Source organism: Arachis stenosperma, chromosome 9, assembly GCF_014773155.1.
Source record: "Arachis stenosperma cultivar V10309 chromosome 9, arast.V10309.gnm1.PFL2, whole genome shotgun sequence".
Lineage (NCBI taxonomy): Eukaryota > Viridiplantae > Streptophyta > Magnoliopsida > Fabales > Fabaceae > Arachis > Arachis stenosperma.
The window spans coordinates 122,556,724-122,628,812 of record NC_080385.1 but is presented as its reverse complement, the minus strand read 5'-3'; the positions used below and the strand labels follow the sequence as shown (position 1 = coordinate 122,628,812).

At 36.5% G+C, this 72,089-nt stretch overlaps 1 protein-coding gene and 1 non-coding gene across 2 annotated transcripts; one reads left to right on the top strand and one right to left on the bottom strand.

Moving 5' to 3' along the window:
* Positions 1-1,807: 1,807 nt before the first annotated feature.
* Positions 1,808-1,915, top strand: LOC130952181 (small nucleolar RNA R71). The gene has a single exon (XR_009074361.1). It is a non-coding gene; the product is annotated as a small nucleolar RNA R71 (small nucleolar RNA).
* A 51,593-nt stretch (positions 1,916-53,508) lies between these two features.
* On the bottom strand, positions 53,509-54,252 carry LOC130949883 (uncharacterized). The gene is made up of 2 exons (XM_057878490.1): positions 53,850-54,252; positions 53,509-53,723 (listed from the first exon to the last, which is right to left on the bottom strand). The coding sequence occupies exons 1-2, from the start codon at positions 54,250-54,252 to the stop codon at positions 53,509-53,511; spliced, it is 618 nt and encodes a 205-aa protein (XP_057734473.1).
* Between the last annotated feature and the right edge of the window lie 17,837 nt (positions 54,253-72,089).

Here is a 72,089-nt window from a genome sequence, read left to right as displayed (position 1 = left end):
AGCATGTTTCTGGCGTTGAACGCCAGTTCCATGCTTGTTTCTGGTATTCAGCGCCAGCTCTCCTCAGGGTGTATTCCTGGCGTTTAAACGCCAGGATACTGCTTGTTTCTGGTGTTCAACGCCAGATCCATGCTCTGTTCTAGCGTTGAACGCCAGCCAGATTCTCCTTACTGGCATTTAAATGCCAGTAAGCCCTTCCTCCAGGGTGTGCTATTTCTTCTGCTGTTTTTGATTCTGTTTTTAATTTTAGTATTTATTTTGTGACTCCACATGATCATGACCCTAATAAAACATAAAGGAACAATAAAACAAAAATAAAATTAGATAAATAAAAATTGGGTTGCCTCCTAATAAGTGCTTTTTTAATGTCAATAGCTTGACAGTGGGCTCTCATGAAGCCTCACAGGTGATCAGGTCAATGTTGTAGACTCCCAACACCAAACTTAGAGTTTGGATATGGCGATTTAACACCAAACTTGGAGTTTGGCTGTGGCCTCCCAACACTAAACTTAGAGTTTGATTGTGGGGGCTTTGTTTGACTCTGTACTGAGAGAAGCTTTTCATGCTTCCTCTCTATGTATACAGAAGAACACCCATGGGTCTTAAATACAAGGTAGTCCCCATTCAATTGAAGGACTAATTCTCCTCTGTTAACATCTATCACAGCTCCTGCTGTGGCTTGGAAAGGTCTTCCAAGGATGATGCATTCATCCTCCTCCATCCTAGTGTCTAAGATTATAAAATTAGCAGGGATATAAAGGCCTTTAACCTTCACTAGCATGTCCTCTACCAATCCATAAGCTTGTCTTACTGACTTGTCTGCCATTTGTAATGAGAATATGGCAGGCTGTACCTCAATGATCCCCAGCTTCTCCATTACAGAGAGTGGCGCAAGATTTATGCCTGACCCTAGGTCACACAGAGCCTTCTCAAAGGTCATGGTGCCTATGGTATAGGGTATTAAGAATTTGCCGGATCTTGTCTCTTTTGAGGTAAAGTTTGCTGAACCCATGTATCTAGTTTACTAATGAGTAAGGGAGGTTCATCTTCCCAAGTCTCATTACCAAACAACTTGGCATTCAGCTTCATGATAGCTCCTAGATATTGAGCAACTTGCTCTCCAGTTACATCTTCATCCTCTTCAGAGGAAGAATAGTCTTCAGAGCTCATGAATGGCAGAAGGAGATTTAATGGGATCTCTATGGTCTCTATATGACCTTCAGATTCCTTTGGGTCCTCAATAGGGATCTCCTTCTTGCTTTAGAGACGTCCCATGAGGTCTTCCTCATTGGGATTCACGTCCTCTCCTTCCTCTCTAAGTTCGGCCATGTTGATTATGTCAATGGCCTTGCACTCTCTTTTTGGATTCTCTTCAGTATTGCTTGGGAGAGTACTAGGAGGAGTTTCAATGACTTTCTTACTCAGCTGGCCCACTTGTGCCTCCAAATTTCTAATAGAGGACCTTGTTTCACTCATGAAACTTAAAGTAGCCTTAGACAGATCAGAGACTATGTTTGCTAAGCTAGAGGTACTCTGCTCAGAATTTTCTGTCTGTTGCTAAGAAGATGATGGAAAAGGCTTGCTATTGCTGAGCCTGTTTCTTCTACCATTATAAAGGCATCCCATTATTCACAGAATTCCTCTCAGAAGTGTACATGAACTGGTTATTTGCAACCATGTCAATGAGTTCTTGAGCTTCTGCAGGCGTTTTCTTTAGGTAAATGGATCCACCTGCAGAATGGTCCAGTGACATCTTAGAGAACTCAGATAGACCATAATAGAATATATCCAAAATGGTCCACTCTGAAAGCATGTCAGGAGGATACCTTTTGGTCATCTGTTTGTATCTTTCCCAAGCTTCATAGAGGGATTCACCATCTTTCTGTTTGAAGGTCTGAACATCCACTCTAAGCTTGCTCAGCTTTTGAGGAGGAAAGAACTTAGCCAAGAAGGCCGTGACCAGCTTATCCCAGGAGTCCAGGCTATCTTTAGGTTGTGAGTCCAACCATGTTCTAGCTCTGTCTCTTACATCAAAAGGGAAAAGTATGAGCCTGTAGACTTCAAAATCTACTCCATTAGTCTTAACAGTCTCACAGATCTGTAAAAACTCAGTTAAAAACTGATAGGGATCTTCTAATGGAAGTCTATGGAACTTGCAGTTCTGCTGTATTAGAGCAACTAGTTGAGGTTTCAGCTCAAAATTGTTTGCTCCAATGGTAGGGATTGAGATGCTTCTTTCATCAAACTTGTTGTTAGGTTCGGCTGCCATATCCTTTTCTTATTCGAAAATTTTAGTACGGTTGTCTCTGGATTGTTATAATTTAGCTTCTCTTAGTTTCTTCTTCAGAGTCCTTTCAGGTTCAGGATCAGCTTCAACAAGAATGCCTTTTTCCTTGTTCCTGCTCATATGAGAAAGAAGGGAACAGAAAAGGAAGAGGAATCCTCTATGTCATAGTATAGAGATTCCTTTATGTTAGTAGAAGAAGAAAGGAATAGGAGAAGGAGAAGAGTTAAGAATCCAAACACAAGGGGGAAGATAGGTGCAAATTCTTGAGTAGAAGAGAAGTGTTAGTAAATAAATAAATAAATAGAAGAAGAAGAGGGAGAGAAGTTTTTGAAAATTAATTTTGAAAAAGGGTTAGTGATTTTCGAAAATTAAGAGAAGAATTAAAATTAAAATTAAAATTTGAAACAATTAATTAATTAAAAAGAATTTTAAAAAGGGGTGAGGAATTTTCGAAAATTAGAGAGGGAAAAGTAGTTAGGTGGTTTTGAAAAAGATAAGAAACAAACAAAAAGTCAATTAGTTAGTTGAAAAAGATTTGAAAATCAATTTTGAAAAGATAAGAAAATAAGAAGTTAGAAAGGGATATTTTGAAATCAAAGTTTTTTGAAAAAGATATGATTTAAAAAGATATGATAAAAAGATATGATTAAAAAGATATGGTGGAAAAAAGATTTAATTTTTTTTAAAATTAAAATTAATTACTTGACTAACAAGAAACTAAAAAATATGATTCTAGAATTTAAAGATTGAACCTTTCTTAACAAGAAAGTAACAAACTTCAAATTTTTGAATCAATCACATTACTTGTTAGTTAAATTTCGAAAATTTGAAATAAAATTAAGAAGAAGATTTTGAAAAAATATTTTTAAATTTTCGAAAAATAGTAAAAAAAATGAAAAAGAATTGATTTTTGAAAAAGTTTTGAAAAAGATAAGATTTTTAAAATCGAAATTTTGACTTGACTAACAAGAAATAACTAATTTTAAAAATTTTTGACTAAGTCAACCCAAAATTTCAAAATTTATGAAAAAAAAAGGAAAAGATATTTTTTATTTTTGAATTTTTAATCAGGAGAGAGAAAAACATAAAAATGATCCAAAACATGAAAATTTTGGATCAAAACACATGATGCATGCAAGAACACTATTGATGTCAAGATGAACACCAAGAACACTTTGAAGATCGTGATGAACATCAAGAACATACTTTTGAAAAAATTTTTATGCAAAGAAAACATGCAAGATACAAAACTTAGAAATCTTTAATGCTTGAACACTATGAATCCAAAAATGCACATGAAAAACAACAAAAGATACAAAACAAGAAAACATCAAGATCAAACAAGAAAACTTAACAAGAACAACTTGAAGATCATGAAGAACACCATGCATGAATTTTTGAAAAATGCATAAATTTTTTTAGAAATATGTAATTGACACCAAACTTAAAAATTAACTCAAGACTCAAACAAGAAACACAAAAATATTTTTGATTTTTATGATTTTATAATTTTTTTTGTATTTTATTTTTTTTTTCGAAAATTATATATATTTTTTTGAAAAACAAAAATAAAGAGAAAAAAGAAAAAAAAATTTTGAAAGATTTTTGAAAAATTTTTGAAAAGAAATTACCTAATCTGAGCAACAAGATGAACCGTCAGTTGTCCAAACTCAAACAATCCCCGGCAACGGCGCCAAAAACTTGGTGCACGAAATTGTGATCTCTAACAATGGCATTCAACTTGGTATGCGCATTTACTAACTCAGCACTTTCTTCACAACCTCGCACAACTAACCAACAAGTGCACTGGGTCGTCCAAGTAATAAACCTTACATGAGTAAGGGTCGATCCCACGGAGATTGTTGGTATGAAGCAAGCTATGGTCATCTTGTAAATTTCAGTTAGGCGGATAATAAATGGTTATGGAGTTTTCGAATAATAATAATAAATAAACAGAAAATAAAGATAGAAATACTTATGTAGATCATTGGTGAGAATTTCAGATAAGTGTATGGAGATGCTTTGTCTCTGTTGGATCTCTGCTTTCCTACTGCCTTCCTTCAGATAAGTGTAGGGCATCACCGTTGTCAATGGCAACATCCCATCCTCTCAGTGAAAATGGTCCAAATGCTCTGTCACAGCACGGCTAATCATCTGTCGGTTCTCGATCATGTCGGAATAGAATCCATTGATTCTTTTGCATTTGTCATCACGCCCAACAATCGCGAGTTTGAAGCTCGTCACAGTCATTCAATCCCTGAATCCTACTTGGAATACCATAGACAAGGTTTAGACTTTCCGGATTCTCATGAATGCCGCCATCAATTCTAGCTTATACCACGAGGATTCTGATTAAGAAATCCAAGAGATATTCGCTCTTTCTAAGGTAGAACAGAAGTGGTTGTCAGTCACGCATTCATAGGTGAGAATGATGATGAGTGTCACAGATCATCACATTCATCATGTTGAAGTGCAACGAATATCTTAGAACAGGAATAAACTGAATTGAATGGAAAATAGTAGTAATTGCATTAAAACTTGAGGTACAGCAGAGCTCCACACCCTTAATCTATGGTGTGTAGAAACTCCACCGTTGAAAATACATAAGTGATAGAGGTCCAGGAATGGCCGAATGGCCAGCCCCCAAAATGTGATCAATAGTCTCCGAAGATGAACAATAGAATAAAACTGAGACCAAAGATGTCTAATACAATAGTAAAATGTCCTATTTATACTAGACTAGTTACTAGGGTTTACAGAAATAAGTAATTGATGCAGAAATCCACTTCCGGGGCCCACTTGGTGTGTGCTTGGACTGAGCTTGAGCTTTACACGTGCAGAGGCTTCTTTTGGAGTTAAACGCCAAGTTGTAACGTGTTTTTGGCGTTTAACTCTGGTTTGTGACGTGTTTCTGGCGTTTGACTCCAGAATGCAACATGGAACTGGCGTTGAGCGCCCGTTTGCATCGTCTATGAACTATTATATATTTCTAGAAAGCTCTGGATGTCTACTTTCCAACGCCGTTCAAAAGGCGCCATTTGGAGTTTTGTAGCTCCAGAAAAACCATTTCGAGTGCAGGGAGGTCAGAATCCAACAGCATCAGCAGTCCTTTGTCAGCCTTTTATCAGAGTTTTACTCAGGTCCCTCGATTTCAGTAAGAAAATACCTGAAATCACAGAAAAACATACAAACTCATAGTAAAGTCCAGAAATGTGAATTTAGCATAAAAACTAATGAAAACATCCCTAAAAGTAACTAAATCCTACTAAAAACTACCTAAAAACAATGCCAAATAGCATATAAATTATCCGCTCATCATGTGCTCAACTATTTTTTTATTCATTTTCACCAAAAATATACAATACCCAATTTTCAAACCAAATGTTTCCAAACCCAACTTCCCCACACTTAGCACTCTCACTAGTCTAAGCTAACCAAGGATTCAAATTAAGGACATTATTGTTTTCTGCTTAGAGTTAATGATGTGCTAAAGTAAAGAACAAAATGGGTGAAATAGGCTCAACATTGGTTTGCAAAGGATAATAAAATGGTAAGGCCATATGGGTATGTGAGCTATAGTGAAACAAGGCCTCAATCACATAAGTGCATGCATACATCAAACAATTGAAATACAGAATCAAGCAAGACTAAGATCACAATTTTAGAGAGAACAACACACCAAAACAGAATATTGGTTGATAAAATACAACCAATCAAATAGGCTCAAAATCTCACTAGTTTTATGTGTTTGAGCTCTAAAACATATTCCAAAATAAATTTCTTCAAGCAAGTTTAACAAAAATTTTAATTCAAATTAGTGAAATGCTATAAAATAGTTTCTTGGAAAAGAAATTATTACTTCAACCAAGTAGCACTTAAATGCAAGCAATTAACTATACATGCAATCTCTTATGCAATGCACAACTAACAAATGATGTACGACGCCTGCTACAAATGGCAAAGGGTCGTGACTTTCCTGGCATGTTAAGTAGCATTGACTACAATACTATATGCATTGGCAATGAAAAAATTGTCCAAAAGTATGAAAAGGTTTGTACATGAGTGGTTATCTTGGAGTTGCAACTATAGTACTTAAGTTGTAACATCTTTAGACATTTGGATATGGCATCCATTCTTTGGAGTTTTCAATTCAAATAACGATATCAATGTGTTAAATCGTTCACCAGTATTCGATGATATTATAAATGATTGTGCTTTGGAGGTAAATTACACTATTGATAAACCACTATTTTATGGTTTATCTTGTGCTAAATTGAGTGGTGTTTATCAGTTTTTTGCACACTTATTCATACAAATTGCATAGTTTTTCAAATCCTTCCTAATTTTGTTCCATGATAGAAAACTTACTTCCTAAGATTTTAAATGGTGAAATTTTAATTCCTCTTTATACTATTCGATGATGTGATCTATGTGTTAAGTGTTTTCAGGCTTTATAAGGCAGAAATGGCTTAGAGGATGGAAAGGAAGTATGCAAAAGTAGAAGGAACACATGAAACAAAGGAGCTGACCAGCGAGGATCGACGTGCACGCATGGCTTGTGCGTGCATGCGCATTGGCACGTTTCCAACGACGCATACGTGTGACCGACGCATACGCATGACAAGCGCAAATGACCAGCGATGCATACGCGTGGCCGACGCGTACGAGTGACAATGCGTCACGTGCGTGATGCACTAATCAGAACTCGCAGGGGCGATTTTGGTTGCTTTTGGACCCAGTTTCAAGCCCAGAAACATAGACTAGAGGCAGGGGGCAAGCTGAGACTCATCATCATTGACATTCACTTAGTTTTAGTTTTTAGTTTTGAATTTTAGAGAGAAGAAAACTACTTCACTTAGGGTTCTTAGATTTTAGTTTTATGCTTATGGATTGGATATTGAGAAAGCTACTACTACCTTCGATTGGAGTCTTCTTCATTATAGTTTGCCTTTCCTTTACTCTACTCTTTTGTTTTCCATTTAGTTTGCTCGTGGTCATATATGGATATTGTTATTTTTGGGATTTATTAATGCAATGAACAATTTTTACATTTAATTCCATTTCTCGTTGATTTTCTTCAATTAATTATTAGCTTCAAGATTTTCGCTTATTAATTTATTTTAATTACCATGTCTTTTAATTACTCTTATTCCATGTTGTTGAAAAATGGCATTCATGTTATGATTTAAAACTCTCAACTTGGCTTGGGAGTTGATTAATTGGAACCCCTTGAGTTGGAATACTCAAGAGTTAATTTGTAATTAGGGATTGCTAGCTAACTCACTTTTCACTGACTCTAATCCTTCCTTAGAAAGAGATTAGGACTTGTGAACCAGAGTTAGTGTCACCCACTTGACCTTCCTTTGCAACTGCATGAGGATAACTGAATGGAAGTAACAACTTTTTACTATCATACTTGGGAAAGTCAACAAAGATAGAAATTCCAATTAATCTTCTCTCAGCCAAGGCCTTTTAATTCAAATACATAACATACATTGCTATTATTCATTGCTTTGATTTTTAGTTTTTTATTTTTCAGTTCTCAAACCTTAAAATTTCTCCAAAAATTCCTGACCAATAATTCGCACTTTGTGTCAACTCTTTGGGAAACGTCTTGGGAATTCTACTCCCAGTTTTTATTCTTAATTGTGACATCTTCTAAATTGATAGCGAAAATTTCGTCGGTTAAGACTGTACTCACAACGCTTATTTTATTAAAAATTTCTTAACTGACATTTTTCCGCCCTTCAACTATCAATGGTAATAATGATACTATGGGATACTATTTCGCAGATGGTATTTATTTGAATGGGTCACATTTTTGTCAAATCAATACTAAAGCCATAAGAGGAGAAACACAATATATTTGCACAATACCAAGAAGGGCAAAGAAAAGACATGGAGCGAGTATTCGAAGTGTTGCAAGCATGCTTTGCAATTATACATGGTTCAATGCACTTTTGGGAAAAGATGAAACTTGCAAACATAATGGTAGTTTGTATTATATTGCATAATGACACTGATGCAGAAAATTTCACTCAAGGTCTAGAGTATGACGATGTCGAAAATGGATTATCACAACTTTAGCTAGGAGAGGAAGATTTTGTATCATACCATCAATTTCGCCAAAGAAATACCCAATTTCGAAATAGGCTACAACATTAATAATTGAAAGAGGACTTGATTGAACACATATGACAATTTCACAATGTTTGTCGTCAGCTATAGAGTTTAACTATGTTTTTTCTTTATACTAAGCAACTTTACAAATGAGTGTAATCTCAAATTATATATTGTGTATTATTATTATTTATGAAGTTATTAGTTTTTCTCTAATATTAATACTTTTTAATAATAAATTATTTTTGAATTTATAAATTTTAATAATATTATTGTAAAAAAAGTAACTATAGTTTTAATTATTTTAATCAATTAATTAAGTAGAACTACAATACAGACTAAACTTAATTCTTCCTAATAGAAAAGAGAGAAATTTAGATCTTTTAAATTTTGAATTTTTACTTAAGAAGATAAAGTGTAATTTTTCACTTTTGAATATTTTCTCTTGATTCTATCTATAAAATAAATGATGAAAAATTATATTTTATCCTCTAAAATAAAATTCAAAATTTAGAGTATCCAAATTCAAAAGAAAGATATTTTAAATTCTTATTTACTGTTTATGATATAAAAATTAATGTAAAATTACTTTTTTTTATAAAAAATGAGTCATAAAAAGAAGAATTTTTTATTTAAATACATTAAAAAATATTTTATTTACTAAAATAAATAATTTTAAAAATTATTACGAAAATACATAGAATTACTTATCTCGTTTACAGTGTAAACCAGATAAGTTTATACGTATCTCGTTTACACTATAAACGAGATAAGACAGTGCACGTGACATGTGTATACTTCGTTTACAGTGTAAACGAGATACAGTAAGATAAACTTTCAATAGTTATAAAAGGATGTACAACCGTTGTTATTCTCCACATACATTTTATATATTCTTCTTCTCTGTTTTTTTCCCAAAAATAGCAAAAAAATGTCCAGTAGTAGCGATATGTGGTTGTCTGTGTGTATCCCAATTGTCGTATAAAGAATAGTGACAACGGGGTGATATTTGAGTGTGATAATCCGTTAAAGTTGCGCACTCGGCGAGTAAGTTCGTTGTCTGAGTTGAAGAGTCTGATATTGAGCAACCTTGGTGGTTTAGGAAAAAAGAGATCGAAAGGGTGGGGTATAGGTTGCTAGCACCGTTGGATAACGGAGTTTTTTAGTTTTGCTTGTTTCGGCTCCAAGACAACGAGCATGTGCAACTCATGTTTGACATCCATGGAAGAATCATGGCAAAACAAGTGATGGAGCTTTCTATCGAGGTTGGTGATGTTGGTGGCAGTGGATCCTTCCACTCGACCTTTGTACAGGATGACCCACCTCTCGCACTACCACCGATTCATGTTACTAGTCCTGTAGAAGACATGGAGGTCGGTGATGAAGATTCGGATAAAGAGTGCGTTGTGGATAGTAATGATAGTAATTTGTCTGCAGATGATGATGAGTAGGAGTTTGTACCATAGACGCCCAGCCATGGCAGCGGTGCGCTATATGTTACCTCCCCCCTCGCCCCCCACTCGATTCCGGCGCTATCAAATGTACCAAGTCACTATCATGCATTAGATCTAGACGTGATGCATGAGAAATCTCCTTTTTTGAACACTAGGAAAGACAATTACAACCGAGACGGTAGGATGGAGTTTCGTGTCAGCCACAGATTCAAAAGCAGAGATGCAATAATGTAGGGTGTGAAGAACTATAGCATTCGCAGAAGTGCTGAGTACCAAGTGGTTGAATCGAACCGATTGAAGTACCATGTGCATTGCTGCCAAGCTGCAACTGGATATCCCTGGAGTCTCTATATAGCCCTCTGATAGAATCTCAGACACTGGTGAAGTCAAGTTTAATTATGGCATATTTACTCATTTATGATTGCTATATCTAGTGTAGTTTCCAACCATAAATATTTTATTTCGTTAGGGAGGTGTGGAAGGTTGGTGGAGCACATACGTGTTTAGCACCCACCATATCCTAAGACCATCGACAGTTGGACAGTAGCCTCGTCTGCAAGGTTATCCTGCCATTGATACAGTTTAACTCATCTGTCAGCATCCCTGTCCTGTAGGGTGCAGTTTGGCAAAGCTATCACTTCAAACTTTTGTATAGAAAGGACTGGATGGTGAAGCAAAAGGAAATTGCGCAGATATACGGGAACTGGAAGGAGTCATACAATAAGGTGATAATGCTGCTACAAGAACTGCAGAGTTGTTATCTCAGAATGATATGTAAGCTCATGGTCGTACCTAGGGATGAAAATAGGCCAGGCGGCCTGCCAGGGGCCTACAGCCTAACTTGTATTTGGCCTGGTCTAGCCTGGCTTGATAGGAAATAGGCCCAGGCTCAGGCTATTAAAAAATCCTATATTTTTTAAAAGGCCAGGCCTAGGCTTTTGAAATAGCCTATTGGGCCTGTCAGACCGGCCTAAGCCTGCAAATATATATAGAGAGTTTTATTATACTAGTAAAAATGCTATTAGAAGGATTTGAACTTGGGTCTTGTATCTTATAATAATACCTTTATCCACTCAGCCATTTGTCTCTTTAATTATATATGTGTATTTTGTATCAATATTATTCATAAATTTATTATTTTATATTTTATAATTTTAAAAATTAAATTATATCTTAAATTTAATTATTATTAAAAAAACAGACCTATTGACAAGCTTCAGGCCAGGTCAGATTTAACAACAGGCCAGGCTCAGTACTCATTAAAAAGCCTATACCAGGTTAAGGCCAGGTTAAAGCCAATATACTCTATTACAGGCCTGGCCTGTTAAAAGTAAAGCCTGGCCTGGCCTGGCCTGTTTCCACCCCTAGTTGTACCTTACTATGATGGGCACCTTATGGTCCGCGACTGTAGTATGTTCGACAAAGTATTCTGGACATTCCCGTCTTGTGTTGAGACTTTCAAACATTGCAAGCCTTTTATTTCTATCGACGGCACACATTTGTATGGAAGATACGGTTGTGTGTTGCTTACGCAGTGGCACAAGACGACAACAACAATATCCTTCCTATTGCTTTTGCAATTGTAGAGTCCGAGAGTACGGAGTCATGGTCTTTCATCTTGACTAATCTGAGATAATGTGTCACCCCACAGGATGGCTTGTTGATTATTTCTGATAGATCCCAGGCAATCAAGGCTGTACTGAGGGCCGATGATAGTGGATGGCACCCTCCCAGTGGTTCCATGCTTATTGCGTAAGACACATGACTGCAAATTTCATGTTTAGTTTCAAGTCCGTCAAGGGCAAGCAATACCTCATAAACACTACTTACAGTCCAAGCAAGGTTGGGTATGAGTGGTGCATGGATGCCTTGAGAAGTTTGTCGTGTGAGATGGCGGACTAGGCTGGTAGATTCAACAAAAAAATATGGCTACAACACTGCAACAATGGTTGCCGATTTGGGCACATGATAACAAATTTATCGGAGTGCATCAATACAGTGCTGAAGGGTATAGGTACTTGTCGATTTTTGACATCATACACATCACATACGAGAGGCTACAGAAGTTATTCGTCACGAAGGGCAGGGAGGCACAGGCACAGTTGGCAATTGTAAAGCGCTTCTCCCAAAGGTTGATGGCAGTTGTTGAAAATAACAGAGAGGGTATCCCGAAGATGCATGTTACCCATTGTGACAGACGGGCTTCAGTGTTTGTCGTTGAGGAGTTACAACCGTTCGATGATTGGTCACAAGGTTCATTCTGTGTTCGGCTAACAGTGGGTATGTGTGACTGTAGACTTTTCCTCTCTCCACTACCTATGACGACATACGCTGGCCGCTTGTGCCGCCGCAAACATTGAGTAGGCTCTATATGTTCATCCAGTGTACATGCAGGAGGCTGTGTTCAAGGTATACGAGCTGAAGTTTCCACTGAAACCCGACGAGGCACTTTGACCAAAGTGGTATGGGACTCTACTTCGTCCTAACCCACTCATGTGCAGGAAGGCTACCGAAAGACTTATTTCTAGTAGGTTCCAGAATGACATGGATGATGTCGAGCGCCAGAAGAAGAGGTGTGGTTTATGCAGGCAAGTCGGGCATACTAGGAGAGGTTGTCCCAACCAAACCACGGACAATGCTTAGAGGGTGGTTTCCGTTTACCGTGTTGGTAGTTACCGAGTTGTTTAGTTTTATTCTACTTGTATTAAAAACTGTGTTAAATGTTGTAATCAATGTGAATTATTGATGTAATAGTTGAAGATTGTGTTCTCTGTTAGCTTTTTTATGGTGTGTTTTATCATTGTATTCTGTGTTTGCATCGCACTTTCTATAGTGAATTATTGACATAGCACTTATATAAAATACTCTTACAAAATACTATGTAAGATAAGGTCAGCATAAAGTACATAAAATATTCATACGAAATATCAAAACATCATAAAACCTTAAGAAAATATAATACTACATAAGATACAGTTAATAACATCATAATCTACATAAATACACAAATACATCATAGATACCGGGGGTCATGGTAGTGGAGCCGATGTCCTGTGCCACATCGCGGAGGCTATGCCTGGCGTTGAGGTTGGCTAGGCCGAGGGTCCGCATGAAGCTGGGACAGGACAGAAGGATCCTGTGGCACATATGGATGTGGTGGTGGAGGTGGGTAATAGTAACCTCCCGAGTATGGCACGGGGCATACTGATGCATCTGAGGCTGAGGGAGTGGAGCATACAGTGGTGTCTGCTTCAGCCAAGATACAATGAGCAAGAGACCATAGTCCACTGATGGCAGAGTCGCATACTGGGCACCTGGTTACACCCTGATCCGTATGACAAGTCAGTGTCTAGTGATATGTGTGGAATCTAGGCTGACGTATATGCCAGAGCTGAGGAGTGATTGATGTGGAAAAATCATCGGATAGAAATTTTCACAAAATTAGTTTCATTGCAAGTATAGATCCAAACCAACAATTAACCCTCAATCAAAGTTTAATTTTGTTTGTCACTTAAGCAAACCCAAATAAAAATTGAGAGTATTTAAACCTCGGGTCGTCTCTCAAGAAATTGCAGGGAAGTGTGCATATTATTGATTATGGGGTATTTTTTGGGGTTTTTGGGTTTGATAGACAAGAAAATAAAACCAACAATTAAAGAAATATAAATGCTAAAAGGCTATTCATGGCAAGGCTTAAGGCTCAAGGTTTCTTATCTTGTATCATTGACCACAACATGGTAATTACAAAGAGTTAATTCCACTTAGTTATCCTCTAACAATTAAAGGAAAGTCAAGTGGACATAATTGATCCTAAAACTAATTAACAACCCTAAATCACCAATGAAATTGGACATCAATGATATAAAGGGACCTAAGTTCTCAATCACAAGCCAAGAGTACCGAAATCTACTCTAAAATCTAACCAAGCATTTTATCAAACACTTGGAAGGCATAAAATAAAAACATGATAAAATTGTAAGAATATAAAATCTATGGCTACCAAATGCAAGAAAACAATAATAATAACTAGATTAAGCAACAATAAACAAAGAAATATCAAATTGTATTAATGGAAATTAAATTCAACAAAGAGTTCATAAACATAAATGCGACATAAAAAGAAAATTAACAAGAAAACTAAGAGGATTAAAGCAATGGAACAAGGAAAAAAAAAAAAAACTAAATCAAAACAAGCAATTAAATTCTAAACCTAAGATAAATCTAACCTAATTCTACCCTAATTTTGGAGAGAAGAGAGAGCTTCTCTCTCTAGAATATGACCTAATGCATGATACTATTCTATTCCTAATTGCTCTCCCCTTCATCCTTCTTGATTTTGGTCTCTAATAACTTCAGAAGTGAGTTAGATTTGGGCCTGATGAAGCTCAAGAATCGCCAGTCACATTTTTCTTAATGAAGTCACGTGCTGCTTGTCACGTGGGTCACGCGTACGCGTCGCCTTGACAAATTCCCTTCTCATGCGTACTGATGAGCGGATATTTTATACGCTTTTTGGGGGTAATTTCATGTAGATTTTAGTATGTTTTAATTGGTTTTTAGTTAAATATTATTAGTTTTTAGGCAAAAATCATATTTCTAGACTTTACTATGAGTGTGTGTATTTTTCTGTGATTTCAGGTATTTTCTGGCTGAAATTGAGGGAGCTGAGCAAAAATCTGACTTAGGCTGAAAAAGGACTGCTGATGCTGTTGGATCCTGACCTCCCTGCACTCGGAATGGATTTTTTGGAGCTACAGAAGTCCAATTGGCGCGCTCTCAACGGCGTTGGAAAGTAGACATCCAGGGCTTTCCAGAAATATATAATAGTCCATACTTTGCGTAAAGATAGACGACGTAACTTGGCGTTGAACGCCAAGTTCATGCTGCTGTCTGGAGTTAAACGCCAGAAAAACGTCATGATCCGGAGTTGAACGCCCAAAACACGTCATAACCTGGAGTTTAATGCCAAGAAAGGCCTCTACTCGTGGATAGCTTTAGTCTCAGCCCCAGCACACACCAAGTGGGCCCCAGAAGTGGATTTCTGCACCAATTATCTTAGTTTACTCATTTTCTGTAAACCTAGGCTACTAGTTTACTATTTAAACAACTTTTAGAGATTTACCATGTACCTCATGACATTTTCAGATCTGAATTACATACTTTGTGACGGCATGAGTCTCTAAACTCCATTGTTGGGGGTGAGGAGCTCTGCAGCGTCTTGATGATTTAATACAATTCCTTTGTTTTCCATTCAAACACGCTTGTTCTTATCTAAGATGTTCATTCGCGCTTAATTATGAAGAAGGTGATGATCCGTGACACTCATCACCTTCCTCAACCCATGAACGTGTGCCTGACAACCACCTCCGTTCTACATCAGATTGAATGAGTATCTCTTAGATTCCTTAATCAAAATCTTCGTGGTATAAGCCGGATTGATGGCGGCATTCATGAGAATCCGGAAAGTCTAAACCTTGTCTGTGGTATTCCGAGTAGGATTCTGGGATTGAATGACTGTGACGAGCTTCAAACTCCTGAGGGCTGGGCGTTAGTGACAGACGCAAAAGAATCAATGGATTCTATTCCAACCTGATTGAGAACCGACAGATGATTAGCCGTGCTGTGACAGAGCATAGGAACGTTTTCACTGAGAGGATGGGAAGTAGCCACTGACAACGGTGACACCCTACATAGAGCTTGCCATGGAAGGAGCCTTGCGTGTGTTGAAGGATTTCAAGGAAGAGTTGAAATCAAAGGACAAAGCATCTCCAAAACTCCAACATGTTTCTCATTACTGCACAACAAGTAACATTGTTATTCTCTTTTATTTTTATAATCAAATCTGGTAATTTCACTTTTAATCCTATTGGCCTCCTGACTAAGATTAATAAAATAAATATTGATTGCTTCAAGCCAATAATCTCCGTGGGATCGACCCTTACTCACGTAAGGTATTACTTGGACGACCCAGTGCACTTGCTGGTTAGTTGTGCGAATCACAAATTCGTGCACCAAGTTTTTGGCGCCGTTGCCGGGGATTGTTGAGTTTGAACAATTGAAGGCTTATTTTATTTCTTAGATTAGGAATAATTTATTTTTGTTGTTATAGAGTCATTAAATTTTGATAGGATAGTTTCTTTTCAAAAATATTATTTTTCTTAATTAATTGCTAATTTTCGTGAGTTTAGTGTCTTGTTCTAAGTTTAGTGTCAATTGCATATTTTATATTTTTTCTTTAAAATTTTCGACTTGTGTTCTTTGTTCTTCATTGATCTTCAAGTTGTTCTTGTTTATTTTTCTTGTTTGATCTCAAGTTTTTCTTGCTTTGTGTCTTTTCTTGTTTCACTTGTGTTCTTTTTAAAGCATTAATTGGAATATTCAGAACTAGTGTTATATTTACTCCCAATTGGCTAGAGTATTGGGTTATATTCTTGATAATTGGGTTTACGCTTTGGAACCTTTTTCAAAAATAAATTTTCTTGATTTAATCTTGTGCCAAACTTTAAGTTTGGTGTTTTCTTGTTAATCTTTCTTTAATTTTCGAAAACTTATCTTGTTTTTTTTTTAAAAAATTTTAAGTTTGGTGTTCTTTCTTGTGTTCTTGGTGTTCTTGTTAATCTTCAAAGTGTTCTTGAGTTTTTCTTGTGTCTTGATCTTAAAATTTTTAAGTCTGGTGTTCCTTGGTGTTTTCCCTCCAAAAATTTTCGAAAAATAAGGAGCATTAGATCTAAAAATTTTAAGTCTTGTGTCTTTTGTGTGTTTTTCTCTTTCATCATAAAATTCAAAATTCAAAAAAAAAATTTTATTTTCTAACTAATTTTGAACTACATTTTTCGAAAATTTTATATAAAAATTCAATTTTCAATTTCAAAATATTTCCACTTTCTTTTATTTATTTCGATTTTATTTTATTTTATAAAAATTAATTTTTATAAAATAAATAATATCAACATATATACCATCTCTTTTATTCCAACATGGAACTAAGTGGGAATGAACAGTCCAAGAGGACTCTGGGGTCATATGCTAACCCCACTACTGCTTCATATGGGAGTAGTATCTGTATACCCTCCATTGGAGTTAGTAGCTTTGAGTTGAATCCTCAGCTCATTATCATGGTGCAGCAAAACTGTCAGTATTCTGGTCTTCCACATGAAGAACCTACAGAGTTTCTGGCACAATTTTTGCAAATGCCTGACACAGTACATGATAAGGAAGTGGATCAGGATGTCTACAGATTATTACTGTTTCCATTTGCTGTAAGAGATCAAGCTAAGAGGTGGTTAAATAACCAACCTAAGAACAGCATAAAAACATGGAAGCAGTTGTCAGAAAAATTCCTGAATCACTATTTCCCTCCAAAACGGATGACACAGCTAAGGCTAAGCATCCAAGGCTTCAAACAAGGAGATAATGAATCTCTTTATGATGCCTGGGAAAGATACAGAGAGATGCTAAGGAAATGCCCCTCTGAAATGTTTTCAGAATGGGTGCAATTAGACATCTTCTACTATGGGCTTACAGAAAAAGCTCAGATTTCTCTAGACCACTCAGCTGGTGGATCTATACATATGAGAAAAACAATTGAAGAGGCTCAAGAGCTTATTGATACAGTTGCCAGAAATCAACATCTGTACCTAAGCAGTGAATCTTCCATGAAAGAAGAAGCTAAAACAGTAACTGCTGAACTCAGTCCGGTGGATCAGGCTAATGAATTCAATTAGCAATTAGACTTTCTAACTCAACAGCTAGCCGAATTCAAGGAAATATTACAGGAAACAAGAATGGCTAACAGGAACATAGAAGTACAATTAAAGCAGACAGAAAAGCAACTGTCAAAACAAATAACAGAAGAATGCCAAGCAGTTCAATTAAGAAGTGGGAAAACATTAAATACCTCACTTCAAAGCAGCAGGAAACCAAGAAATGAACAGGTGGATACTCAAAATCCCTCTGAGGACAGTCAGAGCCCAGAGAGGAATAAAGCTGGCGCTGAACGCCCAGACCATGCTCATTTCTGGCGTTCAACGCCAGAAACAAGCATGAATCTGGCGTTGAACGCCCAAAGGGAGCATGGTTCTGGCGTTCAAACGCCAGTAACAAACAAGGAAGTGGCGTCTAACGCCACTCCAGCTCCCACCACTGGCATTCAAATGCCAGTGGGGAATCAGTCACATACAAGTGCTGATAACAACCTTTCTAAAAAGGCTTCCCAACCCACTTCTGTAGGTAATAAACCTGCAGCAACTAAGGTTGAGGAATACAAAGCCAAAATGCCTTATCCTCAAAAACTCCGCCAAGCGGAACAAGATAAGCAATTTGCCCGCTTTGCAGACTATCTCAGGACTCTTGAAATAAAGATTCCGTTTGCAGAAGCACTTGAGCAAATACCCTCTTATGCTAAGTTCATGAAAGAGATCTTAAGCCATAAGAAGGATTGGAGGGAAACTGAAAAAGTTTACCTCACTGAAGAATGCAGTGCAGTCATTCTGAAAAGCTTACCTGAGAAGCTTAAAGATCCTGGGAGCTTTATGATACCATGCACATTAGAGGGCACTTGCACCAAGCAAGCTTTATGTGATCTTGGGGCAAGTATCAACCTAATACCTGCATCTACTATCAGAAAGCTTGGTTTAACTGAAGAAATCAAACCAACCAGGATATGTCTTCAACTTGCTGATGGCTCCATTAAATACCCATCAGGTGTGATTGAGGACATAATTGTCAAGGTTGGGCCATTTGCCTTTCCTACTGACTTTGTGGTGCTGGAAATGGAGGAGCACAAGAGTGCAACTGTCATTCTAGGAAGACCTTTCCTAGCAACTGGCCGAACCCTCATTGATGTCCAAAAAGGGGAAGTAACCTTGAGAGTCAATGAGGAGGAGTTCAAGTTGAATGTTGTCAAAGCCATGCAACATCCAGACACCCCAAATGACTGCATGAGTGTTGATATTATTGACTCTCTGGTAAGAGAGGTCAATATGGCTGAGAGTCTCGAATCAGAGCTAGAGGACATCTTTAAAGACGTCCAGCCTGATCTGGAGGAGTCAGAGAAAATAGTAGAACCTCTGAAAATCCCTCAGGAAGAGGAGAAACCTCCTAAACCCGAGCTCAAACCATTACCACCTTCCCTAAAATATGCATTCTTGGGAGAAGGTGATACCTTTCCTGTAATCATAAGCTCTACCTTAGAGCCACAGGAAGAGGAAGCACTAATTCAAGTGCTAAGGACACACAAGACAGCTCTTGGGTGGTCCATCAGTGATCTCAAGGGCACTAGCCCAGCTAGATGCATGCACAAGATCTTACTGGAGGGTGACGCCAAGCCAGTGGTTCAACCACAAAGGCGGCTGAACCCAGCCATGAAGGAAGTGGTGCAGAAAGAGGTCACTAAATTACTAGAGGCTGGGATTATTTATCCTATTTCTGACAGCCCCTGGGTGAGCCCTGTCCAAGTCGTCCCTAAGAAAGGTGGCATGACAGTGGTCCATAATGAAAAAAATGAACTGGTTCCTACAAGAACAGTTACTGGGTGGCGTATGTGTATTGATTACAGAAGGCTCAATACAGCCACCAGAAAGGATCATTTTCCTTTACCATTCATAGACCAGATGCTAGAAAGACTAGCAGGTCATGAATACTACTGCTTCCTGGATGAATATTCAGGTTATAATCAAATTGCAGTAGATCCCCAGGATCAGGAGAAAACGGCGTTCACATGCCCATCTGGAGTATTTGCATACAGAAGGATGCCATTTGGCCTGTTCAATGCACCTGCAACTTTTCAGAGGTGCATGCTCTCAATTTTCTCTGATATGGTGGAAAAATTCCTGGAAGTCTTCATGGATGACTTTTCAGTATTTGGAGACTCATTCAGCTCCTGCCTTAACCATTTAGCACTTGTTCTGAAAAGATGCCAAGAGACTAACCTGGTTTTAAACTGGGAAAAATGTCACTTTATGGTGACTGAAGGAATTGTCCTTGGGCACAAAATTTCGAACAAGGGGATAGAGGTGGACCAAGCTAAGGTAGAAGTAATTGAAAAATTGCCACCACCTGCTAATGTTAAGGCAATCAGAAGCTTTCTGGGGCATGCAGGATTCTATAGGAGGTTTATAAAGGATTTTTCAAAAATCGCCAAACCTCTGAGCAACCTGCTAGCTGCTGACACGCCATTTATCTTTGATAAAGAGTGTCTGCAGGCATTTGAGACTCTGAAAGCTAAATTGGTTACAGCACCAATAATCTCTGTACCAGACTGGACATTACCATTTGAACTGATGTGTGATGCCAGTGACCATGCCATTGGTGCAGTGTTGGGACAAAGGCATGACAAGCTTCTGCACGTCATTTACTATGCCAGCCGTGTTCTAAATGATGCACAGAAGAATTACACAACCACAGAAAAAGAGCTACTTGCAGTGGTTTATGCAATTGACAAATTCAGATCCTATTTAGTAGGATCAAAAGTGATTGTGTACACTGATCATGCTGCTCTTAAATATCTACTCACAAAGCAGGATTCAAAACCCAGACTCATCAGATGGGTGTTGCTTCTGCAAGAGTTTGATATAGAAATAAGAGACAGAAAAGGGACAGAGAATCAAGTAGCAGATCACCTGTTCCGAATAGAACCAGTGGAAGGGGCGTCCCTCCCTCTCACTGAGATCTCTGAAACTTTTCCGAATGAGCAACTCTTTGCCATCCAGGAAGTGCCATGGTTTGCAGACATTGCAAACTACAAGGCAGTGAGATTCATACCCAAAGAGTACAGTAGGGTGCAATCAAAGAAATTAATCACAGATGCAAAGTACTATCTTTGGGATGAACCATATCTCTTCAAGAGATGTGCAGACGGAGTAATCCGTAGATGTGTGCCTAAGGAAGAAGCGCAAAAGATTTTATGGCACTGCCATGGATCACAGTATGGAGGACATTTTGGAAGTGAGCGAACAGCCACAAGAGTCCTCCAAAGTGGCTTCTACTGGCCTACTCTCTATAAAGACTCCCGAGTGTATGTACTTAATTGTGACAGTTGCCAAAGATCTGGCAATCTACCTCACAGTTACGCCATGCCTCAGCAAGGGATCTTGGAGATTGAGTTGTTTGATGTATGGGGCATTGACTTCATGGGACCCTTCCCGCCATCATACTCAAACACTTATATTCTGGTGGCAGTGGATTATGTATCCAAATGGGTGGAGGCTATTGCAACACCCACCAATGACACTAAAACAGTGTTAAAATTCCTCCAGAAACACATCTTCAGCAGATTTGGTATCCCTAGAGTGTTAATTAGTGATGGAGGCACTCATTTCTGCAATAAACAGCTTTATGCTGCTCTGGTTCGTTATGGAGTTAGTCACAGGGTAGCTACTCCATATCATCCACAAACTAATGGGCAAGCTGAAGTCTCAAATAGAGAACTCAAAAGAATCCTGGAACGGACTGTAATTAACCGTAGAAAGGATTGGGCAAGAAGCTTGGATGATGCTCTGTGGGCATACAGAACAGCATTCAAGACCCCTATAGGGACTTCTCCATACCAGCTTGTGTATGGAAAGGCATGTCACTTGCCAGTGGAACTGGAACACAAAGCCTATTGGGCAACCAGATTCCTAAACCTTGATACCAAGTTAGCCGGAGAAAAACGATTGCTCCTGTTAAATGAGCTAGAGGAATTTAGACTCAATGCTTTCGAAAATGCAAAGATTTACAAAGAGAAAGCGAAAAGATGGCATGATAAGAAATTGTCATCCAGAGTCTTTAAGCCGGGGCAGAAAGTTCTGTTATTTAATTCTAGGCTCAAATTATTCCCCGGGAAATTAAAATCCCAGTGGAGAGGTCCATATGTCATTACAAACATATCACCATATGGATACATAGAGCTTCAGGATAATGACTCTAACAAAAAGTTCATTGTTAATGGACAAAGAGTCAAACATTATCTTGAAGACAATTTTGAGCAAGAATGCTCAAAACTGAGGCTTGATTAAAACTCAGTAATAGTCCAGCTAATGACATTAAAGAAGCGCTTGCTGGGAGGCAACCCAGCCAATCACAAAATTTAATTTTATTCGTATTGATTAATTAAATTGAATTTTTCAGGTATATGTCAAGGTATCTTCAAGGTAAAATAGCAATTGGTTGGATTCACAGAGTTATAAGGGAAATTGGAAGCTCACTGGCGTGAAAAAGCCAGTAAGAAACATTTTGGGCGTTGAACGCCCAAAAGAAGCACCCACTGGGCGTTCAACGCCAGTAAGGGTAGCCTTCTGGGCGTTAAACGCCAGAAAGGAGCATCTTCTGGGCGTTAAACGCCAGAAAGAAGCACCTTCTGGGCGTTTAACGCCAGATTGATAGCATCCTGGGCGTTTAGAAAAACGCCCAGTAACAAAGGACTTCCTGGCGTTCAACGCCAGAAAGATGCATCAGCTGGGCGTTGAATGCCCAGGAGAAGCAACATTTGGGCGTTAAACGCCCAAAACATGCAGCGTTTGGGCGTTTAACGCCAGGATGGTGGGGAGGAGGTAAAATTCGTTTTTCTTCACAAATTTTCTAATTTTTATGTTCTAATTCATGATTTCTTGCATAAACATGTTTCAAAATATCATCCTTCAATTCTAAAAATTTTAATCCTAATTTCTAAAAACCCTAATTTCTAAAATCCCTTTTTCAAAAATATCAAATGTATCTTAATTTATAAACACAAATCTTTTTCCAATCCAATTCTTTTTCAAATATTTTTAATTTCTTCTCATATCTTTCTCAACTCATCTTATTTTTTCGAAACTGCCTCTCCTTCTATTCCTCTCCTTTCCTTTCTTTTGCTTGAGGACAAGCAAACCTCTAAGTTTGGTGTGATTTGCCATGATCACTGAGCTAAAACTCATCAAGATCATGGCACCTAAGGGAACAGGAAGAGCAAGGATGTGAACTTAAGGGAGCTGAAGCGTCAGAAATTAATTCTTGAAGGCACCCCACAGACTAGAGGAACATCCACTTCCCAAAATAAAGGTCGTTGAGTTCTAATCTTTGCCTTAACTCTGTGATAACTGTTCTTATTAGAAATTTACCTTAGAAGTTATATATTAGTAGTAGTAATTAGTATCTCTACTTTGATTTTAATTCCAATTAAGTTATAATTTATTTTTCTCATCATCATCAAACATGAATAAAATAGTAGATTTTTAGAATAAAGAGGCAATTTTTTTTCGAGTTCTTAATAAGAAAAATTCTAATTATTTATATGTGGTGGCAATACTTTTTGTCTTCTGAATGAATGCCTGAACAGTGCATATTTTTGATATTGAATTCTATGAATGTTAAAATTGTTGGCTCTTGAAAGAATGATGAACAAGAGAAATGTTATTGATGATCTGAAAAATCATGAAATTGATTCTTGAAGCAAGAAAAAGCAGTGAAAAAAAAAATTTGCGAAAAAAAAAGGAAAAAAAAAGCAAAAGAGGTAGAAAAAGCCAATAGCCCTTTAAACCAAAAGGCAAGGGTGAAAAGGATCCAAGGCTTTGAGCATCAATGGATAGGAGGGCCCAAGGAAATAAATCCAGGCCTAAGCGGCTAAATCAAGCTGTCCCTAACCATGTGCTTGTGGCATGCAGGTCCAAGTGAAAAGCTTGAGACTGAGTGGTTAAAGTCGTGATCCAAAGCAAAAGAGTGTGCTTAAGAACTCTGGACACCTCTAATTGGGGACTTGAGCAAAGCTAAGTCACAATCTGAAAAGGTTCACCCAGTTATGTGTCTGTGGCATTTATGTATCCGGTGGTAATACTGGAAAACAAAGTGCTTAGGGCCACGGCCAAGACTCATAAAAGTAGCTGTGTTCAAGAATCAATATACTTAACTAGGAAAATCAATAATACTATCTGACTTCTGAGTTCCTATGGATGCCAATCATTCTGAATTTCAAGGGATAAAGTGAGATGCCAAAACTGTTTGGAAGCAAAAAGCTACTAGCCCCGCTCATCTAATTAGAATCTGAGCTTCACTTAAAACTCTGAGATATTATTGCTTCTTAATTTCTTTTTATCCTCTTTTATTCATCTAGTTGCTTGAGGACAAGCAACAGTTTAAGTTTGGTGTTGTGATGAGCGGATATTTTATACGCTTTTTGGGGGTAATTTCATGTAGATTTTAGTATGTTTTAATTGGTTTTTAGTTAAATATTATTAGTTTTTAGGCAAAAATAATATTTCTGGACTTTACTATGAGTGTGTGTATTTTTCTGTGATTTCAGGTATTTTCTGGCTGAAATTGAGGGAGCTGAGCAAAAATCTGACTTAGGCTGAAAAAGGACTGCTGATGCTGTTGGATCCTGACCTCCCTGCACTCGGAATGGATTTTTTGGAGCTACAGAAGTCCAATTGGCGCGCTCTCAACGGCGTTGGAAAGTAGACATCCAGGGTTTTCCAGCAATATATAATAGTCCATACTTTGCGTAAAGATAGACGACGTAACTTGGCGTTGAACGCCAAGTTCATGCTGCTGTCTGGAGTTAAACGCCAGAAAAACGTCATGATCCGGAGTTGAACGCCCAAAACACGTCATAACCTGGAGTTTAACGCCAAGAAAGGCCTCTACTCGTGGATAGCTTTAGTCTCAGCCCCAGCACACACCAAGTGGGCCCCAGAAGTGGATTTCTGCACCAATTATCTTAGTTTACTCATTTTCTGTAAACCTAGGCTACTAGTTTACTATTTAAACAACTTTTAGAGATTTACCATGTACCTCATGACATTTTCAGATCTGAATTACATACTTTGTGACGGCATGAGTCTCTAAACTCCATTGTTGGGGGTGAGGAGCTCTGCAGCGTCTCGATGATTTAAAACAATTCCTTTGTTTTCCATTCAAACACGCTTGTTCTTATCTGAGATGTTCATTCGCGCTTAATTATGAAGAAGGTGATGATCCGTGACACTCATCACCTTCCTCAACCCATGAACGTGTGCCTGACAACCACCTCCGTTCTACATCAGATTGAATGAGTATCTCTTAGATTCCTTAATCAAAATCTTCGTGGTATAAGCCGGATTGATGGCGGCATTCATGAGAATCCGGAAAGTCTAAACCTTGTCTGTGGTATTCCGAGTAGGATTCTGGGATTGAATGACTGTGACGAGCTTCAAACTCCTGAGGGCTGGGCGTTAGTGACAGACGCAAAAGAATCAATGGATTCTATTCCAACCTGATTGAGAACCGACAGATGATTAGCCGTGCTGTGACAGAGCATAGGAACGTTTTCACTGAGAGGATGGGAAGTAGCCACTGACAACGGTGACACCCTACATAGAGCTTGCCATGGAAGGAGCCTTGCGTGTGTTGAAGGATTTCAAGGAAGAGTTGAAATCAAAGGACAAAGCATCTCCAAAACTCCAACATGTTTCTCATTACTGCACAACAAGTAACATTGTTATTCTCTTTTATTTTTATAATCAAATCTGGTAATTTCACTTTTAATCCTATTGGCCTCCTGACTAAGATTAATAAAATAAATATTGATTGCTTCAAGCCAATAATCTCCGTGGGATCGACCCTTACTCACGTAAGGTATTACTTGGACGACCCAGTGCACTTGCTGGTTAGTTGTGCGAATCACAAATTCGTGCACCACGTACGCGTAGGTCACGCGTACGTGTGACATTGAATTCCACAAATCCTTGCTCTTCATGAATTCTCCATCGTGCATGCTTTTTCTTCACTTCTTTGATCTAATCCTTGCCTTATAAACCCTGAATCACTCAACAAATATATCAAGGCATCGGATGGAATTAAAGTGAATTAAATTTATCAATTTTAAGGCCTAAAAAATATATTTTTAATCATTAAGCACAATTTAAGGAGAATTACAAAATAATGCTATTTTATTGAATAAATGTGAGAAAAGTTGATAAAATCTACTAAATTCAACACAAGATAAACCATAAAATTGTGGTTTATCAATCTTCCCACACTTAAACATTAGCATGTCCTCATGCTAAACTCAAGAAAGACAAAAAGGGATTATCAATTTTATTCAATGCAAACTATCTAAATGCAACTACCTATATGCATCTAGCTATTCTAATTACTATATATATATATATATATATATGTGTGTGTGTGTGTGTGTGTGTGTGTGTGTGTGTGTGTGTGTGTGTGTGTGTGTGTGTGTGTAGTCAAAGTAAATCAAATTTCCAAGAAAACATGTATGCAAATTCAAGGGCTTAAATAATCATACCAAAATCAAATTCACAATGGAATTGAGTTATTCAAAAAAATTTACAAACTTGCGAGATAAGCAATGATCGAAGATGGAAATATGGAATTGAGCAATTGAACCCTCACTGGATGTGTATAAGCACTCTAGTCGCTCAAGTGTTTAGGATTAATTCACTCAATTTTTCTCTAATCATGCTTTCTAAAGTCTGAATATTTAATGCACATATGCAAATATCATGAGTGCTTTTTAAGGTTGTAATAGGGCTAAGGGTAAAGGTAAGGATATATGTATGGCCAAGTGAGCTTAAATTTGAATCTTTGACTTACCTAAACTCTCACCTAATACATACACATTCTATACAATTCTAATATCAAACTTAGCTACCCAAAATCTCACTTTTACATATATACACATACTCATGTATCAAATTCAATTCCATCACATATGCATTGGTTTTTATTTAGCTTCACATTGGGGTAATTTTGTCCCTTTTTTAATCATTTTTTCTATTTTTTTCTTATTTTTATTTTTTTAACATAATATATACAAAGGATATCAATGCATATGGTTTTCATACCATTACATGAGTATATACCCAAATTCCCAATATTTCTCAATAAACATAAAACACATTTTCATCAACCAAAGTTCTTGTATTTTTTCCGCACTTAGTTGACACACACACTCACTATCTTAAGGTAACCAAAGATTCAAATAGGACAATGAATTGTTTTCCGCTTAAGGTTAGTGATGTGGTAATATAAAGAACAAAAGGAGATTAAAAAGGCTCAAAGTGGCAAACAAAGGTAAATGAAATGGTAGGCTATTTGGGATAAGTGAGTTATAATGAAGTGATGGCCTCGATCACATAAATGCATAAATATACACTAAATAATGGACATATAGAATTAAACAAACCAAAGATTGCAATCATAGAGAAGAGACACACAAGAATCAAAATCATGGTTAAATAATGTATCCATACAATTAGGCTAAAATACTCATAGGTTATGTGTTCTTTAGCTCAAAAACCATATTTCAAACTATATACATCATGCAAGTTTCAATGAAAAGTTTCAACTCAAATCAATTTGAATCTTAATGCCCTTTTTGGAAAAAAGGATTTCTTGAAAATTTCATCAAATTGACTAACATTTATTCTTTATATATATAATATGGTATGATGTGATTGAGAAAATAAAAAAATACTTAGTTTATTCCATTTTCAACCAACTCAATTTCTCATATGTATCGGAATAAACTAAGTTCAAATATGCGCATTTTTCCAATCACAATTACTCAACTACAATAACTATATATATCTATATACTACCAAACCAAAAAGATGCAAATAACTCAAAGTCTAAAATATATACAAGCAAAAGTGTAAAGTGCGATTGACGTTAGGATTTTTGCTAGTAAAGAATTTTATAAAAATAGTCGCGTTGTAGATATAGATTCTAAATCAACAGAAATCCCTTCGTGCAAACGTTTTGGTTGTCACAAGTAACAAACCCCTTTAAAATTGATAACCGAGTATTTAAACCTCAGGTCATCTTCTCAAGGAACTGCAGGGAAGTATGTTCTTATTATTGGTTATGGAGATTGTAAATTTGGGGTTTTCAAGTTTGGGCAATAGGCACAGTAATATTTAAATGACAAGTAAAATAAATTAACAATAATAAAATCTCTTGGCAAGGTATAAGAACTGGAAGTCCTATCCTAGTTATCCTTATCAATTGTGATGAGAATTGGATTTTTCTCCCACTTTGTTAACCTCTAACTATGAAGGTAAGTTAAGTGGATGAATTAATTCGAATCTTCAAGTCCCAGTCTTTCCTTGGGAAAAGTTAGAGTTATTGGATCTCGAATCAATTCTTGAAGAATTCCAATTTTCAATCAACAATGAGTTTGATAACTCAAGAGTTACCAATTAATCAACCAGAGCCAAAAGGTAGAAAATCTAAATTAAAATCATTTATCTGAAAACATCTCAGTAATGTATATTAAATAAGAAAATCAATCCTAACATGGAAAGTTCATAAGCCAATTGGGCAACACAATTCAGATACAAATGAAAGCATCAGAATAAATAAAAATAAAAGAGGAAATAGATAAAAAGAACATTGAACCTGAGATGAAGATGAAATATTCCTAATTTCTAAAAATCCTAATCCTAAATCCTAAGAGAGAGGATAGCGCCTCTCTCTCTAAAAAACTACATCTAAATCCTAAAAAGTGAATTATCAAAGCAAGATTATGAATGAATGGATTCCCCCACTTTATAGCCTCTAATCTGTGTTTTTTGGGCCGCAAACTGGGTCGAAAACAGCCCAGAAATTGCTGGAGAAGAAATCTACCACGCTGATTTTCGTAACTGCGATGTGTCCGCGTGGATGACACGTTCGCATTGGCTAGTGTCAGGGCAACTATGGTATATTATATATCAAATCGAAGCCCCGGACGTTAGCTTTTCAACGCAACTGAAACCGTATCGTTTGGACCTCTATAGCTAAAGTTATAGCCGTTTGAGTGCGAAGAGGTCAGGCTGGACAGCTTAGCAATTTCTCCAACTTCTTGTATACCTTCCACTTTTGCATGCTTCCTTTCTATCCTCTAAGCCATTCCTGCCCTGTAATCTCTGAAATCACTTAACACACATATCAAGGCATCTAATGGTAATAAGAGAGGATTAAATATAGGGAACTTAAGGCCAAAGAAGCATGTTTTCAATCAAAGCACATAATCAGGAAGGCAAATGTAAAACCATGCAAATAGTATGAATAAGTGGGTAAAGAGTTGATAAAATCCACTCAATTGAGCACAAGATAAACCATAAAATAGTGGTTTATCAACCTCCCCACACTTAAATAATAGCATGTCCTCATGCTAAGCTCAAGAGAAACTATAAAGGGGTGAAGAGGAATGGTAGAATGTATGAAATGCAACCTATCTATATAAATGCAACTACATGCAAAATGTTTCTACCTACTTAGTTAAAAGTAAATAAACTCTTCAAGACAAACATAAATCAGATTTCACTAATTCAAATCATACAATAAAAAGCAAGTAAACTTGTAAGAAGATAGCTCATGAAAGCAGGGAACATAGAATTAAGCACTGAACCCTTACTGGTAGTGTATATGCACTCTAATCTCTCAAGTGTATAGGGTAATTCACTCTACTCTTCTCTAATTATGCTTTCTAAACCTTGTTCTTCATCTAATCAATCAACAAAATTTAGTATACCAATGCAAACATCATGAGGTCTTTTCAAGGTTGTAATAGGGCTAAGGTAAGGATGAGGGTATATATATATATGGTTAAGTGAGCTATAAATTGAATCTTTGACTAACCAAGCTCTCGCCTAGCATACATACACTCTATATAACTCTAGAATCATGCCTAGCTACCCAAAATTTCCACTTTTGTATGATTCCCATACTCATGTACCAAAATTTTTTTTGATATTTCTTTACTTTTGTCACATGTGCATTGATATTTTCATTAACTTAGCATTGGGGTAATTTTGTCCCCTTATTTATTTATTTATTTATATTATATATATATTTTTTTCTTTTTCTCTTTTTTTCTCTTTTTTTTTGTTGAATCATAAAAGCAAACATAACTTATCAATGCACATGGATTCTCCATTATTTTTCTATTTTGGTTTTTCATGAGTAGGTTCCCAAATTTCCAATATTCAAATAATTTAGAAACATGATACATTCCCTTATTAACCCATGTTCCCACAGTTTTCCCACACTTAATTGTTACACAATCCCTATCTTAAGCTAACCAAAGATTCAATTGAGATATTTAATTGTTTTTCTGCTTTAAGGCTAGTGATGTGGTAAAATACAGAACAAATGGGGATTAAAAGGCTCAAAGTGGCTTGACAAGGGTGATTTAAAGGGTAGGCTTTTTTGGGATAAGTGAGCTAAAATCAAACAATGGCCTCAATCATATGCAAGCATGTAAATATACTAAATAATGGACATATAGATTAAAACAAAATATAGATTACAATCATAGAGAAGGGAACACACAGGAATAAAATATTTATGGTTAAATAATGTAACCATATAAATAAGCTCAAAGTCTCACAGGTTGTGTGTTCTTTGGCTCAAAAACCATGTTCCAAATACAACTTCAAACAAATTTAAAAAAAATTTCAATTTAAATTAGTGAAATACTATAAAGATTTCTTGAAAAAGAAAATATTGCTTCAACTAAGTAGTAACTAAATGCACAATATCAAATAAATATGCAATCAAACATGCAAATGCAACAACTAACAAGAAAAATAAACCATTGGTGTTGAGATAGAAGAGTGACTAACCCATGGAGATCGGTATCGACCTCCCCACACTTAAAGATTGCACCGTCCTCGGTGCATGCTGAGATGTGCAGGTGGACGGGTTGTTCCAACTGATGCTTTCCTTCAAGGATTGTGCAGATGGACTTGTTTGTATCCCCTTTTAGAAGTTTCTCCCTTTTTCCGTCTTTGGTGGCCAGCCTGGAAGAAGAGAAAAAGAAGAACAGTAATACCCAGAAGTAAAGATAAGAAAATAAATGAAGTATGGGTGGGTTAATGCCAAATAATAAGGGTCTCAATTACATGGTAGCTACAACATACAAGTGAGAAAACAATAGAAGTCATGGCATGCCAGTGGTACAAAATGTACAACAATGGGGAAGAGAGTGGAGGAGGAGAGATAATATAAATTCATGTCAATGCAAAAGTAATACAAAGAAAAAAAAAGATTGGCATTGATAATATTACCTAACCAGAATAACACAAGTCACTAAGCACCCAAAATAGTTCAAGAGAAGATGCACAGTTAAATAAGAAAATCAAACACCAAAGGAAAAATAATGAATTTAGAAAAGAAAATAAAAATTATGCACAAAATGAAGATGCAATGAATGAAATATGTAAATAAATTAAGTAAAATAAAATACGAGATAAGAAGAATGAGAAGGGAAAGAAGGGAAGAAGAAGTAAGTAAGAAAGGAGGGAGGAAAAATTAGGATTGGGGAAGAAAAGATAAGATATTTGGCAAATTAGGATAAGTTGTGCGGCGCAAGCGACGCGATCGCGTAAGGCACGCGGTCGCACGACTTATGCTGATACTGATTGACGCGGTCGCGTCGGTCACGCGGTCACGTGACACAATTCATGCTACTGGCGTGAGGGCGCCTCGCGCTCGTACAACTCTCTGTTCAAATTATTATTAGTGCCAAATTTTAAGTGACGCGATCGCATGGGGCATGCGATCGCGTAAGTGGGCTTTAGAAGAATGTGACGCGGTCGCGTGGGTAGAATTGTGCGTTCAGCACCAATCCAGCACCACTCTAGCACAATAATTGGTTGTGCACCCTTTTACGTCGAAATCCAGAGCACGCGGCCGCGTGGGGCACGCGGTCGCGTGGGTCGATTTGTGCTACTGGCACACCTCCAGCCACGTTCCAGCGTGACTCTCTATTCGTTTTTATTTTCTCCCCTCTCCTTGCGACGCGGACGCGTCGCTGATGCGGTCGCATCGCGTGGCATTTTTTTTATGCATGAAAATGCAGAATGCAATGCTAATATGAATGTTATGCAAAACTCCAGGTTCAATATAATAAGATAAAAGAAGACTCGGAAACAAATAAAACTAGATAAAAATGAAAAAGAAACGATCATACCATGGTGGGTTGTCTCCCACCTAGCACTTTTAGTTAAAGTCCTTAAGTTGGACATTTGGTGAGCTCCCTATTATGGTGGTTTATGCTTGTACTAATCCAGGAATCCCCACCAATATTTGTACTTCCAGTAGCCTCCGGGGTCCCAAACTAAGCATGTAAAGCCCTTAAGAAGCTTCAAACAGATTCTTAGGCTCCCGGGATGACAAATGTCAGAATAGATTCCAGGATCCCAAACCTTACTTTTACACCCGTTTTTGTCTCGATCTGCATTTTTTCAGCCGGGTGAAAGGTGATCTGAATTCTCACTGCAGCGACCAAACAGCTTCCTAGACCCATTCAGTTGAGCTTTACACCAACCTTTGCGTTTAAACTTAAAGCTTCCAACCATGATGAACCTTGCAGGACAATTCTTACCACTGGCCATCTTCCTTTTACTCTTAATGTTACAAAGAGCTCTAAGTTGACCATCCGTCTCCAGTAGCCCATATTCAAGTGGAATTAGAAAGCTAAGGGATATGAATTTTACCCACTTGAATGTTGTGAAGGATGATGGCAACTTAGGGGGAGGTATTTTTAATGAAATTGCAAGCTCCACTCCCTTGTGCTCTTCTCTGATAATTACCACCTCTTTGCAAGCTTCTTCAATTTCAACCTCTTCCTCTTGGTAGCTTTCTTCCAATTCAATCTCCTCTTCATTGCTTTCCAAGGGCATGGGAGGTTGTGCTTCTTCTTCTTGAATCTCCATCTCTTGATCAACCTCTTCCAAGTCTTCAACTGTGATATGCCTTGGAGGTTGTATACCCTCCTCAGCATCAATTTCGAACGTCTTGGAAGGGGGTTCTATGACTGGACTTTCCCATGGAGGTTCTGCATCTCCTAAATCTTCAACCACTTCTTCTTCATCAATAATTCCGGCTTCCTTTACTAGTTCCAGTACAAAGTCATGTTCCGTACCGTTCACTGGAGTTTCTAGTATCTCCTTCATACTGCGTTCTTCATTAGATTGTCCACATGAAGCCATGGGGGTTCCTTGAGTGTCTGAACGTTGGGAAGCTAATTGAATTATCGCTTGCTCCAATTGACGAATGGTTGCCTGAAATCGATCCACCATTTCCTTGAAACGATCCTTTGTCTCTTGATGTGCTCGGCTTTCATAAATAGGATCACAGTGCTCTTGGATTGATGGATATGGAGATGGTGAATATTAAAGTGGTGGTTCTTGGGAATAATTGGGTTGGAATTGGGGTGGTTCTATATATGGTTCATATGGCTCAGAAGGTGGTTGGTATGATGGTTGAGGGTTAGGGTCATATGGAGGTGAATGGTGGAAAGGGGCTTGTAAGTGTGGTGGTTCAAAGCTATGTTGAGAAGGGGGCTCATAGGCATATGGTGGTGGTTGTTGATAATCGAAAGATTGCTCACCATAGCCATTGCCTTGATATGCAGCACAGAATGGTTGTTGATGGTCCATTGGAGGTGGTTGTTGCCATGAGGGTTGATCAAATTCTTGTGGCTCCTCCCATCTTTGATTGTTCCAACCATGGTGCATGTTGTCATTATAATCTCCTCTTCCTGCAACATAATTATACCCAGACTCATAGCCAAAGGGGTGAGAGTTCATAGTGGTGAGAGAAAATAAAAACAAAAACTTACAAAAAGAAAATATTTTGAAAAAGAGATGATTTTAAAAAAATAATTGAATTTTGAAAAATAAGATAAGATAAGATAAAATTTTAAAATAAAAATCTGAAATATTTTTTTTAAAATATTTACAATAACCAATAATAAGGCACACGTTTGCAATTCCCCGGCAACGGCGCCATTTTGACGTTAGGATTTTTGCTAGTAAAGAATTTTATAAAAATAATCGCGTTGTAGATATAGATTCTAAACCAACAGAAATCCCTTCGTGCAAATGTTTTGGTTGTCACAAGTAACAAACCCCTTTAAAATTGATAACCGAGTATTTAAACCTCAGGTCGTCTTCTCAAGGAACTGCAGGGAAGTATGTTCTTATTATTGGTTATGGAGATTGTAAATTTGGGGTTTTGAAGTTTGGGCAATGGGCACAGGTATATTTAAATGACAAGTAAAATAAATTAACAATAATAAAATCTCTTGGCAAGGTATAAGAACTGGAAGTCCTATCCTAGTTATCCTTATCAATTGTGATGAGAATTGGATTTTTTTCCCACTTTGTTAACCTCTAACTATGAAGGTAAGTTAAGTGGATGAATTAATTCGAATCTTCAAGTCCCAGTCTTTCCTTGGGAAAAGTTAGAGTTATTGGATCTCGAATCAATTCTTGAAGAATTCCAATTTTCAATCAACAATGAGTTTGATAACTCAAGAGTTACCAATTAATCAACCAGAGCCAAAAGGTAGAAAATATAAATTAAAATCATTTATCTGAAAACATCTCAGTAATGTATATTAAATAAGAAAATCAATCCTAACATGGAAAGTTCATAAGCCAATTGGGCAACACAATTCAGATACAAATGAAAGCATCAGAATAAATAAAAATAAAAGAGAAAATAGATAAAAAGAACATTGAACCTGAGATGAAGATGAAATATTCCTAATTTCTAAAAATCCTAATCCTAAATCCTAAGAGAGAGGAGAGAGCCTCTCTCTCTAAAAAACTACATCTAAATCCTAAAAAGTGAATTATCAAAGCATGATTATGAATAAATGGATTCTCCCACTTTATAGCCTCTAATCTGTATTTTTTGGGCTGCAAACTGGGTCGAAAATAGCCTAGAAATCATTGGAGAAGAAATCTGCCACGCTGATTTTCGTAACTGCGACGCATCCGTGTGGATGACGCGTTCGTGCTGCCTAGTGTCAAGGAAACTATGGTATATTATATATCAAATCGAAACCCCGGACGTTAGCTTTCCAACGCAACTAAAACCGCGTCATTTGGATCTCTGTAGCTAAAGTTATAGCCGTTTGAGTGCGAAGAGGTCAGGCTGGACAGCTTGGCAATTTCTCCAACTTCTTGTATACCTTCCACTTTTGCATGCTTCCTTTCTATCCTCTAAACCATTCCTGCCCTGTAATCTCTGAAATCACTTAACACACATATCAAGGCATCTAATGGTGATAAGAGAGGATTAAATATAGGGAACTTAAGGCCAAAGAAGCATGTTTTCAATCAAAGCACATAATCAGGAAGGCAAATGTAAAACCATGCAAATAGTATGAATAAGTGGGTAAAGAGTTGATAAAATCCACTCAATTGAGCACAAGATAAACCATAAAATAGTGGTTTATCAGCGATAAACTAAAAAGTATTCAAAACAACCAATATGTACACAAATCCAAAAGCACACAAAAATAAAGGTGCAAGTACTGAAAATAAATTAAAATAAGAGTGTCTAGAATGGAATGGTACACCAAAATAATAACTCTGCCGACGAGGCGACCTCTCCACACTTAAATATTAGCATCGTCCTCGATGCTCCTCAATCAAGCCAGGTGAGAAGAGTCATCGGCACCATCTCCACTGTCTGCTGTAGGTGCCTGTGGCTCTGCCGGCTACTCATGTTGGGCCTCCTCATGCTGGGCCTCCTCCTCATCAGAATGCTCGGAAAGGGTGTCAGACTCAGAAGGAATATCAGTGCCGCTAGAAGTCACGAGCAGCCTCAAATGTGCATAACGTCGCTAATTATGATGTTCCATTTGATCGATACGCTCAAAGAGGCGCTGCACTAGACGGTAGATCGACTGTGAAGTAGATGATAGTGGTGCTGGTCTTGGAGGTGCTGAAGGTACTGAAGGTCTTGTTGAGGATGATGCTGAGGATGTGGCTGCCTCTGTAGGAGTAGTAGTGGGTGCTCTGCGGCCTAGAGATTCGAACCGCTTGCCATGCGGAATAACATTCCTGCGGTCAGCAATTAGCGGTCTCTCATCCTTTGGCTCCCAAGGTACCTCAGCCTGGTGAGCCATCTGAGTGATCAAACATGGGAATGCCAAGGTGCCTCTGATATGTACTCAGGACATATACCTCTTGATAAGTCTTGGAAGGTACAAGTCCTTTTCTTCTATGACATACCAAGTAAGAACTACCATATCTGCTGGCACCTCCAACTCATGAGTGCTAGGCATGATGTAGTTGCTCAGTATCTGTTGCCATAACCTAACCCCATCATTGAGATAATCAATCTTGATGCCCCATGCAGTCGGCTTCGACATTCCGAATGCCCATGGAACGTCAGGATGAATAGCTATAGTACGAAGGACGGCATCCCAGTTAAAATCCATAAGCGTAATAGCCTCTTCAGCCCTATAAAAACCACCCTTATCATCTGTTTTCGGCTGGAAATAGAGGATCTCTTCTATTACTTCCTCTGTGACTAGAATCTGTCTTCCCCGAAGCTGAACTGCATCAAGGGTCATTCGATAATAGTTGCAGTAAAACTCTCAGACCCATGATGAGTTCACTTCTACCAACTCTCTATCCAGAAATACCCAACCCCGCTGTTCAATTTGGAGTTCAGTGTACTTTCTCATCTCGGGTGGTATTCTTAGCTTTCTCTCCATGTGAAGGGTCCAGTCTTCTAGAAAGTGCGGAAACCTCAATTCACAATAGAGGTTGGCAAACTTAACTGAGTCGGAGGAAGGCGTAGCTTGATCGGCCTTCTCCTTCGTAGTAAGTTGCCTCTCAGACAGTGCTACATCTGCTAACCCATTGGATGACTGTGATCTCTTCCTCTTACTATAGGTGACCTTAGCCTTTTCTTTTCCTTTTCCATCAGACATCCTGAAAAAGAAATTTACAGGATATGGAATATCAAATATATGCACAGGAAATGAAGGCAAAAATAATATAACAGATAGACAACAGACAGAAAACAGAGGATTCAAGGCTTATGCATGAAGTGGGTTGATAAGAGTGCAAGAAACATATGTAATATAATAAAATATAATAGTATAATATCGTAAGAACCTAGCCATGGCTCGTGGAGTTTAAGCCAGCTAGTCAAATGTACAGACAAAAGAAACTGAAGTTTAAAATGGCTTATACAATTTTTGTTCTCTCTATACATGTCCCTAAGCAAAACAAAATACAAAAGTGAGAGATGTATAGACAAAATAAATCAAAAGAACTCCAAAAAATATATCCGGATCCTCCGCTTCTATCACCATCCAAGCAACTCACTGAGGTGGGTTGCGACCTGCATCTGAAAAGCACAATAGAAATATGGTATGAGAACCGGAGGTTCTCAGTATGGTAACAGTGCCCGGTGATGTAGGATATAAGACCCCGGGATGCCAAAGGCAATCCTAAGCTCCATATTCATCACAAGAATTCAAACTTAAAGCATTTTAAAACAAATAAGCACAATTATATAATTCTTAACATAACTAAATAGGGTTCTATATCTTAGGGGATTTTCTAATATAATCAAACACCGCTGTCCCAAAGCCTTCACCAACCAATCCTCCATGCGATCCCATCGCCCTTGCCACCGCCTTCCGAACCTCCTCAATCCCAGTAGAAAGCACAATTATATACAATGCAAGTAAAACACAAGTATTGCATGTAAGGCAAGAAATTCAAATAGCAATTAGGCATATTATACAATTAGGCAAGCAATTACAAGTCGGCAAAGCATACAAACAGGTAGAAAATGCACATGATGAATACCTGTCCTATTGGCTGTGATATCACATTGTCGGCTCAACTGCCAACCTGACACATCTCCATAGAGATGTCGCCCTTCGGAATCATCAAATGGGAAGCCCCGAGATACAGTGCTCGGATCACTGTCCAGGGTTTTGCGCCTGCACGCTCTATTAATCCGAAGGGTTGCGAGTGGGATACTCTTGCTACAGACCTCACATCTCAACGCAAACAAGACGAACCACCGCCCTTACGCCGCCACCATTACCTCGACAGGCGGGATCCAACTGCCATCCCTGCCGGACGCATAGCGTCTCATAATCTCAACATAAAACAGTAGTACAGTGGTTTTTCAAAAAACAGTTTTAATACATTAATGATTCCTCATCACACATTCGAGTCCTCGACTCATCTCAACCATTGTCAATTCACATTTTCATTCCGAACTCAACAGTTCATCCATTCTTATCTCATACATCAATCATTCATCACATACCATCAACCATCCTCAGTATGCCAGAAACTTAGTACTCCATTTGCTAATTTTCATAAATATGATCAACTAAAACCCTTAGGTTAATTCCCATATTCTCATACTCAAAATTAAGTCCAAAAGCTTTAAAATGGTGTTATTGAAGCTTACAACCTTGTTGGGAAGGCGAAATAGTTGAAAACAAAGTTAAAATTTAAGAAAACGGACGTGTGCGTACGGACAGGGGTGTACGAGCGCACACCCAGGAAGATTTTAAAAGTGTACGTACGCACACCCCTGTGCGTACGCATAGGTACTAAAATTTGTAAGGTCTCTTCACTCGCACAGGATGTGCTAGCGCCCCCAATAGACGACCCTTCCCGACTTGTGCATGCGCACATGTCGCAATTCCACATTGACATACACGCGCATAAGTTGTACTAACGCTGCCAGCAGGGAGCCTCTTCCTGCGTGTACATACGCACAGGTCTGTGCGTCTGCATAGATTAAGATTTTCGCAGGGTTGTGCGTGCGCACATATCAAAAATCATAAAATTCTGCAACTTTGCAGAATTTCATATTTTTAACACCAACTTTGAATGATCATAACTTCCTCTACAAAATTCCAAATTTTGCAAACTTTATATCGATTTAAAGGATTTTCAATGAACTTTAATTATAAAAAAAATCCAACAAATTTTGAAAACCGAGGCAAAAGTTATGATCAGACAAAATTTACCAAAAACTAACTTTTACCCAATTTCACAATTTCCTCAATTTCTTGTAAAACATAACCAAAATCATACCAACCCATTCAACCTTCAATTCTCATAAAAATCAACCCTCTATATTATATTACACCAAGCTACCATATTTTCCTCATCCTCAACCTCAACATCAATATATCACATTATAATCAAACCTCATTATCATCTTTCCAACTACATTACCAATTCATCAACATTAATATCACATATATCAACACAATTCACTTCTCAATTTCATAAATCATTCCTCTTTGTCATGTCAATACCAATCATCAAAATCAAACTCAATAATCATCAATTCATCATAAATCATCATACAACAACATTCAACAACTCATCAACCATTTTAATTCAAACCTATCCTATGGGTCACTAGCCTAAGTGTCTATGAATATTATATACTACATAGAGAAAACCGAAACCATACCTTAGCCTATTCCCAATATATCCTTAACCCAAAATGAGCACCACAATGATCACCAACAAGCTTTCCAACACAACCCAAGCTTCCAACAATCACCAACAAGCTCCAAACTCATAATAATCAAACTATATATGCATAAACCATTACAAATCATCCTAGGGCTCAGCATAAATCAAAATTTCATAAGAGTTCAAAGCCTCTTACCTTGTTCAATAGTTTTAGTAGCCAAAACCCAATGCTAAGCAAGGATTAGAGTGAATTTAAACACCTAAAAATCACAAATTTCATTTAATCACAAACCCTAAAACTCCAAATTTTGGAGGAACTGAGAAGGATTCGAGATTTTCTTACCTGTTTCTTATATGGGTTTTGTAGAGCTCTCTACAAAGAACGCGTAGCTATAAACGGTGCGGCAATTGGAGCTCTATAGCTCAAGATATGAGCTTGAGAAGATGGAAGTGAATAGTAAAAAATGGAGGTTCTCTTCTTCTCCTTCTCAGCTGTATGAGTGTGTTTGTTTGTGTGTTATGCTGAAATGGGTTCACTTATGCACCCTTTTACATGTTGGGCTTGGGCCCGGTCCAACCTGTTAGTGTTTTTAGCCCGTTTGGCTCAACTTTGGTCCAAACCATTAAAATTAACGCCCGGTTTTTGACTTCTAACATTTTTCTAAGGATTTTGACTGTTTTCACTTTTTCTCACACAGCATCGGGCAGACTTGAACCGGTTCAACCGTCGATTTGCGATTCTTCATGGTTTTTAACAGAAAATACTTTTTCTAACTCAGAAATACCTATTGAGTCCAAAAATTATATTTAAATCCTCAAATTCTCTTTTTAACTTTTTGGAATCTAATTTGGGAAATATAATTACTTAATTAACCAGTTGATTAGTTGCGGTTCTTACATTCTCCCCACTAAATAAGAAATTTTTCCCTCAAAATTTGAATTACCTGAGAAAAGTTCGGGATAATCCTTTCGCATCTCAGACTCTAGTTCCCAAGTATGCTCTTCAACTCCTACTCGCTCCCAATCAACTTTAATCAATGAAACTTCCTTTTCTCGTAGCTTCTTCACACTAGTGTCATCAATTCTCACTGGTGTCACTTGGAATGTCAAGTTCTCTCTTAACTCGACCGACTCAAGCTCTAACACATGAGCCGCATCTGACGTGTACTTACGAAGTTGTGACATGTGGAATACGTCATGCAAGTTAGACAGATGAGGTGGCAAAACAACTTGATACGCCACCGGCCCAAATCGCCTTAGAATCTCAAACGGTCCAATGAACCTCGGATTTAACTTCTTAGTTTTAATTGCTCTTCCAATCTCAGTTGTCGGTGTAACCCGCAGAAATACATGTTCTCCCACTTCAAACTCTAATAGTTTCCTTCTCAGTAGTCTCTGCTACCAAATTTGGACCCAAAACACTTGCTTCACCAGATTCATACCAACAAAGTAAAGACTGGCACTTCCGTCCATACAAGGCCTCATACGGAGCCATCCCAATACTCACATGAAAGCTATTATCGTACGCAAACTCCACCAATGGCATATAACAGTCCCAACTTCCAGGTTGATCCAATACACATGCTCTTCGCATATCTTCCAACGTCTGAATAGTCCTTTCCGAATGGTCATCCATTTGTGGATGATATGCAGTACTGAGACATAGTTTCGTATCGAAAGCTCCCCAAAACCTTGATGTAAATCGGGAATCACGGTCAGACACTATGCTCGACGGCACACCATGCAACGTTACTATCTCCTTTATATACAACCTTGCTAACTCCTCCATAGAACAGTTTACTCGGATAGGCAGAAAATGAGCGAATTTGGTTAAGCGATCCACGATCACCCAAATCGCATTAAATTTCGACCTAGTCCTCGGTAACCTGGTCACAAAATCCATCGCGATTCCTTCCCACTTCCACTGAGGAATTTCAAGTAGCTGTAGCATTCCCGACAATTTCTGATGTTCTATCTTCACCTTCTGACACGTCAGGCACTTTGAAATATGTTCCGCCACATCCTTCTTCATACCATGCCACCAGAACATAGCCTTCAGATCGTGGTACATCTTAGTACTCCCAAGGTGAATAGAAAATTCGCTCTTGTGCGCTTCTCTCAATATATCCTGTTACAACGTCCCAACATCCAGCACAATTATTCTACCCTTGAATCTCCACAATCCATCTTGATCCCACGACACTCTCCACTGCTTCCCTTGATCAATAGCTGGCAACACCTTAGGTAACATGTCATCATTTTGATAAGCCTTTAAGAGTTCAGATTTAAAGTCACTTGAGATCTGTAACTGATTCAGGCAAGCTCTTTTGGCAACTTCACCAATATCCAACTTAAGGTCCACGAACTTCCCTACTAGCTCCTCTTCCTTGATTCTCATCCAAGCTATTGTTAAGGATTTTCGACTTAATGCGTCTGCTACTACATTCGCCTTTCCAAGGTGATAACTCAGTTCAAAATCATAGTCCTTAAGTAACTCCATCCATCTCCTCTGACGCATATTAAGCTCTTTCTAATCAAAGATGTACTTGAGACTCTTATGATCAGAAAAGACGCTAAACCTTATGCCGTACAAGTGATATCTCCAAATCTTCAATGCAAACACAATCACCACTAATTTCAAGTCATGAGTTGGGTAATTTACCTCATGCGGTCTCAGCTGACGCGATGCATAAGCTACCACATTCTGGTGTTGCATCAACACGCAACCTAAGCCCTTTAGAGAAGCATCACAGTATACTTCGAACGATTCATGCGGTTCTGGAAAAATTAAAATAGATGCTGAAGTTAACTTCTGCTTCAAAGTTTGAAAACTCTCTTCACACTCCAACGTCCACACAAATGACACTTCCTTTCTTGTCAACTTAGTCATCGGTAGTGTAACCCGGAAAAATCTTTCAATGAATCTCCGGTAATATCCGGCTAAGCCCAAGAAGCTCCTAACTTCCGTCACCGTCATTAGTCTTTCCCGTTCCATCACCGCTTCTACCTTAGAAGGATCTATGGCTATTCCTCCTTTGCTCACCACGTGACCTAAGAACTTCACTTCCTCCTTCCAAAACTTACACTTAGACAACTTAGCGTACAACTTTCCCTCCTTTAGAATTTTCAACACAATTCTCAAGTGTTCCTCATGCTCCTTTTCCGTCTTAGAATAGACTAAGATGTCGTCTATGAAAACCACCATGAATTTGTTCAGAAAATGGACGAAACACTCTATTCATGTAATCCATGAAAATAGTAGGTGCATTCGTTAACCCAAAGGACATCACCGTGAACTCGTAGTGTCCATAGCGTGTCCTGAACGCGGTCTTAGGAATGTCATCCTCCTTCATCCTTATTTGATGGTAATCAGATCTTAAATTAATTTTGGAAAACACCCCAGCTCCTTGCAACTGATCCATCAAATCATCTATCCTTGGGAGCGGGTACTTGTTCTTCACCATCACTTTATTCAACTGTCGGTAATCCACACACAGTCGCTTCTTCTTCACCAATAAAACTGACGCTCCCCACAGTGATACATTCGGTCGAATGAACCTCTAATTCAGAAGCTCTTCCAATTGAGTCTTTAACTCGGCCATCTCTTTCAGAGCCATCCTATACGGTGCAATCGACACTAGTCTGGCTTCCAGCACCAATTCAATCGCAAACTCAATCTCCCTTTGAGGTGGGAACTCAGGGATATCTTCTGGGAATACCTCCAGAAAGTCTCTAACTACCGGTATCTGATCTAAGCTCTAGGCATCCCCCAAAGTATTACCAGTTAACAAGATGTAACCCTGACACTCTTCCCCACTACAGTGCACCATGGTGGACGAAATTGTGATCCTTAAAATTGATCTCCTTGTACTTATATGGAATTTGAAATTGGCACGAGTGGACACAACTCCGTTCAACTAAACCAGCAAGTGTACTGGGTCATCCAAGTAATACCTTACGTGAGTAAGGGTCGATCCCACAAAGATTGTTGGTATGAAGCAAGCTATAGTTACCTTGTAAATCTCAGTTAGGCAGATTAAATTGATTTATGGGCTTTCGAATAATTGATAATAAAATAGAAATAATAAAAGGGATAGAATACTTATGTAGATTAATAGTGGGAATTTCAGATAAGTGCATGGAGATGCTGTGCTCCTCTTGAAACTCTACTTCACTATTCTCTCTTCCAATCCTTCTTACTCCTTTCCATGGCAAGCTGTATGTAGGGGTTCACTATCATCAATGGCTACTTTCAATTCTCTCGGGAAAATGGTCCTATGAGCTGTCACTGCACGGCTAATCGTCTGGAGGCATCACCCTTGGTTGATAGCTACATCCCATCCTCTCAGTGAAAATGTTCCAAATGCTCTGTCACAGCACGGCTAATCATCTGTCGGTTCTCAATCAAGTTGGAATAGAATCCATTGATTCTTTTGCGTCTGTCACTAACGCCCAGCCTTCAGGAGTTTGAAGCTCGTCACAGTCATTCAATACCGGAATCCTACTCGGAATACCACAGACAAGGTAGACTTTCCGGATTCCCAGGATCCTACTCGGAATACCACAGACAAGGTTAGACTTTCCGGATCCTCATGAATGCCGCCATCTATCTAGCTTATACCACGAAGATTCTGTTGGGGAATCTAAGAGATATGCGCCCGGCCTAAGGTAGAACGGAAGTGGTTGTCAATCACGTGCGTTCATAGGTGAGAATGATGATAAGTGTCACGGATCATCACATTCATCAAGTTGAAGTGCAACGTATATCTTGGAATAAGAATAAAAGAGAATTGAATAGAAAGTAATAGTAATTGTATTGAAACTTGAGGTACAGCAGAGCTCCACACCCTTAATCTATGGTGTGCAGAAACTCCACTGTTGAAAATACATAAGTGAAAGGTTCAGGCATGGCCGAATGGCCAGCCCCCATGGTCTAAGGAATAGGCGTCCAGAGATATCTAATACACTAGTAAAAAGTCCTATTTATAATAAACTAGCTCCTAGGGTTTACATGAGTAAGTAATTGATGCATAAATCCACTTCCTGGGCCCACTTGGTGTATGTTTGGGCTGAGCTTGATCTATCCACGAGCTGAGGCTTCTCTTGGAGTTGAACTCCAAGTTATGACATGTTTTGGGCGTTCAACTCCGGATCATGACGTTTTTCTGGCGTTTAACTTCAGATAGCAGCATGTACTTGGCGTTCAATGCCAAGTTACGTCGTCAATCTCCGAATAAAGTATAGACTATTATATATTGCTGAAAAGCCCTGGATGTCTACTTTCCAACGCCGTTGAGAGCGCGCCAATTGGAGTTCTGTAGCTCCAGAAAATCCATTTTGAGTGCAGGGAGGTCAGATTCCAACAGCATCAGCAGTCCTTTTGTCAGCCTTTTTCAGAGTTTTGCTCAAATCCCTCAATTTCAGCCAGAAATTACCTGAAATCACAGAAAAACACACAAACTCGTAGTAAAGTCCAGAAATATGAATTTAACATAAAAACTAATGAAAACATCCCTAAAAGTAGCTTGAACTTACTAAAAACTACCTAAAAACAATGCCAAAAAGCGTATAAATTATCCGCTCATCACAACACCAAACTTAAATTGTTGCTTGTCCCCAAGCAACTAAAAATCAATTAGGATAAAAAGAAGAGAATATACTATAAATTCTAGAACATCAATGAATATTAATTATAATTAGATGAGCGGGACTTGTAGCTTTTTGCTTTTGAACAGTTTTGGCATCTCACTTTTTCCTTTGAAGTTTAGAGTGATTGGCGTCTCTTAGGAACTTAGAATTTTGGATAGTGTTATTGACTTTCCTAGTTAAGTATGTTGATTCTTGAACACAGCTACTTATGAGTCTTGGCCGTGGCCCTAAGCACTTTGTTTTCCAGTATTACCACCGGATACATAAATGCCACAGACACATAACTGGGTGAACCTTTTCAGATTGTGACTCAGCTTTGCTAGAGTCCCCTGTTAGAGGTGTCCAGAGCTCTTAAGCACACTCTTTTTGCTTTGGATCACGACTTTAACCACTCAGTCTCAAGCTTTTCACTTGGACCTTCATGACACAAGCACATGGTTAGGGACAGCTTGATTTAGCCGCTTAGGCCTGGATTTTATTTCCTTGGGCCCTCCTATCCATTGATGCTCAAAGCCTTGGATCCTTTTTACCCTTGCCTTTTGGTTTTAAGGGCTATTGGCTTTTTCTACTGCTCCTTCTTTTTTTTTTCGCAAGCTTTCTTTTTCACTGCTTTTTCTTGCTTCAAGAATCAATTTCATGATTTTTCAGATCATCAATAACATTTCTCTTTGTTCATCATTCTTTCAAGAGCCAACAATTTTAACATTCATAAACAACAAGATCAAAAGATATATGCACTGTTCAAGCATTCATTCAGAAAACAAAAAGTGTTGTCACCACATCAATATAATTAAATTAAATTCAAGGATAAATTCGAAATTCATGTACTTCTTGTTCTTTTGAATTAAAACATTTTTCTTTTAAGAGAGGTGAAGGATTAATGGATTTTATTCATAGCTTTAAGGCATGGTTACATACTAATGATCATGAAATAAAGACACAAAACATAGATAAACACAATATTAAAAACCGAAAAGCAGAAAGAAATAAAGAACAAGGAATGAATCCACCTTTAGTGGCGTCTTCTTCTTGAAGGACCAATGATGTTCTTAAGCTCTTCTATGTCCCTTCCTTGCCTTTGTTGCTCCTCCCTCATTGCTCTTTGATCTTCTCTTATTTCATGGAGAATGATGGAGTGCTCATGATGTTCCACCCTTAATTGCTCCACATTGTGGCTTAAATCTTCTAAGGAGGTGTTGAGTTGCTCCCAATAGTTGTTGGGAGGGAAGTGCATCCCTTGAGGCATCTCAGGGATTTCTTGATGATGAGCTTCCTCATGCATCTCTTGAGAACCGTGAGGGGTTTCTCTTGCTTGCTCCATCCTCTTCTTGGTGATGGGCTTATCCTCTTCAATGAGGATGTCTCCTTCTATGATAACTCCAGCTGAGTAACATAGATGGCAAATAAGGTGAGGAAAAGCTAGCCGTGCCATAGGTGAGGGCTTGTCGGCTATTTTGTAGATTTCATTGGAGATGACCTCATGAACTTCTACTTCCTCTCCAATCATGATGCCATGAATCATGATGGCCCGATCCACAGTAACTTCAGATCGGTTGCTAGTAGGAATGATGGAGCGTTGAATGAACTCCAACCATCCTCTAGCCACAGGCTTGAGGTCCAGTCTTCTTAGTTGGACTGGCTTGCCTTTGGAGTCTCTCTTCCATTGAGCTCCTTCCACACATATGTCCATAAGGACTTGGTCCAACCTTTGATTAAAGTTGACCCTTCTAGTGTAGGGGCGTTCATCTTCTTGCATCATGGGCAAGTGAAACGCCAACCTCACATTTTCCGGACTAAAATCTAAGTATTTCCCCCGAACCATTGTGAGATAATTCTTTGGACTCGGGTTCATACTTTGATCATGGTTCCTAGTGATCCATGCATTGGCATAGAACTCTTGAACCATTAAGATTCTGACTTGTTGCATGGGGTTGGCTAAGACTTCCCAACCTCTTCTTTGGATTTCATGTCGGATCTCCGGATACTCATTCTTTTTGAGCTTGAAAGGGACCTCAGGGATCACCTTCTTCTTTGCCACAACATCATAGAAGTGGTCTTGATGGCTCTTAGAGATGAATCTTTCCATCTCCCATGACTCGGAGGTGGAAGCTTTTGTCTTCCCTTTTCCTTTTCTAGAGGATACTCCGGCCTTAGGTGCCATTGGTAATGGAAAAACAAAAAAAAAGCTTATGCTTTTACCACACCAAACTTAAAATAATGCTCGTTCTCGAGCAATAAAAGAAAGAAGAGAAGAAGAGGAAGAAGAGAATATGGTAGAGAGGGAAAGAAGTAGGTTTGGCTATGTGGGAGAAGAAGGGGTTGTGTTGTGTGAAAATGAAGTAGAATAGAAGGGTATATATAGGGAGAGGGGAGAGTGAAGTTTCGGTCATTTTGGGTGGGAATGGGTGGGAAAAATGTTTTTGAATTTTGAAGGTAGGTGGGGTTTATGGGGAAGAGTGGGTGGATGTGAATGGTGAAGGATTTTGGGAAAGAGAGATTCAGAGATTGAAGTTGTTGGGAAGTGTGACATGGGGATTAGGAGAGTGTAATTAGGATTAGGAGGTAAGGTAGGAATATGGTAGGTGGGGATCCTGTGGGGTCCACAGGTCCTGAGGTGTCAAGGAATTCCATCCTTGCACCAAATAGGCATGTAAAATGCCTTGGTGCACCATTTTGGCGTTTAGACGCCCATTTGTGCACGTTCTGGGCGTTCAACGCCCATGTAAAGCATGTTTCTGGCGTTGAACGCCAGTTTCATGCTTGTTACTAGCGTTCAGCGCCAGTTTTTCCTCTTTGGGCACATTCCTGGCGTTCAGCGCCAGAATGTTGCTTGTTTCTGGCGTTCAGCGCCAGAATGGTGCTCTGTTCTGGCGTTGAACGCCGGCCAGATGCACCTTACTGGCGTTGAACGCCAGCCTGTGCGTCCTCCAGGGTGCGAATTTTTTTTCTGCTGTTTTTTATTCTGTTTTTAATTTTTATGATTTTTTCGTGACTCCTCATGATCATGTACCTAATAAAACATAAAATAACAATAAAATATAATAAAATAAAAATTAGATAAAATTGGGTTGCCTCCCAACAAGCGCTTCTTTAATGTCAATAGCTTGACAGTGGCTCTCATGGAGCCACAAGGTGATCAGGTCAATGTTGTATAGTTGCCCACACCAAACTTAGAGTTTGGATATGGGATCTTAACACCAAACTTAGAGTTTGGTTGTGGCCTCCCAACACCAAACTTAGAGTTTGATTGTGGGGGCTCTTCTTGACTCTAAACTGAGAGAAGCTCTTCATGCTTACTCTCTTTTGTCACAGAGGGATGGCCATGTGCCTTAAACACAAGGTAGTCCCCATTCAATTGAAGGACTAATTCGCCTCTGTTGACATCTATCACAGCTTTTGCTGTGGCTAGGAAAGGTCTTCCAAGGATGATGCAATCATCCTCTTCCTTCCTAGTGTCTAAGATTATGAAATCAGCAGGGATGTAGAGGCCTTCAACCTTTACTAGCACGTCCTCTACTAATCCATAAGCTTGTCTCAATGACTTGTCTGCCAATTGTAATGAGAACAAGGTAGGCTGTACCTCAATGATCCCCAGCTTCTCCATTACAGAGAGTGGCATAAGATTTATCCCTGACCCCAGATCACACAGAGCTTTTGCAAAGGTCATGGTGCCTATGGTACAAGGGATTAAGAACTTGCCAGGATCTTGTTTCTTTTGAGGTAGAGTTTTCTGAATCCAAGAATCCAGTTCACTAATGAGCAAGGGAGGTTTATTTTCCCAAGTCTCATTACCAAACAGCTTGGCATTCAGCTTCATGATAGCTCCTAAATATTGAGCAACTTGCTCTCTAGTTACGTCTTCATCCTCTTCAGAGGAAGAATAGTCTTCAGAGCTCATGAATGGCAGAAGAAGATTTAATGGAATCTCTATGGTCTCTATATGAGCCTCAGATTCTTTTGGATCCTTAATAGGAAACTCCTTCTTGCTTGAGGGACGTCCCAGGAGGTCTTCCTCACTAGGATTTTCGTCCTCCTCCTCCCTTGTGCATTCGGCCATGTTGATCACATCAATGGCCTTGTACTCTCCTTTTGGATTCTCTTCTGTATTACTTGGGAGAATACTGGGAGGAGTTTCAATGACTTTCTTACTCAGCTGGCCCACTTGTGCCTCCAAATTTCTAATGGAGGATCTTGTTTCATTCATGAAACTAAAAGTGGCCTTTGACAGATCAGAGACTATATTGGCTAAATTAGAAGTGTTTTGTTCAGAATTCTCTGCCTGTTGCTGAGAAGATGATGGATATGGCTTACTATTACTCAGCCTATTGCATCCACCATTGTTAAAACCTTGCTGAGGTTTTTGTTGATCCTTCCATGAGAAATTTGGATGATTTCTCCATGATGAGTTATAGGTGTTTCCATAAGGTTCACCCATGTAATTAACCTCTGCCATGGCAGGGTTCTCAGGATCATAAGCTTCTTCAGAAGCTGCCTCTCTAGTACTGTTGGATGCATGTCGCCATCCATTCAGATTTTGAGAGATCATGTTGACCTGTTGAGTCAACACTTTGTTCTGAGCCAATATGGCATTCAGAGTATCAATTTCAAGAACTCCTTTCTTCTGAGGTATCCCATTATTCACGGAATTCTTCTCAGAAGTATACATGAACTGGTTGTTTGCAACCATGTCAATGAGTTCTTGAGCCTCTTCAGGCGTTTTCTTCAAGTGAATAGATCCACCTGCAGAATGGTCCAATGACATTTTCGAAAATTCAGAGAGACCATAATAGAATATATCTAATATGGTCCATTCTGAAAACATGTCAGATGGACACCTTTTGGTCAGCTGCTTGTATCTTTCCCAAGCTTCATAGAGGGATTCACCATCTTTTTGTTTGAAGGTTTGAACATCCACTCTCAGCTTGCTCAGCTTTTGAGGAGGAAAGAATTTATCCAAGAAGGCAGTGACCAGCTTATCCCAGGAGTCCAGGCTATCCTTCGGTTGTGAATCCAACCATATTTTAGCTCTGTCTCTTACAGCAAAAGGGAAAAGTATGAGTCTGTAGACTTCAGGATCAACTCTATTCGTCTTTACAGTCTCACAGATCTGCAAGAACTCAGTTAAGAACTGATAGGGATCTTCAGATGGAAGTCCATAAAACTTGCAGTTTTGTTGCATTAAAGCAACTAGCTGAGGTTTCAGCTCAAAGTTATTGGCTCCAATGGCAGGAATGGAGATGCTTCTTCCATCAAACTTGGACGTTGGCTTTGTGAAGTCACCAAGCATTCTCCTTGCATTATTATTATTATTATTTTCGGCTGCCATCTCCTTCTCTTGTTCGAAAATTTCTGAAAGGTTGTTTCTGGATTGTTGTAATTTAGCTTCTCTTAATTTTTTCTTCAGAGTTCTTTCAGGTTCTGGATCAATTTCAACAAGAGTGCCTTTATCCTTGTTCCTGCTCATATGAAAGAGAAGAAAACAAGAAAAGAAAGAGGAATCCTCTATGTCACAGTATAGAGATTCCTTTATGTTAGTAGAAGAAGAAAGGGGTAGAAGAATGTAGAAGAGGGTTCGGATATTTAGATGAGGAGAGGTGAAGAGAAGTGTTAGTAATTAAATAATTAAATAGAAGAAGAAAAGAGAAGGGAAATTTCGAAAACAATTTTGAAAAAGAGGTTAGCAATTTTCGAAAATTAGAGAGGGAAAAGTAGTTGGGTGGTTTTGAAAGAGATAAGAAATAAACAAGAAGTTAGTTAGTTGATTGAAAAAGATTTGAAATCAAAATTGAAAAAGATAAGAAGATAGTAAGTTAGATAAGATATTTTGAAATCAAATTTTGAAAAAGATAAAATTTTTGAAAAAGATAAAATAAAAGATAACAAGATTTAATTCAAAAATTTTAAAATTATTTACTTCACTAACAAGAAACTACAAGATAAGATTCTAGAACTTAAAGATTGAACCTTTCTTAACAAGAAAGTAACAAACTTCAAAATTTTGAACCAATCACATTAATTATTAGTGAATTTTCGAAAATATGATGTAAAGATAAGGAAAAGATTTTGAAAATAATTTGAAAAATATTTTTGAAATTTTCAAAAATTATAAAAAAAATGAAAAAGATATGATTTCTGAAAAAGATTTTAAAAAGATAAGATTTTTAAAATTGACATTTTGACTTGACTTGTAAGAAACAACTAATTTTTTTTTTAATTTTTGACCAAGTCAACCCAAAATTTCGAAAATTTGGAGGGAAATAGGGAAAAGATATTTTTTTGATTTTTGAATTTTTTAATTATGAGAGAGAAAAACAACAAAAATACTCAATGCATGAAATTTTTAGATCAAAACAATGAATGCATGCAAGAATGCTATGAATGTCAAGATGAACACTAAGAACACTTTGAAGATCATGATGAACATCAAGAACATATTTTTGAAAAAATTTTTTATGCAAAGAAAACATGCAAGACACCAAACTTAGAAATCTTTAATGCATGGAAAATATGAATGCAAAGATGCACATGAAAAACAAGAAAAGACATAAGATAAGAAAATATCAAGATCAAACAAGAGGACTTATCAAGAACAACTTGAAGATCATGAAGAACACTATGAATGCATGGAATTTTCGAAAAAATGCAAGAAAAATTTTTAAAGCATGCAATTGACACCAAACTTAAAAATTGACTCAAGACTCAAACAAGAACACAAAATATTTTTGGTTTTTATGATTTTATGATTTTTTTGGATTTTTATTAATTTTTTTCGAAAATAAAGTTAGAAAAAAAACGAAAAATAAAAGAAAAATTTTGAAAAAGATTTTTGAAAAGAAAATTACCTAATCTGAGCAACAAGATGAACCGTCAGTTGTCCATACTCGAACAATCCCCGACAACGGCGCCAAAAACTTGGTGGACAAAATTGTGATCCTTAAAATTGATCTCCTTGTACTTATATGGAATTTGAAATTGGCACGAGTGGACACAACTCCGTTCAACTAAACCAGCAAGTGTACTGGGTCATCCAAGTAATACCTTACGTGAGTAAGGGTCGATCCCACAGAGATTGTTGGTATGAAGCAAGCTATGGTCACCTTGTAAATCTCAGTTAGGCAGATTAAATTGATTTATGGGTTTTTGAATAATTGATAATAAAATAGAAATAATAAAAGGGATAGAATACTTATGTAAATTAATAGTGGGAATTTCAGATAAGTGCATGGAGATGCTCTGCTCCTCTTGAAACTCTACTTCACCATTCTCTCTTCCAATCATTCTTACTCCTTTCTATGGCAAGCTGTATGTAGGGGTTCACTATCATCAATGGCTACTTTCAATCCTCTCGGGAAAATGGTCCTATGCGCTGTCACTGCACGGCTAATCGTCTGGAGGCATCACCCTTGGTTGATAGCTACATCCCATCCTCTCAGTGAAAACGTTCCAAATGCTCTGTCACAGCACGGCTAATCATCTGTCGGTTCTCAATCAAGTTGGAATAGAATCCATTGATTCTTTTGCGTCTGTCACTAACGCCCAGCCTTCAGGAGTTTGAAGCTCGTCACAGTCATTCAATACCGGAATCCTACTCGGAATACCACAGAAAAGGTAGACTTTCCGGATTCCCAGGATCCTACTCGGAATACCACAGACAAGGTTAGACTTTCTAGATCCTCATTAATGCCGCCATCTATCTAGCTTATACCACGAAGATTCTGTTGGGGAATCTAAGAGATATGCGCCCGGCCTAAGGTAGAACGGAAGTGGTTGTCAATCACGTGCGTTCATAGGTGAGAATGATGATGAGTGTCACGGATCATCACATTCATCAAGTTGAAGTGCAACGTATATCTTGGAGTAAGAATAAAAGAGAATTGAATAGAAAGTAATAGTAATTATATTGAAACTTGAGGTACAGCAGAGCTCTACACCCTTAATCTATGGTGTGCAGAAACTCCACTGTTGAAAATACATAAGTGAAAGGTTCAGGCATGGCCGAATGGCCAGCCCCCATGGTCTAAGGACTAGGCATCCAGAGATATCTAATACACTAGTAAAAAGTCCTATTTATAATAAACTAGCTCCTAGGGTTTACACGAGTAAGTAATTGATGCATAAATCCACTTCCTGGGCCCACTTGGTGTATGTTTGGGCTGAGCTTGATCTATCCACGAGCTGAGGCTTCTCTTGGAGTTGAACTCCAAGTTATGACGTGTTTTGGGCGTTCAACTCCAGATCATGACGTTTTTCTGGCGTTTAACTTCAGACAGCAGCATGTACTTGGCGTTCAACGCCAAGTTACGTCGTCAATCTCCGAATAAAGTATGGACTATTATATATTGCTGGAAAGCCCTGGATGTCTACTTTCCAACGCCGTTGAGAGCGCGCCAATTGGAGTTCTGTAGCTCCAGAAAATCCATTTTGAGTACAGGGAGGTCAGATTCCAACAGCATCAGCAGTCCTTTTGTCAGCCTTTTTCAGAGTTTTGCTCAAATCCCTCAATTTCAGTCAGAAATTACCTGAAATCACAGAAAAACACACAAACTCATAGTAAAGTCCAGAAATGTGAATTTAACATAAAAACTAATGAAAACATCCCTAAAAGTAGCTTGAACTTACTAAAAACTACCTAAAAACAATGCCAAAAAGCGTATAAATTATCCGCTCATCACACCACTACAGAGTTCAGGTAGTATCCCACGGCTACCACTGCTCCATTCTCTTCTTCCGGCATAAATTGAATTGTCCATTCGAAGCAATCCAACAAAACCCGATTTTTTGACAACTAATCAAACCCTAAAATCATCTGCAACCCAACCATTGGTAAACAGATCAAATCATGCACAAAGTCTCTACCCTCAAGCTTGAAACCTACTTGCCTACAACCTGACCTAGTCATAACTGTCTGATGCGGAGTATGCACATGCAGATCAAATGGTAACTCTGACACTTTCAAGCCTAATTCCTCAACTTTAGCAAACGAAATAAACGAATACGAAGCTCCAATATCATACATTACAATTAATGTTTTATCACCAATAAGACATATACCTCTCATCAAAGGATCCGCCTTAGAAGCATCCTTTGCATTCACAGCAAAAACTCATCCTTGTTGCTGACTCTGACCCGCACTCAGGTTCCTCCCATGAGTGCAATCCCTTGCAATATGACCAGGCAAGCCACAGTTGAAACACCCACCTAAACCAATCTTGCAAGAGTCATATGGATGAAAACGTCCACAACGCACACAAGTCAAATCCGGAGAATTCTTACTCTGATTTTCTCTTCCTTTGCCACACTGAAACTGATCTTGGGTGTTCTTTCTGAAGCCTCCTTGCCCTTGAGGTGCATATCCTCCTCTCTTGAAACTCGAACCTCTAGGATGGAAATACTTGCCACGTCCTTTGCTACTATTCCCTCCATGAGTGTCCTTGGACGCAGCCATTGTCTTGGTATACTCCTCAACCACCCTCGCCTTTTTCACCAAATCAGAAAAAGTACGAATCTCGATAGGATCCACAGCAGTCATTATGTTATCCTTTAACCCCCTCTGGTACTTGATCAACTTCTAACTCTCGTAGGTCTCCGGAGCACCTTGACATACCCTGGAAAACCTACAAAGCTCCTCAAACTTGTTGGTGTAATCTACCACCGACAAGGAACCTTGCTTCAGCTGCATCAGTTCCATCTCCTTCGCTTCCCTTCAGATTCAGGGAAATATTTCTTGTAAAAGGCTATCTGAAACACATCCCAAGGGACATCTGCGTTCTGGAGCTATAGCAAGCGACACTCTGCTTGCCACCAGTGCTGGGCCTCTCCCGCAAGCTGATAAGCGGAAAATTCTATGTACTGATTGTTTAGAACATGATGTGCCTGAAAAGCATGCTCCATGGCCTGAAACCAGTTATCCGCTTCAGTAGGATTAGTTGATCCTTGAAAAATTGGCTGATGAACCTTGAGGAACGTCACCAAGGTCATCAGAACACCTCCTGAATTATCTCTGTTCCCCTCAGCATTATCATTAGCATGCCCTTTGCCATCCCATTTCTGTTTCCGGCCGGTTGTCCTAACCCCTGCACAGCTTGCAGAGTCGCAGCAGCATTAGCTTCTATGGTGTTTGCCAAATTAGCCACGGCCGCCATGAATTTGGCATGGTTGTCAGCTGGTTGTTCATTTCTACTCTCAAGTGAACGTGCTCGATCTCGTCCGTGAGTGGCCATTAGGGTTCCTGTCTACACCAAACAATCAATATCAAGGTGATCAATTTCAATATCAAAAGTCTAGTGCTTCAATTATCCCAAACAGGCACTCACAAACAAGCATGCTATGCAATATCAAGTAGATAACCTAATAGCATCAAAAAAAAGACACACAGAGTATGCAATGAAGCACAATCGGTCCATCGCTCAGGCTCACAAGGACGAACCGCTCTGATACCACTAAATGTAACACCCTAATTAGGCTAAGCTTTACCTCGCGTCGTAAAGCAAAGGTTAATCAGAGATTACGACAGTTCTAGGTTCATACATATAATATAAATAGAAATAATTTATAAATCTAGAAGACTGATGAAAAGTATGGCTCAAAAATAGGATTTAAAAGCGCAAAGCGTACTAACGAAGCGTCTAACTTAAAGCACAAGAAACATATGTAATATAATAAAATATAATAGTATAATATCATAAGAACCTAGCCATGGCTCGCGAAGTTTAAGCCGGCTAGTCAAATGTACAGACAAAAGAAATTGAAGTTTAAAATGTCTTATACAAGTTTTGTTCTCTCTATACATGCCCCTAGGCAAAACGAAATACAAAAGTGAGAGATGTATAGACAAAATAAGTCAAAAGAACTCCAAAAAGATATTCGGATCCTCCGTTTCTGTCACCACCCAAGCAACTCACCGAGGTGGATTGCGACCTGCATCTAAACCGGTGATGTAGGATATAAGACCCCGGGACGCCAAAGGCAATCCTAAGCTCCATATCCATCACAAGAATTCAAACTTAAAGCATTCTAAAACAAATAAGCACAATTATATAATTCTTAACATAACTAAATAGGGTTCTATATCTTAGGAGATTTTCTAATCTAATCAAACACCACTGTCCCACAGCCTTCACTAACCTATCTTCCATGTGATCCCATCGCCACCGCCTTCCGAACCTCCTCAATCCCAGTAGAAAGCACAATTATATACAATGCAAGTAAAACATAACTATTGCATGTAAGGCAAAAAATTCAAATAGCAATTAAGCATATTATACAATTAGGCAAGCAATTACAAGTCGGGAAAGCATACAAACAGGTAGAAAATGCACATGATGAATGCCTGTCCTATTGGCTGTAATATAACATTATCGGTTCAACTACCAACCCGACACATCTCCATGGAGATGTCGTCCTTCGGAATCATCAAATGGGAACCCCTGATGAGTTGAGATTTGCACTGATTTGGATTTTCACACTTAAGATAGCTTCCGTTGTAAGTATAGACCAAACCGGCAATTTGAATCCCCAAACATCAAAGTTTGAAATTTCTAATTGACCGAGAGTAATCAAACCTCGGGTCGTCTTCCCTATGAACTAATGCCTATGAGTGCATAATTTTGGTTGTGAGATAACAAAAGGGGGTTTTCAATAATAAATAAGCAAACAAATAAAAAGATAAAAGAACAAGACAAACTTGCAATTAATAAACTAATAAAAGAATGAAAGAACTATGTATGTAATATAAACAAGTAAAACTCAAAATTGATGGAAAAGTGGTTTAAAACATAAACGAAACCTTGACTTGGGATGAGTTATGGAATCCCTTCTTTGCCATAACCACAACTATGATAATTATGATGGATTAATCTCACTAAGTCAACCCTTAACATCGAAGGATAAGTTAAGTGAGCATAGTTGTTATTAATCCACAAATCCTAACTAACTTACTAGTTACCTTAGTAAAAAGCTAGCGTTAGTGGAAACAATAACAACTAACAACCCAAGAATTATCACTAGATGTTGGACATTATGGCTCTAGTAACCCATAAACTCATTTTTCCCAAGCCAAGGGATGGAAAGCTAGCCCATAACTAGGATTGATATTTCATCAAACATCTAGTATGCATATTCACAAAACATGGCAAAATTAGAAAAATGGTAAAAGCTATGAACCATAAATGATCAAAATCAATAAAGGCAACTCAAACAAACATAAAACAAGCATCAAACATCAAATTCATCAACAAGAACATCAAAATTGCAAAACCAAGCATATATTGATAAAGGAAAGTAAAAATAGAAATAAGTGTAGAACAAGTATGGCAATTGAAAGAGACAATTAAAGAAATACTTACAATGTAAATTGCAAAATCCAAAAGCAAGACTTGAAGTATAAAATTCTAGAAAATCCTAATTAAACCCTAAGAGAGTAAAACCTAAAACTACACTACACTACTCCTAATGTGTTTTTTCTAATCTAAAGTGAGCTCCCCTTCATATGGCATTAATTCCCCTTGATATAGCACTTCCCATTCAGCATCAAGCCTTCCAAAACTGGGCCAAAGGCCCTCAAAATCGCGCAGCATGTTTCATTAATGAATCCACATGCAAGGACCTATGCGTACGCACAGGTTCTTGTGCGCACGCACACATGCTAAATTTCTTTTCGTGCGTATGCACGCATCCTTGTGCACACGCACGCATGACTGTGTGCTTTCTCCTTATTTTTTTCATGTTTTCTCCCTTTGTACATACTTCCTTCCACTTTTGCATATCCATTCTTGCCTCTTTGACCTGAAATCACTCAACAAATATGTCATGGCATCAAATGGAATAAAAGTGAAATTTAATTGCTCGATTTAAGCACAAAAACGCATGTTTTCACATTTAGGTTCAATTTAGGGATCAAACACAAAAGTATGCTATTTTAGTGCTTAAGTGTAGGTTTATGTGATGAAATCCACTTAAATCAAGCCAAAATATATCGGAAAATATGGACTCATCAACCCCCGAGATATAGTGCTCGGATTATTGTCCAGGGTTTTGCGCCTGCACGCTCTATTGATCCGAAGGGATGCAAGCGGGATACTCTTGCCACAGACCTCACATTTCAACGCAAGCGGGACGAACCACCACCCTTAGCCACCTCCACCGCTACCTCGACAGGCGGGATCCAACCTCCGTCCCTACCGAGCACATAGCGTCTCATAATCTTAACATAAAACAGTAGTACAGTATTTTTCAGAAAACAATTTTAATACATCAGTGATTCCTCATCACACATTCGAGTCCTCAACTCATCTCAACCACTGTCAATTCACATTTTCATTCCAAACTCAACAGTTCATCCATTCTCATCTCATATATCAACCATTCATCACATACCATCAACCATCCTCAGTACGCCAGAAACCTGGTACTCCGTTTGCTAATTTTCATAAATATGATCAACTAAAACCCTTAGGTTAATTCTCATATTCTCATACTCAAAATTAAGTCCAAAAGCTTTAAAATGGTGTTATAGAAGCTTACAACCTTTTTGGGAAGGTGAAATAGTTGAAAACAAAGTTAAAATTTAAGAAACATAGCTTGTGCGTACACACATGGGTGTGCGTGCGCACGCCCAGGAAGATTTTAAAAGTGTGCATACGCACAGGGGTGTACGTACGCATAGGTACTAAAATTTGTAAGGTATGTTCACTCGCACAGGGTGTGCTAGCACCCCCAACAGATGACCCTTCCCGACTTGTGCGTGCGCACAGTGCTATGCGTACGCACAGGTCGCAATTCCTCATTGACATGCACGCGCACAAGCTGTGCTAACGCTGACAGCAAGGAGCTTCTTCTTGCGTGTGCGTACGAACAGGTTTGTGCGTCCACATAGATTAAGATTTTCGTAGGGTTGTGCGTGCGCACAAGGCTGTGTGTGCGAACATATCAGAAATCATAAAATTCTACAACTCTGCAGAATTTCAAATTTTTAACACCAACTTTGAATGATCATAACTTCCTCTACAAAATTCCAAATTTTGCAAACTTTATATCGGTTTAAAGAATTTTCAATGAACTTTATTTATAAATAATTTTCAACAAATTTTGAAAACTGAGGCAAAAGTTATGATCAGACAAAGTTCACCAAAAATTAACTTTTACCCAATTTCACAATTTCTACAATTTTTTGTAAAACACAACCAAAACCATACCAACCCATTCAACCTTCAATTCTCATCAAAATCAACCCTCTATGCCATATTACATCAAGCTTACCACATTTTCCTCATCCTCAACTTCAACATCAATATATCACATTATAATCAAACCTCATTATCATCTTTCCAACTACATTACCAATTCATCAACATCAATATCACATATATCAACACAATTCACTTCTCAACTTCACAAATCATTCCTCCTCGTCATGTCAATACCAATCATCAAAATCAAACTCAATAATCATCAATTCATCATAAATCATCATACAACAACATTCAACAACTCATCAACCGTTTTAATTCAAACCTATCCTATGGGTCACTAGGCTAAGTGTCCATGAATATTATATACTACATAGAGGAAACTGAAACCATACCTTGGCCGTTTTCCAATATGTCCTTAACCCAAAATGAGCACCACAATGATCACCAACAAGCTTTCCAACACAACCCAAGCTTCCAACAATCACCAACAAGCTCCAAACTCACAATAATCAAACTATATATGCATAAACCATTACAAATCAACATAGGGCTCATCATAAATCAGAATTTCACAAGATTTCAAAGCCTCTTACCTTGTCCAACAGTTTTGTAGCCAAAACCCAATGCTAAGCAAGGATTAAAGTGAACCTAAACACCCAAAAATCACAAATTTCACTTAATCACAAACCCTAAAACTCGAAATTTTGCGAAGAAGAACTAAGAAGGATTCGAGATTTTCTTTCCAGTTTCTTATATTGGTTTTGTAGAGCTCTCCACAAGGAACGTGTAGCCACAACCGGTACGACAATCGGAGCTCTATAGCTCAAGATATGAGCTTGAGAATATAGAAGTGAAAAGTAAAAATGGAGGTTCTCTTCTTCTCCTTCTAAGCTATGTGAGTGTGTTTGTTTGTGTGTTATGCTGAAATGGGTTCACTTATGAACTCTTTTATATGTTGGGCTTGGGCCCAACTTAGGCCTGGTCCAACCCATTAGCGTTTTTAGCCCGTTTGGCCCAACTTCGGTCCAAACCTTTAAAATTAATGCCTGGTTTTCGACTTCTAATATTTTTCTAAGGATTTTGACTGTTTTCACTTTTTCTTGTGCAGCACCGGGTAGACTTGAACCGATTCAACTGCCGGTTTGTGATTCTTCACGGTTTTTCACAGAAAATATCTTTCCTGACTCAGAAAGACCTACTGAGTCTAAAAATATCCTCAAATTCTCTTTCTAACTTTTTGGAATCTAATTTGGGCAATATAATCACTTAATTAACCGGTTGATTAGCTGCGGTTCTTACACGTACAGGTTTGGCACGCGTAGGCGTGAGAGGAGAAAAGAGGGTGTGATGCGTACGCGTGGGAGAAAATTGCACTGAACGCGCAGTGCTCGCACCCTACACGCATCACTCACTGTTTGGACCATGCGATCGCACAGTCCTTGCATAAAAAATTCAGGATCAAGATTTACAGGGTGACGCGTACGCATGGGAGAGGTCATGCGCCTCGTACTCCACCAGCACGATTTTGGCACAACTTACTGTCCAGGCCGTGCTGTTCGCACCGTTTCAGGATGAGCAAATCGCAGGGGTCACGCGTACGCGTGGGTCAGGCGTACGCATGACTAGCTTTTTTTTCAGAAACATATAATAAAATAGGGCACTTCAACCTTCTATTTACAACTCTAAACCAACCAAAATTCAAATCTAATAAAACTCTTTTAAGTTTTTGAAAAAAAATTCAAATACTATATACTAGGCAATTGAAACAAAACTTGCAATTCAAACAAAGATTGAATTCAAAACAACTATCCTACAACTCAAAGCATAAATCTAACCAAACAAACTAACAAACAAAGCAATATATATACAAGAGTGATATCAAAGCAAGAAATTACTTAACAATGGTAACTCAATTCATTCATTAATTATATCTACAAGAGAATGGAAAGAGGTTACCAAGGTGGGGTGTCTCCCACCTAACACTTTTATTTAAAGTCCTTAAGTTAGACATTTGGTGAGCTCCTTGTCATGGTAGCTTGTGTTTAAATTCATCCTTGAATCTCTAAAATACTCCAAGATACCAATTCAATTGCACCAAGCATTGATGAAGTTCTCCACAAGCTATGAGCTCCCAAAATTGATCCACATGATGCATACCAGATAGGAGGAAATTTCTTTGAAAAATAAGTTATAGGATGTCGCTGCTAAATCAGAACAGCACTAATACCTATACCTGACGCATCGGTCTCTACTTCAAATGGAAGGTTAAAATTAGGCAGTGCTAACACTGGTTTAATGGAAATTACTTGTTGTAATTGATGGAATGCCAACGTAGCTTGATCAAACCAAACAAAAGCGTCCTTTTTCAACAAATAAATAAGAGGAGTAGCTAAGGTTGCATAACCTTTAATGAAGCGACGATAATATCCTGTGAGGCCTAAAAAGGCACGAAGGTGCTTAACACTACTAGGTTGAGGCCAATCTTAAATTGCTTGCACTTTGGCCAATTCCATGAGAACACCACCCCCTGTAATTGTGTGACTTAAGTAATCCACCTTATTAGTTCCAAAAAGGCATTTAAAGAGTTTAGCGAAGAGAATCTCGTGTCTTAGCAGCTTCAATACCAATTACAAATGCTCAAGATGACTATCAAAAGAACTTATGTACACCAATATGTCGTCAAAGAACACCAAATCCGCTTGTAAGAAGTTTTCGACGCCGTTTATACCGTCAACTATAAGACGACGGTAAATCCGACGGTAATCAACATTTTTCTTGTAGTGCATGAGGATTCTCTTTTCTAAAAATTAAACATCTTCGAAGCCTTCAACATCTTTATTCACTATTTTCTTTCTTCAAATTCATAAGCCTTCATTCATTCATTCACATCGAATCCTTTTCTCTTTACTGTTCTTTATTATTTCAAGATTCATATTTTTCTTTTTGTAAAGGTTTGATCGATTGAATTAAAAGATTCGACTAAAAATTATTTGTTCAATCATTTAATACTCGTAAGAACGATATACACTTATCGTGATATTATTTGAAGCGATTTGGTGCATTTATTAATATTAGAGCCGTATCAAATTTTTTGCTTATCACAAGGTAAATCATCCCAATTAAATCTCATTTTGGTATATTATACACAAATCAATTCCAATTCAAAATTAATTTTTGAATATTATATTCAAATGCTTATATAGTCGTCATCTAGAAAAATGTTTTTATAGTGAACTGTTAATAAAACAGAAATATATAGATGACTCATTAAAACAAAAGAAATAATAATAAATAAATAAAAATTATTACAACAGATGAATCAGTCACCATAATTCATGTTAAGCAATCCTATTTATTAATTAATAATGAATTATAAAAAAGACATCTTACTTAATATATACTTTCTCACTTTCATTTTTTAGGCAGTTTGTTTATTAATTTCTTAGACTCAGTCGAAGTAAACCATTTGAACAATTTCCAAATTCACACCCCACCTTTGGAATTTAGAAAAAGACATGTTTGTTCAAAACCAGAGAAATAGAAAAAGGTCGGAAATGGAAATGAAAGCAAACTACATAGGGCGTTTCACGTTGAAAAGACCCTTTCTAGCTAGTGGGGGAATTATAACACATTGAAAACGTAGATGGTATTTTTTTATTTATTATTATTTAAGTATGCGGTTTACTAAATAAGTAAATATTTTATTATTATTGTTGCTCTTAAAAACAATTTTATATTTATTGTGTTATATGTATATTAAAATTTAATCACTAATTAATTATTATATATAAAAATACGTAATTGGTATTATATAAAAAAATTATTATAATACTGTAAATAAATTTTATTATTATTTATTATAAATTTGATTTTACTATAGCATGTTAGTTATTTTAGTAAATGATTATTTATTTAAAAATAAATAAATTAATATGTATAAAAATTTAACAATTAATTTTTATTATATACATATAATTTTTTATTTTATGTATACTTGATTAAATAACTATGACTCTGACTATGACTTTCTAAGAAGCTCTAGAGTGTGTAGTGAGGTCAAAAAACCTTAATAGTTAACAAAGTCATAAAGATTTTGGCGTAGGTAGTTGGTACAGATTGAGTGGTCTATATCTTTTAGCCAGTTTTATCGAATTTAAATATTAGAGGTTACGACATTGTAATAAAAATAATTTTTAATGACAAAGATTATTTAGTAATTATAATATAATAATCATTTTATATCTTATTTAAATTACATTTTTATAATAATTATATATTTGTTATTATTATTATTATATATTATAATAATAATTATATATTTTTTACAGTTATTAAAAATATTTTTAAGATAATTCACGTTAATAAAATAAATAAAATTTTTTAAATTATGTAAATGTCCTAACCCACAATTGAATATACGGTCAGTCTTTAACACATTTATATAAGTTGAATAAGGGTAACTCAATTTTAACTCTTTACATGCCTGATTTGATTTATTATGTATGTCTATTACTAGTACAGCATAATCGTAGTAAATCAAATGAGACGTATTATTTGTATAGGATATATATAGTAAATTGAATCATGTTTATTTAATTTTAAGTTAATTATTTATTTATTTTTTATTAATTTTAAAATATAAATATTAATAAAAAATTATTTTATTTAAATTAAAATAAAATATAAAAAAATCAAAATAAATATAAATAGAAATTTAAATTTTGTATAGTTTAAATTTTAAAAAATTTACATTTTTGCAAACTTATAAATTTAAAACGAAATAATAAAAAATTTTAAAAATTTATTAAAAATTATCTTTTGACTCATTAGTATCTAAAGAATAATTATCGAAACTTTTAATGTTAAAAAAGTTAATATAAAGTATAGTCCCTCCAAAGTGGGATAAGAATTAAAAATTAATTTTTTTTAGAATAAAAAGTAAGAAATAGTTATATAATAAAAGACTAATTACATTTACATAATATATAATTTGAAAAATAATTAAAATATTATATCAATTAAATTATTATTTTATTTATAGAATTAAGTGTAGAACAAACATTTTGATGATATTATGCATTATTTCTAACTCTAAAAATCCAAATTTGAGTTCATAAATCATCTTAACTGGCTATATTTTATAATAATTTTTTTAATATAAAAAATTTCACTAATAATTCTTTATACGCTAATGTGGATAAAAAAATAATTTTTAAAAATTATTTATTATTTTATTTTAAATTTATAAATTTATAAAAAATATATATTTTTTGAAATTGGAACAAAAATATAAAATTTAAATTTCTTCTATTCTTATTTGTTTTTATTTTTTATATTATATTTGAATTTAAATTGAAATATTTTCTTATTTATATTTATATTTATATTTTAAAATTAATAAAATAATTAATTTAAAAATAAAAAATGTCAATAATATGTACAAGTAATAAATCGAATCAATCTGATTCAATTTACTATGTATATATTATACCAATAATTATTGAAGCAGGCTAATTCAATTTACATATAAATACTTAAAATGGAGTTATCTTGATTTGATTTATATAAATGTATTTAAAATAGAGCATATAACAATTTTAATTTAGAATATCTGCATAATTTTAAACTTTATTTATTTTATTAACGTGAATTATCTATCTTTTTACTAACAATTATATAACTGCCGTTAAAAAGTTTAATGATAAAGACAATTAATTTTTAATTACTAATAAATATATTAGGTACTCGCTGAAAATAAAATAATAGCCACTAAAAATAATTTTTTTAGTAAGGTAAAGAGAAGGTTTAGAAAAATAGTTTTTAATAAAGTAATACTAAAACCGCATCAAATTATCAACGTGGATAAATGTGTTTTTCAAAGTTAATGATAATAATAAATCTATTTTTAAAATATTTTAAAACGTAAAAAAATTTAATTATAAATATATATTTTTTTAAAAAATTTAAAAATTATATTTGATATGATTTTTTTATAAATATAATTAAAATTATTTTTATTTTAAAATTTGATCATTTTATATTAAGTGAATTTTTTTAATTATTTTAAATGACCAAAAATATTTTAAAATATAAAAAAAATAGAAATCAAAATTTTAATTTTTTATATACTTTTTAAATAATTCTCAAATATTTTTACGAAATTTCAGACTAACTGAACACACAATTTTTCAAATACAAAATATCATTTGTCATTTATAAAAAATTACATATTTTTGTTTTAAAATATTTGAGAGAATTTTTATCATTAAAGATTTTAGAGAACATTTTTACTAATAATTTGACAATTTGGAACATGCATTAGTTTAGTGATTCACTCTTTTAAAAACAAGATTTTGCAAATCTTAATTTTAAATCAATCCGTCTGCTAGAAAAAATGATAATTTACTATAATAAATAAACTGCTTTTTAATATTATCAATATACACAATTTATAAAACGGATATTAAAATGCATTTTTTTCATAAACTATATAAACCGCGACAGAAGACTCACGGTTTATAAATACAAATAAACCGTTACAGGGATGTCGCAGTTTACGTTCTTGGCTAAAAAAGCATAATTCGTGGTAGGGGTGTCACGGTTTATGTGTGAATAAGTAGTGTGTATAAACCGCAACAGAAGTCCAACAGTTTATGCGTGAATGAGCAGTGTGCAGAAACATAAAATAAACTAAGTTCATAGTAAATAAAAACATACGTAACACATACATAAGTCCATGAAAATAAACTAAGTATCATCATATAATACAAAAGTACACAACAAATCAAACATACATAGGTATCATGAATGAAAACATAAAATAAACAGCTACGGCTTCTGCCTATCCTCATCCTCCTCGTGAGAGTCATCCCCGAATGCGTCTAGGAGATGCGATCTTGTACCACATCGAGCGGCCCATCTCACTCTAGCTGGCCAGTAGCGCTACTGTGCTGAAGGATCAACGGGCATGCCCACACCATATGCAAATGGAGATGTCCCTCCTATGCTGAACCAACTGCCACACGGACTGCTAGCAGACTCATTCAGGTCTACATGAAACTGTGGCTGGGGCTAGGCACGGACCTATATAGGAGATGAGGGGGCCCTTGCCCCCACTAAAATTTTAATTTTTTTTTAAATTATATATATATAATATGTCCCCATTCTAAATTTTAAATGACTACACCACAAATAAATTAAGCTTAATTATTCAAAATTTCAAACTTAATTTTTTATCTTTCCAGTATTTTAACTATTGGTAAACCTATTTAAAATTAAGATTTAGATCCTCTAAATTTTGAATTTCACTTTAGAGAGTAAAGTGTGATCTCTCATCATTTATTTCATAGGTGGGACCAAGAATAAATATGAAAGAGAAACCATTCAATGGTAAAAGATCACACTTTATTACCCTCTAAAGTACAAATTCAAATTTTAGAGAATCCAAATCCTTAAATTTAGTATTCTCCCGTTCTGAAGTCACAACAGTCAATCCTTTATTCCTTTAAATTCTCTTAGTTTCTTTTTAAATTATTATCAATATTGAAATGAAGAAAAAACAAAATAGTAAGACACTAAATCTTTCATTATTTATTGATTTTATATTTTTAACCTTCTTTTTTTATATCCTGTTTGGTCATCTTCTCTTCATCAAAAGGTAAATTACAAATTTTTTATACTTTTTTTATATAGTTTTGAGTTTTTCATGATTGTATGTATCTTCCAGTTTTATTATTTCTCTTTTTGATATTTTTAATTGTAAACTTTAATTCAATCAATTATAGTTTAGGTATTAATCTAATTTTTTATTCTCTTTATGACTTTATATATTTTATTTTATTCTCAATTTATTGATCTTTATTATTTATTTTTTATCTTTCGTTTTATTATAAGTAATTATGTTGCATATAAATTTTTAAAGTGAATGGATCGATTTATTAATTTAGAATATATTTTTTATTTTTAGAAATAATAATAAAAAATATTTTAATTACAATAAATAATTAAACAGATGTATAAAATATTTAGTTTGACATTATATCAAAATTATTTAAAAAATAAAGAAAAAATTTAATTATTATAAAAAAAGAAAAAAATTATAATTTCCATTTCTATTATTTTATATAAACATACTTTTCATATACAGGCTTAATTTTTTTGGTATTTATATATAATTCTAGCTTTAAATTATAAATATTAGTGTATTACTAAGCGCTAACATGCTAAGTGATTGATCAATTTTTTATTATTAAATATGTATAAAAATAACCTAAAGTAAAATTAGTTAAAATAACAAGTTATTTATAATTTAATTAAGATGTTTTAAGTTCAAGTTTTAGAAATAATTTTTTTATAAATTATATATAATGAATAGTATTTTAAGAATGAAATTGTTCACTAAATCTTTTTAATTTTTATATCTCTATTATATTTTTAGCATAATTAATAAGGTTCAATAAAATTTATTTTAGTATATATACTTTTCTCCCACTTTTAAAATTTTTTAGGTCCGTTACTGGCTGGGGCTGGTACCCCTGCACAACGTCTATCTGGGGCTGGGTCTCTGGCACCTGATCCTGTGGGTCTGGTGCTGAAAATGTGGAGAGTCGTCATCCCAAATGAGATCTGCAAAGTCGGAATAGAACTGTGAACTGCCGACCTGATCGTCCATGTCCATCGTGAAAGTCGGGCCCGCCAGGTCGTCATACATATGTCTATGGATCTCATGGTATATCTAGAAACTCGAAACATGTGTAAAAGGAACGTCCTGAGACTCCACTCCCGCTTGCTTAGTGGGTCTATCACCAAGACCACCAGATGTAACCCCTGATGCACCACCCCTACGCTGAGGACGGCCACGTCGGACACAATGATCGGCATGTCCTACTCTATTGCCACCACCTGTGTCATCCTGAATCATGTCATCCAGCCATCGTCACTTTCGGTTTGTAGCCTGAGTACCAATGCGTCGTCGCCTCTCCACGCGCCTGGTATCAGGCACATCCGGCATCGGAACCCTAGAAGGCGCTTGTGACGAACCTCTCTGAACAACATCCTGACTAATCTCTTCGGTCCTAGGATCGGCAATCAAGAAATCCGGTGACAGAAATCTATGGGCAACTCTATACTACCATCTCAGAAAGTCTGCCGACGGTTCGGGATCAGGCACCCGGGGGATACTCAGAACAGAATCAACCCTGTTCTGCCAACTAAGGTGCCATACCTGATAGTAACTCGGGAACCATTTGTCCCCACCCTTTCCATCCTTGGCATGGGGCCAGTCTATATTCGAGGCCGGCTCAAGCTCGTACTGAATGCCACCCAGCTATGGCAGCACCCTATCCACCTGGTGTCACTCAATGACGGCGAAGTATATCAAGCAAGTAGATGCGCGCCATAACCAACTGTGCACCTCTGTGAGAATCTCTAGATGAACAACGGCCATCACGTCGAGCGAAGCATAAGGCTCCCAAATAATCTACAAACGTTGACAGAACACATTTACTAGTCCATCAAATAATAAATATATAGTTAATTACTAGATAAAAATGGAAACTAAATGAATAAACTTATATCTCGATCATCTAAGCGGTCCAACGCAAGGTGACACTGGATAACTCTCTCCTCCTTGTGGTCGGAAGTCAGCAAGTAGGTGGCCCACCTGAACGAATACAATGTTATACACATGTATAAATTGCTAATGACCTAGTTAACAGGTAGAACTATAATAAAAAAAGTTACAGTTCAAGTCTAACTGTGCATATATGTATACTTGGAAGCCAATGGGAAGGAATAGATGTCGAATCCCCGCGGCCTGAAGCTAGAAAACTGCCAGAAAATTCATGATTGCAGTAGCCGCCAGAAAATCTTCTGTAGCATTATTCGGTAGCACCCTGAACCTCTCATGAAACCAGGTGAAGTGGACTGTATACTGCTTTACCTTATTTTGTGGTGGAAGCTCGCCAAACAGTTCCTGAAACCACTCCCACGCCGGTTTGCCTTCTTCCATAAGCTTCTCAAAATCTGTAAGGCACCCGAATACAGGTAAACCATCCACGGGCAGCCCCAGTTGGTATGCTACATCCTGCAGTATGATAGTGCACTCTCCAAAAGGCATATTAAAGGTATGCGTCTCAAGACGCCACCTCTCAATGAAAGTGCTGACTAAGGGCTTGTCCAACTAGAACCACCTTGCGTTGAGCCTCGCCAGGTGGTACAAACCAGCCCTCTCCAGATAGAGTACGATCCTGTCATGCAGAGGCATGTTCTGCTGCCTCCGGACACTATAAATACACCTAGTCGGCTGGAGCATGTGACAGAAGAAACCAAATAAATAAAAAATCCAACAATAATTTAAAGTAATCTAACACAAAAAATACAATATTAAATTTTAAATTGGTAACATATAGTTTCTATTTTTTTTAATCGCAAAATTCAATAAAACCTGCATAAATGATTCAAGACTTTAATTTAAATTAATTAAATACTAAATTTTATGATATTAAAATAATAATTTAAATCTAAATTTAAATACCTAAATCACAATCGTTGGAAAAATATTATACGAAATACATTAACTAAAAATAACCAAACTAACATCTTCGTTTTTGCTGCCAGCAACGTGCGCAATGTCGTTGAGCCTATAAAGACTGTGTTCCTCCGCCATCAAGCTCAACCAACCCACAAATTTTTTCTCTCTTTCTCTCTCTTTAGAAAACCTCTCCTTCTCTCTCTAAAAACCTTATAACAACTACAAATGAATAATCCGCGAGACCCTTAAGCGTATTTATACTAACGCATAAACTGCTGGACTTCTGTCGCGATTTATGCACACTACTCATTCACACATAAATCGCGACACCCCTACTGCGGATTATGCTTTTTTTGCCTAGAACGTAAATCGCGATACCCCTATAGTAGTTTACGTATATTTGTAAACCGTGGGTCCCCTATTACGATTTACATAGTTTATAGAAAAAATACATTTTGGTATCCGTTTTACAAATTGTGTATACTGATAATATTAAAAGACAGTTTTTTTATTATGATAAATTGCCCCAGAAAAAATCTAGATAACTAAATTAATGAATAGGGAGACCAAAAAAGTTATAAAGATTAAATATTTCAAATTTACTCTTTCAGTTTAGGAAATGACTTAATTACAACAAACTTTAAATTTGTGCGTCTCGACTTATGCACGTTCTTTTTAAGAATAGAATTAGAAGTATCTCAAGAGTTTATTCCAAAAAAAGTAGGTTTTGTCTCTAAACTTATATTTCTACCTCTCCTATTATGTTAATGTTATAATTAGTTTAAACTTTAAACACGTCTTGCCATGCAATAACGTTAGCATTGTTGATGTTTTTAACTCTTGTATTTTTTTTAGACCTTTTTAGATAGGTATACCTCTATTTCTAAGGTGATATCTTAATTGGTCCTTAATAATGTTTATATTGAATAAATTATTTTTCAATAAAAAATTGATATATAATTGATTTCTAATCTTTCAAAATATTAGATAATTAAGTTAGTGTATTATAAACTAAAAAGATATAAATTAGTCCTTAGTATTTTTAAGAAATGACAAATTATTCTTTGATTTTTAAATATAATATGATTGAGGACATTAAATTATTTAAATTTTAAAATACAAGAAACTAAAATTTTCATTTACTTCATTGATAAATAATAATTTATCTGAAATTTTATAAATTTAAAATTAATTTATCTATTTTTTGTTAAAAAATAATTGATCTAATATAAAAGTCGTTTAAACCCAAATGTGGAGTTTCTCAGAGAAGAATTATTGTAGATATTATTGGTACAATTTTCTTCGGGAAAAAGTACAACAAAAACGCGTATATGTACTTTCACTGAGTGAATTGTATAATATGATAATATCCACCGTTACATGTTTAGTTTTTATTGACCTACTTGTGTTAATTTGTACAATTAGAATTAGCTTTCAATTTAACAGTACTTTTAATTACACCCAATCAATACGTTAAAACATTACATTCATTTTTTTGATATTATATATTGTCCATGAAGATCGAGATCAAAATGCAAATTTGTTTCTCATTTCATTCTTGTGACCATAATTTCTTTTTCCATGCATATATTAATTATATTTATATTTATTTTTAAAAAATTCGCTTGGACTTTGTATTTAAAAATAAACTGCAATTTATTCTCTTTTTTTGTTAATATGGTTAGTATCATGATAAATCAGAGCATCACGGATAAAATTCCATTTCTTCATCAAATTGTTACATAAAATTGGGTAAATAGGAATATTTTGTTTCATTGCAACATTTGGATCTTTCTAATACCATTTGAGACATGTGCAAGAATAAGGAAGAAGAATCAATATTAACATACAAATATTTTAGGAATAAAATCTTGATGAATTCCTTTAAAGAGTAAAATGAAAATATCACAACATTAAAGAGTTAAAGTTTGGGTTTGAAATGTTTGAGTTTGAACAAATTAAACATCAAGTAGTTTTCATTTTTTATTGAAAAGTCCAAATTTTGTGTAGGTTAGATTATTTTGTTAGTCTCTATAATTTTACTAATTTTGTAATTAGATGTTTATATTTTTTTATTGAGTTTTTATTCTATTTTTAATTTTGTAATCAGATTTTTTTTAGTGTAAAAAATATTAAAATTAATCGAATATTTTTTTACAAATTGAATGTATATAATTAATAACCTAATTAATTTTTTTGACTATATGTATTTTAAAAGAATATTTTGTTAATTAATTAATTTTAATGTTTTGATATGAAAATAATTTAATTATAAAATTAAAAATAATATAAAAATTTAATTAAAAAAATTATAATAATTTAATTATAAATTTTATAAACTTATAAGAACAAATAAAGTAATAATTAAACTTTTATTTTATATAAACTAAAATTATTTATACTGACAACAGTGGATTGGAATGAGAAACAAATCCACAGTTCAAACTCAATCTTAACAAATAAATCATGTGTAAAATTAAAAATATAAATTTAGTTAATATTTGAAATCAAAGTACAAAATTAGACAAGGATGGATGGACATTATAATACCCTGTATTTAACGAAAGGTGCCATAGAATTATTCACCCTTTCGGTTTTCGAAACCGCGTTGACTATGTTACATCTTATATATATGCAATTAAGACA

Bases quoted from the DNA above. Each gene is read 5' to 3' on its own strand.
- LOC130949883 (XM_057878490.1), bottom strand. From the start codon at position 54,252: ATGACTGCTGTGGATCCTATCGAGATTCGTACTTTTTCTGATTTGGTG. The intron at 53,724-53,849 runs GTCAGAGTCAGC...ATGATATTGGAG, and splicing joins TGGGAGGAACCTGAGTGCGG to CTTCGTATTCGTTTATTTCG.